Source organism: Periplaneta americana, chromosome 1 (genome assembly GCF_040183065.1).
Source record: "Periplaneta americana isolate PAMFEO1 chromosome 1, P.americana_PAMFEO1_priV1, whole genome shotgun sequence".
Taxonomy (NCBI): Eukaryota; Metazoa; Arthropoda; class Insecta; order Blattodea; family Blattidae; genus Periplaneta; species Periplaneta americana.
The window spans coordinates 69,718,051-69,790,139 of record NC_091117.1 but is presented as its reverse complement, the minus strand read 5'-3'; positions in this window follow the sequence as shown (position 1 = coordinate 69,790,139).

Genomic DNA, 72,089 nt, shown 5'->3' with positions numbered 1-72,089 from the left:
TTACGATTTCTGAAAAACATCTGTTTCTTTTCAGTGAATTTTGCTGCTTCCATTCCATATCTTTCTCTAGAGGGTTGAAACTGATAGTGTCATATTCTGTAGCTTGTAGGCATTGATTCGAAGAATTTTGTGTTTCTTCGAGCAGTTTCACTTATTTATTTGACATATTCAATATAATCATGTTATGTATGGTTCTGGAAATTAGACTCTCACTTTGAAACAGGAACAGAGATTAATATTAATAATAATAATAATAATAATAATAATAATAATAATAATAATAATAATAATAATAATTTATTTAATCTGGCAGAGCTAAGGCAATTGGATTTATTTGCAATAGTCTATAGTGCGATGATATGCACAAAAGAACTGAAGCCTGTATCGAAATGAACGGCCACCATTTTCAAAATTGTGTTTAAATATTCATATTATGATTATTTTTTCAATTTAACTTCTTTCTCTATATTGTACGCCAATGTGCTGTGGACAGTATAATATACACTGCATAATGAATATGTTCGCATGGATAACTCACTTCGTGAGTAAAAACACTTATTCTTAATACAGTACTGTACTTTGATTAAAGAAAAACCTAATGAAAATTATCAAACTCAAAATCGCGATATTTCCTAGTTTACGTAAATGGATGAACTACTTTTCTTCCTTCCTATAGCTAGTAGAGTGATTTGTGTTTTACGCCAGTATCATCGAACTCCAGTCTTGGAGGGGGGAGCAAGCGTTGTTTCCGGTTCTCTAAAGGTATAGACAGGTTAATATTAAAAATGTTAGTAAAAATAAAATGATGTCCCTGTACTATGTAATATATATATATATATTTTACTTCGTTTTATTAGTCTTCAATGTACTTTCATCTGTTGTCTCTCCGAAATCAAATTGTACTTTATTTTTACATTTATCATTGTTCCGTATTCTCTCCGCAGTCATATTGTATTTTTAATTTAACCTCTGCTTTGTATTCTGGATCCTAGTGGTCAGCCGGAGATGTCGGCCAGATGTCCCAAATTGTGGAATTTGTGTGTTAGACCTACCATAGCTCTATTATATACACTATGTAGTATTGTAGGCCGTGACTCCTAGCCTACAAAAATCTCAATAGCCTGTTATTTATTTAATAGGTTAATTAATTCACATAGTATTTCAATGTAGTTGTACCAAAAATTATTGTACGGAAGTGTCCTTCGCAACCTCGTTTCGAAATTACGGACTCGGCTAATTCCTCGTCCGTAAACGTCTCATTTTACACAAAAGTATCACTTTCTGTCCCAGTTACGTAAATAACTATTACGTAAAAATTTATATTAGCTGTCTGTTGAAATTTTATTTTATGATACAAAGAGTAAGCGCGACGCAGATAAATGAACATTTTGTGTTATAATAGGTAGGGATAAAGTTTATTTCAAAATTAGACTTAAGATCAAAATCTGAAAATAACATTCAGTATCCAGTATAATTATCTATTTTCCGGGCTGTGTATTTCATGTGTTACATTGTTCCTATAATCTTCCTGATAAGTCTTAAATTCTAAGACTACTAACTAAACTGAGTAATTGTACATACATATTTATTAGTACAATTCTCGCTACAGTTCTAATATGATGACTAGGCCTATTAAGGAAAATTAAAAAATATATATATCTAATTTTCCGTAAATTATTTAAAATAATTTATTAACTGTGTCTTCAACTAAGCTAAGGGACTTCAGAAAATCTTTATCTTTTTCTTCCGGACATACATATAATGAAAAGTATCTTATTACAGTAATTTATAAATAATACTCAGGTTATTAGTTTCTAAAGATTTTTGGAGAGTATTTCAGAATAATAAATTTTCTTCTTTTAATCTACTCATGAACTACTCTTCGAAAGGAAGGAAAGCTTATTATTATTATTATTATTATTATTATTATTATTATTATTATTATTATTATTATTATTATTAGGGAAAGCTCAATTTCCTTTACTGGAAATTCTCCTTAATATTAAAATTCTATTTAATTTATAAGCAGTAATCTGAAAAATGTTAGTGTTAGTAAACCAACTAGAAAGGATTTTTTAGAAGAGAGAGATAGAGAGAAAAAGAGAGAGATGAGAACTAATTAGTAATAAAACATGGAAAAAAATTTAAGTTGATAAAAAAGATCGCCTCATATTCCCGTATATTTTTAGTATTTCTTTTGATCATGTGGTTAAGCAATGACAAGGAAATTTAATAAATAATTTCAAAATTAGATATAAAAATTTTGAGCACTGTTTTATTTGCAGATGACCAGATCATTTTCAGTAATTCAGAACATAATCTAAAATTGGCTATTTATAAACTCAATGATAAGAATATAAGTACAATATCTTATTATTGAGTAACAAACACTAAAGTGATGATATTTATAGGGAAAAATCACTTGAGATCTAAAATAATGATTAACAACCAAACAATAGATGAGATCAATAATAATTGTAATTATTTAGGACTTACTGTGTACTGTAAGAAAAAAATGTAAATATAAAATTTAAAAAAAATCACAGAATGTATGGAACAATACGTAGATCATTAAAAAACAGAACACTCAAAACTACGCAGTTAAAATTTTATAAGGTAATGGCAGTACTCATTTTAACTTAGGGGAAAGTCGGGTAGTATCGGACATCGGGTAATATCGGGCAGTGAGTTTCTTTCATCTACCACACGATGATAGTACCTGATTCGTTTTCTGTGATGTCGCATAGAGAAACGTAACCATGTCATTCAGGTACTACCATAATTATGGTGGTAGATGAAAGAAACGCATTGTCCGATACTACCCGATGTCCGATACTACCCGACTCTCCCCTACATCGTACAAGTGAGAACTGGACACTAAACTGCTCGGACAAAAGAACAATTGAACCGACAGAGATGAAGTTCCTGCGTTTAGATTAAGAGTAACTTTTTTCCAGAAATTAAAGTACTTATTAGAAAATATCTATAAATATTTCGTCTCAATGAAAGAATAGCTGAACTACAGGATTAATGGTACCGTCGTATACAAAGGATGATTATCCAAAAGAATGGGCCTACCATCTCTCTAGCTATACTTCGTTCCATAACGTCTGACAGAAGAAGTAAACATTGCCGTCAGAGGAGGAGAGAAGTATAATTGTTATTCAACAAATGGTAGAGGTCTCATTTCACGCTTGACTTAAAGTTGGGAGATCTTAACGTACTAATCCCGCCAAACTTCAAGTCAAACGTTGAATGAGACCTCTGCCATTGCTTGAATAGCAATTATACTTCTCTCCTCCTCTGCCGGCAATGTTTACTTCTCCTGTCAGACATTATGGAACGAGGTATACTGGGTGTTCATTTCAAAGTGTGTCATGACGTCACTGTTGATGAGTAAGCGATTTGAAGCGAGTTTCAGCTTTTGTGTCAAAGAAGTTGCCTATTAATCAAGGCGTTCAATCTGAACTTGAGAAAGTGTACGGTATAACTTGAACGTCGTAGCAAAGATGGCGGTCTATATGGTCTGTGTGCTACCATAACCCCTTTTGAACTGTGTTTTGCGCGGCCAAGTCGTACGCAGGGTATTTGTTATCATCGGTTGCGTACGGCAACATTCCACAATACAAATCAAATGCTCCGTGTCCATGTTGACCGTCGAAATTAATGTCAACAAATACAGTACGTAAGTAATCGTCTTAACCCTCTCCCCATATCCCGACAGTAAGGAAAAAACTCACCTCAGAACATGTTTCCAAACAATTCACATTCCTGCCACTACCGGCGTTACCGTACGTATCGGTAAGTACTCCTCTGAATGAACGCCGTACTTGCTAGGCAACTTCTCTGGCAGATAAGTAATACACCTCTGCGGAAGTGTAGGAAGATTGAATTCTCTAGGCTCATCGACTGGCCACATGACGGCATACAGCGACCCATGACTCGATTTGAACTGAACACCCAATAGATTATGGACCCAAGTGAAGAAGAGATATTGGATTTACCCTAACCTGATGGATAGCTTCATGTGAAAATGAGTAAAAATACCTAATCCATGTAACAGAAGAAGAAGAATAAAGGAAGAAATATAAAAATAAGGCGGAAAGAAACCTTTAAGGAAGAATGTAGAACGAAGTACTGGATTTAGTTTGTAGGGGTAGTGAAAGCCTACATGTGGACGCCAGTCTTAGAGTATATAAAACAGACACACAGACTTACGCGAAACCTAGTTATTGCAAGTTACGCTCTTGGAGCGGAGAAGTTGTATAGGCGCCAATTAGTTTGACACTGCCGAACCTCCTCTGAGTCCTGACGGTAATTAATATAGTTAATCCACAAGGCACCCACCCTCCCACCCCTCCCTCTGTCCCACCCGTCTCCTTCTTTACTCTTGCTGCCATTTGATAGGTAGAAATTTAATGAACCAAGTACCAACTTTATAAATGTACACGAAGTTACGAAACTTTCTGTAGACGAGCTCGGCATACAGCGTGCAAACTTGATGGTTACATTTGCATGATAATGAATGTAACATGTGACATGACCCGTAAAGAAACTATATCTTTCTACACTGTCTAAGACAATAAGTGTGATTTCCAGTTGTATTTCCTTCATACCTTACATAAATACGCATGTCATATAGTTTAAGGGTCATTCAACTGAATTTTTACAAAAAAAAAAAAATGGTGAAAAAATTATTTTCATTTTCACCACTTTTCGTTTGGAAGAATTCAGAGACATTTTTGTATAGGCCTACTTCATATGTCAATATTACATCCCAATTCATAAGTTTGCATTTTATGTCGAAATTGTAGTTTTAGACGTTCAAAATAATCCATGCACACGCAATTTTCATAATTTTCAATTAAAATATTCACAAGTATCCAAGTTTATATTTTTCTCAGGTCTAACTTTGAGAAATGTTAAGTATCTTGGAAATTAAGAGCTACAAAAATATTACGTTAATAAAAAACATGAATAAAGAAGCATCTCATTTTCAAAAATATGTTGTGCCTAACCTAATCTAGATACCATTAATTTCTCAACGTGAAAACATTTCCCGTGGATAATGATGCTTATGAAAAAATATGAACTTTCTGTATTAAAATGTAATGCATCTGGAAAGTTTTAATTGTAGTATTACTGGGTGAACAGCATAGAGCAAAACAGGTTTCACGGCTCTTAACCGGCCGGTCGGCTATGCGCGCAGAGTTGGGGGACTCAAGGTCGCGCGAGTTCTTCTTTATACTTTTCACCCAGTAGTTTGCATAATGAAAATAAAATTGAATTCGAAACTAGCAGTCCGATTCAGCTAAAAATTAGCATACATATTTTTCTTAATGTGTCAAACAGGCAGCTAAAAATGAAAGAAATAGGATTAAAATTTTTAAAATGTCAAAATTCAGTATACTAATGACTCTTAAAGATTAAAAATATATTAATAAATAATTAACAACAAAAAGGATGGAGGTTTTGAAATGTGTTAATTTTAAATGGTAGACACGGAAAGAAGTGAAAGAGAAAGGAAGAGAGTAGAAATGAAAATGGAGAGAGTAGATAATTATATTTGACTAAAATATTAAAATACTTACGTTATATAGCCTATATTCTTCTTTTTTAGTCATACTATTAGAATAAAATCACAGTCTAGTATATACAGTCACGAAGTTTGAGTTGTGAGGGTGCTAGGAACAATAGACTGTGCCGGTACTATTTCGCATTGTCTGCAATGAGGTGATATTAGCGAGCCTAGTGGTTAGCAACTATCTATGGATGCATATTTATTACGTATTGAGCTTCGTGACTATATACTAGACTGTGATACAATTCTGGTACATTCCATTTTCATTTACTCTTCTTACCAACAATTATAAAACAATAAGTTTTGTGAAACTGCATTTATCGACATCGTAAATTTGCTCAAATAGGCCCATTCAACTTTCGAACTTTTATACAATAATATAATGTATATAATTTGTTTGTCTTTACAAAACGATATCTGTTAAATTATAAGTAGATGGTATTTAGTTCATATTCACTATCTATGAATGAATTTCTCCAGGAATGATGTACATGTATCATAATATTTTTTAGTAGAAACAATGATTTTTGTTTCAAATGAAGAACACATAATATCGCCCATGTTCAAATATCGTCTTATTATTTTCGCTGTTATCTCTTTCTTGTGTTATGTAGGACTATATTGAACTTGCGAATAAGACAAGTGACTATAGATATGTATATTTATGTACAAAGTTTTGGCCCTATTTTGTATGGAAATTTGTTGATCTTGTAGACCGTCCCCGAAGACTGTGAAAAAGACGGCACTTATACCCCTTACATTCTGTATATGAACGAGTGACTGAATGAGTTAATTAATCAATTAATGGTGGAACATAAAGTAATACAATGAATCACTGCAAAAACAAAATTATTTACACTGACTACTTTCTCTTTGTTTTGTTTCGACATGTTGACTACCTTACTCACTGAAGGCAGAGACCTGAACTGTGTGCCTGGAGTTCATTGCCATTGCCTATAGTCCATAAACAACTAAACTGTTGCGGGTTACTTGCTGATTCCAGGTAAGCAACGCAGTACTCCAGTAATACGTTAAATTGACGGAGACAATATATAAAATAAAATATATAAAATAAAAAACAGTAGTTTAGTTTCCTTATACGAAGAAAAACACACAGGAAGACGACATGCGCAATACAAAGCTTTGACACGCAAACAAGTTTACACCTGACAACCGACAGTGTTATGCAATGCTGAATTGCATTCCCTAAACCATCACACAATAATGGAGGACCTGACACAAACATAAACATATAAAAAAGTTAATTAAAACCGCTGGGAAAAGCTATTTACAGTGTATAAAAAACACAAACAATCAATCTCTTTCACGTCAGGGCAACATGGACCCCAAAATACTGCATACAAAGTATCTGCGGTCGTTTTGAATCATGCAGTCGCCCCCTCCCCGCAAATTACACCGAGACAGAGATTGTCCGTGATTTACATCAATTGATTGTCCGGAAGTGTCATAGCGAGCTCCACGCTGCATTTCATACAGATAGGCGGGGACACGGTTTAAAGGGATATGTTTGAATATCGGCAGAGGAAAGGTCGCTGTTGAAATGATAAAGAAAAAGTTACATATTTCACAAAAGCTTCCAGGTAAAGTTACATTAATGTTGTATTTTGTAGACACTCTAATTCAATTTGTTATTTTATGTAGGCATGCTGTACACAACGTTTTAAAAAATGTATGCCTGTTTGTATCTTGCTTCTGTTGCTTCTTGTGTCATGGGGCATTCATGCCAAACCATGTCACTACAAACAGAAAAATTGGTCCTATGCGTCAATCACTTCTACCTGGAACACACAATATAATTCCTGCTATTGATGTAAAACTGGACCCTATGAAAAATTTTGTAAAGGCCATGGATAAGACTGGGGAAGCATTTTTGTATCTGCAAAGAAATTTCCAAAGCCGAAGTACTGTAATGGAGGGGGTTTTCACAGGTCCGAAGATACGCAAACTGTTCAAGGATGAACATTTCAATAATATTCTCACACGTGATGAGAAAAAACTAACTACCGTAAACTGGGGTTACTTTGAACACAGAGGAAACTTTGACCATTTTTTTCAGAAAATAATATTTAGGTTTCTACATGCTGCATTTGTTATAGATGGAGGTAAATTATCATAAAATCATTCTCATACCAAATCCAAATTTACCTCCATCTATAAAAAGTGCAGCATGAAGAAACCTAAATATGATTTTCTGAAAAAAAAAATGGTCAAAGTTTCCTCAGTGTTCAAAGCAACCCCAGTTTACGGTAACTCACGCCTGAGCTTCACGGTCCTCTGAGAACCTTAGCTTCCTTCATAATAGTTGCCCATGCCTCTCTATTTTCTGCTGTTTTTCTCCATCTTTTAACCTTCATTTCCCTCAGATCGTTTTCAACAGCATCTAACCATCTTGTTCTAGGCCTGCCTGTTCTTCTTATGCCCTCAATTTTCCCATTTAGGGCTTTCTTTACCAATCTATCCTCCTTCATTCTTATAACATGCCCTGTCCATTGCAGTATTTTCCTTCGAATATCGCCAACTATATCAATATCTTTGCATAACTTTTGTAACTCATAATTTGTTCTAATTCTCAATTTGTCGTTTATTTTCAGAGGTCCATAGATTTTTCTTAATATTTTCCTTTCCCATGTATTTAACCGTAGCATGTCAGATTGTGACATGGTCCATATCTCACTCCCATAATTAAAACTATTGTTTAATTACTGTTTTATAAATTTTAATTTTAACCTTTTTACTTACTGCTCTTGATTTAAACACGTTCCTTAACCCACAAAAGCATCTGTTTCCAGCCGTAATCCTATTTTTAGAAATAATTGATTAACTAGTGGACTTACTCGTGTTAAATATGTAATATTTTTCCGGCTTACAGCTGTTTCAGTGCATCACGCACCATCATCAGAGCCTACTAGATCTCGGCGTCATCTCGAACTTCTCTGCCTGTTAGGAGGGTGTGTTTTATTGTTGGAATGTGTTGGATTGTGTAGTCGAATAGTGTGTGTGTACTGAAATTGATCTGTGTGTTGAGGATTTGATCGGGGTGTGTTTTAGTGTGTTTGTATATTTCGTATTGTTCTAGTGTGTTGAGTTTTTGGTTCTTGGGTTGTGTGTGTAGGATTTCCATGTCTTTATTTATGTTATTGTATGTATGGTTGGCATTGGTTATGTGATCGGCGTATGTAGATGTATTTTGTCCTCTGGTTACAGCTTTAATGTGTTGTTTGTAGCGAGTTTGGAATGATCTGCCTGTCTGTCCTATGTAGAACTTGTCGCAACTATTACATGTGAGTTTGTAGGCCTATACACCTGTGTGGTCGTATTTATTTTTTTGTGTTTTTTGTCTGTTGAGATGTCTTTGTAGTGTGTTTTCTGTTCTGTATGTTATGTTGTATTTCTGTTTTCTGAATGAAGATGCGATCTTATGTGTGCTTTTGTTTTCATATGTTAGTGTGATGTATTTCTTGTGTTCTAGTGTTTGTGTTGTGTTTTGTGTATTTATGTGTTTGTTAAGTTTTTGTTTTGTCTTCCTTATGATGTTGTCTATTATGTTTGGATTTTATCCATTTTCGTGTGCTATGAATTTGATTGTGTTCACTTCTTCATTGCAGTGTTGTTGGTTCATGGGTATGTTGAGTAATCTGTGTACCATTGTCCTGAATGCAGGATGTCCCATGAACCAACAACACAGAGGACACAATATATCTACATACGCCGATCACATAACCAATGCCAACCATACATACAATAACAAATACGGACATGGAAATCCTACACACACAACCCAAGAACCAAAAACTCAACACACTAGAACAATACGAAATATACAAACACACTAAAACACACTCCGATCAAATCCTGAACACACAGATCAATTTCAGTACACACACACTATTCGACTACACAATACAACACATTCCAACAATAAAACACACCCTCCTAACAGGCAGAGAAGTTCGAGATGACGCCGAGATCTAGTAGGCTCTGATGATGGTGCGTGATGCACTGAAACAGCTGTAAGCCGGAAAAATATTACATATTTAACACGCGTAAGTCCACTAGTTCATCAATTATTTATATTCAAGTGTTAAAAGTGGTGTACGCAAGATTCAAAATGGCCTATTTTTAGTTTCTTCTCCTATTTCATTAAGGTTCCAAGGTATTTAAAACTAGTTACTTCTTCGAAACTCATATTTCTAAATTTTAATGGTTCTTGTCTTGTATTTTCTATGTGCTTATTAATCCTCATGGACTTAGTTTTTGTCTCGTTTATAATCAGCCCTGCTTTGACTGTTTCCTCATTAACTTGTTCCAACACTTCTTGGATCGCCCTCACTGATCTACCTAGTATTAAAACATCATCTGCTTAGGCTATATACTGTCTAGGTCTGTTGAAAATATATCCATTAGGGTTGATTTCAATGCTTCTGAGTACTTTCTCCAACATAATATTAAATAATGTTGCTGAAAATGAATAGCCTTGTTTTAATCCTCTTTTTATAACAAATGCATCTCATAACCTTCCTTGTATTCTGATAATTCTAGGGTCATTTGTATCAATCATGTGATGAGAAGTTAGACTGAAATTCCTCTGTTCAAATGTCCGCTAACTTCCTTGGAAATACAAAGGCAAATGGCTATAAGTATCTAGTGGAAAATCTTCTGGAGTGCTATGAGAGACTGGGATGTAAGATGTTCTTAAAGGTACACTTCTTACATTCTCACTTGGATTTCTTCCCCGATAAATGTGGTGTTATAATCGACGAACATGGAGAACGCTTTCACCAAGAATTTTCTAAGATGGAAGAAAGGTGCCAGGGAAAGTGGAGTGTATCGATATTAGGCGATTACTGCTTGATCAGAGATTCACCAGCAACACAATACAAACGGCAGGCAAAGAGATTGTGCCTTCAGTGACCACTCTTCGAGTGATAAAAATATGTTAAATACATGCATACGCTTTTAAGGATAATTCTGAAAAAAAAATATATATCTAAAAATAAAACTAGTGCTGAATTTTCATTTTACTGACCATTTTCGTGTTCAGCATCCTCGAAAACATAAAGATTAGCAGTTTTCATAAAAAAAAAATACGGAGTAAAAGTTAAACTTTGTTGACTAGTGTTATTATAACAGTCCTAAAAAGTGTATCATAATAGACCTTGTAGCATATCATAATATGCCCTAAAAAGTGTATCATATCAGCTTTCTCATTGATACGCTAATTACTGCTAGACTGATTAACATTCGCAGCTTTTCTTAGAAAAAAAAAAGCTGACATTATTCTGAGTGAAAGGAAAATTTTAAAATTATTCTTTCTTAATTTATTCAAGAGCTATAACAAAAGTAAGTGAGATTTTTCAAGGAACGAAACTGCTTTATTTTTAATGTATTTATAGGCTGATAATGATAATTTTAAACTTTGTTAAATATTGCTCCTTACATAGCATGAAATATAGTCCTATTTCCATAATCGCTGTTCTGAACATTTCAAAACCGAGCCTTTGATACATTTGAAAGTCTGTATCGAACACTATCGATTAGTGGGGTCAGATATCTTTGAAAGTCAGTGTACATACCACATAAAATCAAAAAGTTCCCTTTGTGCTCCGGTTACACATCTGGCATATTATACGAAGGTTAGGTTTGTTTAGTTTAGGTTTTTATTAACAAAGTCAGAGCATTCCGCGCAGACAGCCTAGATCAGCGGTCGTCAGCACAGAGCACCCTGGGGCTAGCGTCTCTTACCCGCGGAGAACATAGTACACCATGGTGCATTCATAGCTGTTGCATGACGTGGCACACAGGACAGCTCCGCTTTGCACATTTCAGCGAGTGCTGACGATCACTGGCCTAGATTATCTTGTCGCGAGCCGCACGTTGTTATGATGGTTTCAAGTTCACTATCCGTTCATGAGTCACTATTGTGACATGCGTAAATAGTGTACCTGCTGAATATTAATACCGAAGGTTAAAGATTCTCAGGCGCATATTTTTGCAGGAATTTGGTGAGGCACTGAAGATGTGAATTGTTGTGCATTGTAATTGTACGAATCCTGAAAGAAAGTAGGAAACTCAAATCCACAAATAATTCTGATAATTCTTCTGCACATAACGAAAGGTACGTTAAGTATATCTTTGTAATGCTATGTAGCTTATATTTACTTTTAGAACTATCCAGATTTGTTTATGTACCTTGATATTCCCGTAATCAATCGCAGAACCAAGTCAATGTCCTCGTACTAGCTCAAGTCCTCGGCCTATGTACCATGCTGCAGACAACATTTATACTCGGTGCCCAAGATTACAAGCCTAGTTATCTTTATAATGATTATGAGAAACAAACAAGAAAGGATATGACGAAAGAACCTTGGAAACTGTATACAGTTCTTAGAGAAGGTAAATGTATCATCCAGAGTTAAAGCAGGTTCCCTATATCAATAATAATAATAATAATAATAATAATAATAATAATAATAATAATAATAATAATAATAATAATAATAATAATAATAATAAATTATTTATTTATTTTATTTTTATTTATTTATTTACTAATATTAAATGTGCCATACAACAGCCAGGGACCAACAACAATTCAGCACATGACAATTTCATAACACGAACCTTAATAATGATAGAAATTACAATAAAAGTACATACAAATAATTTATTAAAATAATGACAATGAAAAATAATTGTAATTGAAAATGAAAGCATGAAATCATATAAAAGAATATAATGATATAAAAGATAACGAGAATAATATTATAATACATACCTAAACAAAAGATGTAAATTAATAACTGACTTAAAAATCCAAAAGCATACACTACACATTAAATGGATCCAAGTTCAATCCATGCAAATTAGCATATTTTATACATCTGCAGACTGGAGAGAGAGATTTAGAATTTCTATTGTAGAAAATTTTATGAAATCTTAAACCCTTAGCAGGAATACGAAGACTGATATTGTTTAGGAAGGATGCACAATCAATATCACCCTTAATGACTTTACAAAATTAATAAATAATCCAGATCTTGACGACTGGCAAATAGACTACAGCAATTAAAATATTTGCGGTTAACCTCATATTTATAATCATCAGAATTAGGTAAAAATGTATAACAACGCAAGGATATTGACTATTGAAACTTATGTAGTGTCCATACATATGTAGGTTGTATTGTAAACTTAGGTTATTTTATGTTTTATTATTAATTGTAATTTTTGTGTTAAATTGTATTGTGTAATGTATAATTGTATTGTGTTGTGAATTGTAATTTTATTGTGTATTGTTTATATTGTGTATACCACTGCCACCGGGTGCTTGCCCATTTGCAGTATAAATAAATACTGAATAGAATTAAATTTTCTTTGAATTTAGCCAAGTCAGTGGAAGTAATGGAGTTCCATACAACAGACGCATATTCAAGCTTTGATCTGACCAACATAGAGTATAAAATTAATAGGCACACAGGAGTAGAAAAAGAATAAGTTATAAATCTAATTAGGCCAAGCATTCTTAATTAATGGGTATACTGTACATATTTTTCATATGATCATGGAAATATAATTTAGAATCAAGTAGGACACCAAGATCTCTAATACAAACTTTCCTAGTAATTATGACTTTATTACGAAAATAATTAAATTTTTCGGAACTGATAATAATAATAATAATAATAATAATAATAATAATAATAATAATAATAATAATAATAATAATAATAATAATAAAGGAAATAAAATTTCATTAAAGACGAATTTACCGGTGTAAGTTCAATGTGAACAAACTTGTGCTTTATTTTGTTGCGAAAATGTATTACCATATACAATATGACTACGTTGTATGACCACATAATATAATGCCGAGACGTGATGGAACAGGCTGGCTATTGTACACTGAGCGACAAGAGCAAAATGAAGCAAAGTGACTCGTGATAGTCTATCACACGACACCTGCATCGCTCGTTGCATTTGTAATAAACTTGACACTTTTCCATTCTCGTGTGACATAACGCCTGACGTATGGAATATTATGTGTTACGAGTCGTCCACTTTTTTTGTTCTCGGACAGACATGTGACTAATATCAGAGTTCAAACATTCAACCATTATTAATATCCCACGTAGTATGCTTGTTTGTGGAGTAATAAGAAATAAATGAAAAACCACGAACATATTTTCTGCGCGGTTACATGAATGTTTACTATTGCGCTGTGGTATCTCGTATCTATTGCTCTGTTTTTATTATACCCTTTATTACGTTGATCATTTCCAATTTATTTTACTGAGTTTTTAAATAAATTTATATTACGGTATATTAATCAATTCACAATGAAACTGTTTTAACAACTGGGTGCTTCCGTTTTTGAGGGATGTTACGTTATACACAGTGAAACGTAAGTAATGCCATTAACTTGCGGGTTATTTCTTGAGGTATTTGAAACAAAACAGTTTAATACATTTTTAAACGTTTTTGGTTCCTTTATGAGATAAAAATTGTTTTATACGATAAATTTCATAGCGTTTTCAGAAAGCCACTGAATATTTCTCAATATTGTCAGTCAATTTAACATAGTCGAGTATTATGATAATAGATGATTCAACGAATTTTGCCCTTTAAATTTGTTTAAATTTGATCCGAACAAATGTAACGTTGTAAAATTTATTTGCAGAACGAAATGTTATATTTGTTCGGATCAAATCTCTGCCCATTTAAAGGACAAAACTAAATTTTTTTCAATAATCTATTATCATAATACGTTACTCTCTTATATTGACTAAGCATACTGGAGATTAAATTAATTGCTTTCCCGAAACACACTACGAAATATTTCGTATAAAACAATTTTTATTTATTTATTTACCTACTTATTTATTTATTTATTTATTTATTTATTTATTTATTTATTTATTTATTTATTTATTTATTTATTTATTTATTTTATCTGACAGGATTAAGGCCATGAGGCCTCCTCTTCCATCCTACCAGGTAGCACTAAATACAAAAAAAGGAAATACAAACAGTAATGAAAACAATAAAAATTAAGTTAAAGTCCTATAGAGGGTCAACAAGGTCAAAAGAACACTATAGAGCTCTCATCGAGCTAATACAAGATAGATAAAAAGAAAGGAAAACAGAAATGCAATGATGATGATGATGATGATGATGATGATGATGATGATGATGATGATGATGCTGATGATAATAATAATAATAATAATAATAATAATAATAATAATAATAATAATAAATACATTACGTATTAATTGTCAATTTTGTAACAGCATAGTTACAATATTTATTATAGGCTATGCCATGGGTTAAGTCGAAGTTGCGCAACCTGACAGGTGCTCAACAAGCAATTCCATGAACTAGAATCTTATCCTTTAATTTAAATATGAATTTTGATATTGTCCGACAGTCTCTGCCATGGTCAGGGAAAGAATTCCAGAGGCGTGGAATCTATATGCTGAAAGATGAAAAGATGCTGAAAAGGAAGCAAAATGGACAAAAATTGTATTAATATTTTTTTTTAAATATCTCAAAGAATAACCACTCCAAATTAATAACATTACTAACGCGTCACCCTGTATAGTTACTCCACATTTCCGCTTGAGTTAATGTTAAATAAATCATATAGGTTAGTTTAGGTTAGGTTAGGTTAGGTCGCGGTGGCTATGGACGGGTTATGACGACCTTTTGCACGTCGGCCGTACTGTGGTCTAATGTTCGCCCCGAAGTCTATAGGATCAATGAGAATGAGGGTGTACCAGCCCACCAGCTGCAAGTGACCTCTCATCCGCTCACCCAATGGGGGCCTCCTACCTTCACCCACCCTTAGTTCACACCGCCAAGGTGACCGACCAGCACAGGATCCATTCCACGGCCCTTCGAAGGTGTCGAAGCACCCTTGTAAGAGCTCTTAAGGAATGAATCCTGGCAGAAATATTGCGGAAGGTTGGGAACTCAGGAACGAGTGTATACAGAATCCTGTAAGCGGATGAAGACATGCGTCCTGCCCAGAATATGGCTATTGAATGAGATGAGAAAGGTGAATAATATGATATGAAAATCTAAATTCTTTTTCTACACGGGAGGGGAAGGGAAAATGGACCGCGGCAATGAAAATTTCAACCCGGCATTTGCTTAAATAACTGTGGAAAACCACGGAAAAACCACAGTCAGGTTGATCGATCCGGAAATCGAACCATGGACCTCCCGAATGCAAGTCCCTCGGTAAGCAAAGCATATACTGTAACACTCAAGTTACTAATAATTCGTTTCCTCTTCCTGCTATAATATTACGTTTATTCCATTAGAGTAACTGTGCTGTATTGTTGAGGATACACTAAGGTGAAATATTGTCAATTTTGTGGAAATATTCGATTTGTCGTTTTCAACACAAAAAAACTGGGTGAAACTTCAGTATCACCCCACATCACAATTCCTCGGCCTCATATCACTTACATAATCCCCTCAACTAACCCACTAACATTGTGGTGTGGGATAGTGTCCTGCAATGTTCGAATATGAGAGAGGAAATCAAGACATTAAAAACTTCATCTTATTTTATATGAAAAACTAATCGCAAGATCTGTGCTAAAATCCTTAAGCGGTTAAAGCATGAGTGATAGGCAGCAAATATTTTTGTAACAAGGTGGAACACGACAGGGCTCCTTCTGCAGAGCGAACATGGGCGAATATCAAACTTCGCCATACTCGACAAACTTGAACCGAACATAGTGCCTGTAATGCACGACGTTAATCTGGGATGATATTGAAGATTGGCAAAAAAAATTGTATATTGTTCAATGTATGCCCAGTACGCGCTCTACCAAGTAGGTCTCAGAATGGAATCCACTGCCGACATTGTCGGAGTGAGAAAGAAACTCTTGCTCACATTCTGGGGAACTACTGAGAATAGTCGTCACCACAAGATTCGATCCCTCCTAGCATCGACCCTACGAGGAAAAAACTACCAAGATGAGGTCCATGTTTGTCCACAAATGGGTCTTCAAGGCGCACTGACATCATCGCTATCCCAACGAGATCAACTAATGGATTCATAATTGACTCAATTGTAAAGATAGAAACAGACGAAAATCAGCCTTCTGAGGTAACTTCGACCAAAATTATTGGATTACTCATTGGGGCTAGAGGGACCATCACAAAAAGATTCGGACATTTTTGCAAGAAATTTGGTCTAAGACAAACTCTTGTTATTGAAGAATCTCTGTCTGCTCTAAAAATAATAAGAAAACATCCCTACACTTGAATAAAATGATCTCTTTTCTATGGTGATCTGCTCACTCTTAAGTTGGGTCCTGCAGCTAGTGCTAAATAGACGACTGCGATCACCTGATAACATGGTAGATACGAAGAATTGATGTTTCTTCTGTAATTAATAATGATTTGCTTAATCATTGTCAGTTATTTATAATAATTATTGTATTATTACTTTTTCTTTTCCTTCTCAATTGTTTTCTCTTTTCCATTACAACTCTCTACCTAACATTTATTAAAAAAAAACAACAATTTTATGGTAAGCTTTGTCTTTTAGGCTGCCTCGACTTGTAGGAAGCTGAATAAATAAAGTTTATTCAAAATAAATATTGCTTATTCTCGTAGTAATATATTTCAATTCAGAACTTGCACATATTTTGTTTACAGATGCCAGTAAACGAATGGATTTAGAATGTTAGGATAGAACATATTGAATTCAAATATTTCCTAAACAAGATGATGACGATCACAGTCTGTAAAAACAAATTACATTACAGTATGCTTGGAAATATGTTTTAGAGTGTACTCACCGTGATGATAGTCGTACCGAAAATCTGTCCGGGATATCTGAAATAAATGCATCAATTATATTTTATTATCATTACAAGTATTAATATCAATGAATAAATGCACAAAAAACAGTGAAACATATATATACACACAATTTAATTCAACTGGGGTTGGAGACGAACGGAAAAAACTTAACCTGGTACAAAGCGACTTTCTAAAACGGATAACGGGTTGGGGTATAGGAACGGCTAACAGTGGAATCCTAAAATAATTCGGACTCCATAGAGACTCAATAGAATGCAAGGTAAAAGTTTTAAAGTATTACCTGAGGATTGTGCATGGAGATAGAGCGGTCTGTTATAGGGAGCAACTTGAAAGACCAAGTAGCCTGCGCAGGTAGATTACGCAGAGGGTTAGAGGAAATAAACATGGGATTTATAATCGGAGAAGATTGCAGGAACAAGCGAAATGTCTGGCGGAAAGTCAAGAAACGTCTAAAGGATATAGACATGCAAATAATAGAAGGGGAATGTAGGGATAAGTTTGCTCTGGAGATCCAATCGATGGTCAAAACAAACTGTGGAACCGAGTTATACCTCTATGGAGGAAACAGAGAAAGCAGGCTGGGCTTAACCTGGTTTCGTCTAGGAGCTTGGAATACTCTTAAAATCGTCAACGAAGAGGGGGAGAGATTACGTCCTCTTTGCGGTAGAGGCGACACATCACACCATATTTCATCGGAGTGTGAAGCCACAGAAGCTCTGAGGAAACGATTCCTGCCAGAGTCCTTCATTATATCTAACAATGAGTAGTATTAAGTATTAATATATCGTATGACCCGTCTCTGAAGACAATAAAAGAAATATTTATAAATTTAGGCCAGTTGCAATGAAAAAGTTATTTTAGTTATAATATATGATGCAGGAGCAGTATAGTTCAGAACTGCTACACACTGAGAAGACTGGAAAACTCTAGAAGTGGAGCGCTTGAAATGAAAACAATACATTTAATATTAAGAACCGAGAAAACGACTTAAGGGAAGATTGAAAACTGAAAGACAAACAGCATATCTTAAGAAAGTATTCTAAGATTACTGGAAAATATATAGAAAGATTTCTCAAGTTACGGCATTTTTTATAATTGTTATGTGTTCCGAAAAGGATCATCCTGTATAATACACTTAGTCAAAAAAAAATGTCAATGTTATAATCTAGAACAAAATATCCTTTAAATTTCTTAGACATTGCCTACATTTTCATTAAATTGAAGTCTGTAATTTCTCGTATGTTGAGACAAATCTATACCAATAACACAAATTATAGATTTCATTGGCACTTCTTTATTTTTCCCAAATATTTATGATATAATTTTATATTAAATATGCTGCAATTTCTACTTCGAATTGATTAGATAAATTACAATTTTTTATTGTTAGTTCTGTAGGATTTAGAGGTTTATTTTTAACTTCTCACATTGGCAAAGGAACATTTCTTTACATTGATACCATAGGAATTCAGAGCAATTTCATTCTAGTCTTGCGGCTTTTCCCTGAATATTGTATCGACAACACTGAAAATTACCGTTATCAATTTGTAAGTTACCCAGCACAGTATGGTACCTTAATCATCATGGTAACGTAAATACCTTCTTAAATGACGAAGCATGTAGGAACAGGGCATTTCCCATTCTTATTGAGACTCGTATAGTGGATATACTCAAAGCACTTTACATCCAAAACTATAATATATTTCCAACAACTTTCCGCTCTATCAATTATTTTGTCTCTATTTGCATTAATAACGGAGGTAATGTATGGTGCCAGACTTTTGAATCACAATTTTTACGTTAATGTTAGATGGAATTAATCATTAAACCAAGTTATATAGCAATCATTCACTTCATACCAAAGATTCTTGCGAATGGCAGATCATTTCAATGAAATTACTGTATTCTTAGCTTATACTTAAAGATAAAAATGTATACCACAACATGAGGATATTAGGTTAGTTGTGCTTAGACTGTCGTTGCGTCATGAATGACGTGAAGCCTGAGATACGGCCAGGTTACAATTGAAATGCGTTGTGTGTCGCAGAAATTGAATGGGGAAACGTTTCTCATGCTTAGTGGGTTCAGCGTTGTGCTCCGGCAATTGATTTGTTTACATTGCACTGCGATTCGTTGATTGGTTAACCAGATAAAGCTACAATCTCACCCTGCTTATATCACGGCAGAGTTCCCTAACATAAATCTGCATTAAATAAACCAATCATTCAATTCAATCTGCTACGCCCACTTTCTCTTTCAACAACGAACATTCCATGCATACCTAACCTTGTAGTCTCTGTAGGTAAATTTCTATCCTTCCTTATACAGGGAGATCAGTCATGTCAACTGATGCCCATGGGTGTAAGCGCGCTTTAGAGCTCAGGAGACCCTGAGCGTTTACAACGAAAAGGAAGGAGACAGACGAAGGATATAGTATGTGCCGCTTGCTCGAACTATATACAGGGATGGCCAGTACTTATTCAATGGATAAAGGGAGCAGAACTTATTAAAACTGTATCCATGTTAATTTTTAGATTTGTCTGAGAAGTATAAGTGCTCATTTTCTCACAAGCTCGCTTTTTTATTGAAAAGGAATATTTTCTCAACTTCTTTACAGAAAAGTGGAATTTTCAGATATGTTTGTTTAGTAGCTTTAGAGGTACTGAAGCAATGTTTTCATATATCTATTATATCGTAAATATATATTACTGAAGATAGTACATTGAGAAATGTTACGGTCAAAATTCTTACACTGATCATTGATTCAATATGGCAGTATTGGATTTGATTTATTATCACACTGAAGATAGTGTATTAAAAATTTCGAAAATATTTGCATGAAAAATGTTTGTAAGGAAATTGAACAAATCAATTACTGTTACATCATAAACAAAACATATGTGCCCATGTATTGGTAAAACGTCAGCTCTATAGCTTCAGCAGATTTCGAGAAAATAATTTGATAGTCTGATGACAGGAAGTTGAGCACCAATATCACCTTAAAGTATAATGTGATAAGAGTTTTGTTACGTACTACTAGTTACTGTTGAAACATATACCTAGGTAACTTTGCTTTGTACTATAATATTGTTTTGACTAGTTTATTGATTACTTTTATAAGGCTAAAGATACCACCAATATCTATTCCAACTTATCATGTCATGCTCCGTCTTTTTCTTTGGGATATCACTTTCTTTATTAATGATGTGGTTCATTCACTTACAAGGAGAGGACAGGCTCTGTATATCACCGAATTAAATCAGATTTTGTGACATGAAAGTACAAGACACACTGTTTAAAGTCATACCTGGAATGGGTGGCCAATGATCCATCGTTTTGGAAATATTAGCTATTGTTTATTACATACTTCCGTTAGGTGCCTAATAGGGAAGCATTAAGCTCTGTAACGGCGTTGCTCATGTGGTTGAATGCTGAGTTGTCATCTAGGCAACCCGAGTTCGAATCCTAATGCCTTCTCAATTTTTAAAGCTTGATATTATTATTATTATTATTATTATTATTATTATTATTATTATTATTATTATTATTCTCATCATCATCTCATCATCATCATCATTATTATTATTATTATTATTATTATTATTATTATTATTATTATTATTATTATTATTCACTTTCAGTTGTCAGTTCCTATATTCAAAGCCATGTTGAAATATGCGTGGTATGCATCAAAATTGATAAACGAACAAGAAGTGTTTTTGAATGTGAAGGATATCTGTTTCGCAGCAGAAGTGCGGAAAAATGTGTGTGACTGTGGACAACCTTCTTTCTTTTGTTGTGCATGTGCAGGAAATATGTATGTCTTGTGTGTTTTTATGACATCATAATGAATCGGGTACAAATGAAATGGAATAGCTGCTACACAAATAGAACAAACACCAGTCACACATCTTACCTTCCTACGTGAGCAGTATTTCATTGTTTATCCTTTACAATACAATGTTAGTTAATTAGTAATTTGTTTAAAACATGATGAAGCATTCAATACATTGAGGAATATGATATAGGTATGTAAATAGATAACTGTGATCACAATATTAATCATTATTTAAAAAATATAGGACCAGTTAAGATTCGAACTCAGGTTGCCTGGATAACAACTCAGCATCCAACCATATGGGCTACGCTGTTACACAGTCTAATGCTTCCCTATTAGGCACCTAACGGAAGTATGTCACAAACAATAGCCAATATTTCCAAAACGAGGGATCATTGGCCACCCATACCAGGTATGACTTTAAACAGTACGTCTTGTACTTTCATCTCACACAATCTTATTCCATTCGGTGATATAGAGAGCATGTCCTCTCCTTGTTAGTACAATATAGTTGTTCTACTACATATGGAATTTATGTGAAAATTCCTTCTTAACTCATTATTATGGTATTAACGTTTAAAACGCAAGTGTAATATTAACAAATTGGTGTCTACTTTTGTTTTACAGACAATATAGAAAATATCAAACAGAAAGAAGCCGTATAAAAATGACAAAATTTTACGTTCCGTTTGAAGATTGTGCACCACTGTTTTCTTAATTCAACACGCTTCTTATTCATATACATAATCCTTCCTCCTTCTATACCTAAACGCTTAATGCCCGCGCACGACGTCAGAGTCAGAAAAATGCGCTTGCTTTGACATCACTGGGCTAGATGATAACTCACTGCGATGTAACACACTGTGGCGTATGGCTTGTTACGCCGCATGCATTCCGCGTACTCGCTAATTCTGTGTCAGATTTGTGGAATGTGCAGTATCTGTCTGAATTGCTCAGTTGTAAGTAACAACAGTAGACTGCATTATTTGAATAGTTACTGGAGGGTTTGTCATAGAGTTTTGTACATTTGTAATTGTAAATAAAGAAAATTGTATAGTTTCCAGGTCACAAGGCTAGTCGGTATAGCTACTAAAAGCAACAACATTGCAATTTGTACTCTCTGTTACACACTTCATTGAGATAGCTTTCAAATGTACCGAGTTATTCATAACAAGGTTACGTCGATTTCAGTAATAGTACAGGGACATCATTTTAGTTTTACTTCAATTTTTATTCTACCTGGGTTTTTTTATGTACTTTACTCCCACCCCCTCTACTAGTAAACTTTCAACCGTTCTCCACACAGAACCAAGCATATACAGTCAAAGTCGCATTACGGTCATAGTAAACACAAACAGTACTTAGTTAGTGAGTAGGCCTATAGTACGTTCCACAAATATATTCACTTTCAATATATTGAATCATATTCTCGCAAAGGTAGTGTCGTCCGTCTGCCTATGTCGCATCCCGGTTTCCCCCAACGGCTTCTGTTCATCCCTTTGTAAAGGGTAGTGGCTGGGCTATCTTAGCTCTTTTCTGAAAACATTAATTTCTGTTAGGAATTGGACGTCTACGTAATATTGTACAACTGTTTAAAATAAAAGGGTCTCGTTAATTAATTGTCATGTGATTTCCAAAAACCACTTGGATGGACAGTAGATAGAATGTCTGAGCAATTTTATCTTTTCGGATCTGGTAGAAGTGAAGATTGAATATACAGTACGTAAGATACTCTTTTATAGAGAAGGTACAGAATAATTTTAACATGAGTTACTGGTACGAAGGACGAAACTGGTAATTGGAATTAGGTACAATAGTCAATAGTGCGATAACATGCAAAAAAGAACTGAAGCATGTATAGAAATTAACGGGCACCTTTTCAAAAATGTGTTTAAATATCCATATTATGATTATTTTTCAATTTAACTTCATTCTCTATATTGTACGTTAATGTGCTGTAGACAGTATAATGTAGGCTACACTGCATAATGAATACTTCCGAAAGAGTAGCTCAGTTCGTGAGTAAAAACACTTATTGTTAATACAGTACTGTATTTTGATTAAAGAAAAACGTAATGAAAATTATCAAACTCAATATCGCGATATTTCCTATTTTACATAAATGGATGAATTACTTTTTTTCGCTCCTATACCTAGTAAAGTGATTTGTATTTTACGCCAGTATAATCGAACTCCAGTGGAAGGGGGTAGCAAACGGTGTTTCCGGTTTTGAACTTTTAATGCAAAGGTATAGCCAGGTAAATATCCACACTTGGAAATGTCTCAGTATGACGCTACATACAGATAACATTGCACCTGAGTGAACGTTATCCTGATGGATAGTTCTGAAAAGAGGATTCTACTGACTGGCCAGCATACTCCCCGGATCTCAAACCTAGGATTTTGTAGAAAGTTCAGTTACAAAATAACAGTGAACCACGAGGATCATTTAGCCAGAATCTTAGCCTCCTGTAATAACTTCGAACAAAACATAGAATCTTTGAACGACATCGTTAGGGGTGCGATACTACAATGTTTGTAACGACTTTAATAGACGCCATTTTTACAACCCCTTTAAGTCATACAATGTATAATGTTATAATAAAGTTGAAGCACAAATAAAAGTAAACAATAAGTTAAAATAAGATACTTTAGAAATTATCGTCTAGCTTCTCGCATACCAATATACAAACAAGCGATAAAATATTGTCTTATTATCTGTCGTTAAACGATATTCTAAGGAATACCACACAATTCTCGTCTTTAGGCTTGGCAATATTTATATAGTTTGCATCGGTATCTTCATATAATAATAGTAATAATAACAATAATTTTTATTTGAAAGATAATAGTCTAATAGTACACTTTTGGCTGGCACTCCAGATGAAGCAAAAGCTTGTGGACGGGAGTGGAGTTTACATTGAATAATTAAAAAGTAATATTACAATTTAAGTCTACTAATATAATTATATAATTGTTTAATTTAAGTTATCGAATATAAGTAATCAAAAGTTAAGTCAAAATTACCAAAATAATAATACAAGAAATGCAATGAAATTATATCAAATACACAGAAATGTAGATTAACTAGAAAGTACAAGGGGCGATGGCCCCTTTAAACAATGTGAAAGTAAAATGAAAAAATATTAAATATTACAATTGTAAAATAAATACAAAAGTTAATCCAATAATATAGTGGAGTAATACATTGCATATATAAATTATATTTTATTTTCATTTCATTTATTGAATTTTGAAAGATTCATAACATTTTTTTTGTTTTCCAAAATTTAATGTAAGAGAGAAATATAAAAAATTGTAAAATATCTAAAAATGAAAATATGCCTGTAAAAGAAGAAAATATATATACAAAATTAAATTAAATTAAATTAAAATTTATTAGAATACTAATTAGTATATAAAATCAGTTGAAGTGCTTGGTTTTTAAATTATATATTATTGGAAGATGCTAATTTAGAATGATTTAATGAAGTTATTACACAATCTAGGACCGAAATTTGAGCCATGCCTTAGTCCTACTTCAGAATTGCACTTGGCTTCAAACATAGGACATGATATAATGTGTCTTCTTGTACCTGTTAATCTTGTTTTTTTATCTATATATGTATATTTATATTTATTTATTCATTCATTATTTTATTTATTTATTTATTTATTCATTATTTTACTTATTTATTCACTATTTTATTTATTTACTTATTTATTTATTTACGTATTTACCAATTTACTATTCACCATTCACTTTTCACTTTTCATTTATTTATTTATTTATGTATTTATTTATTTGTTTATTTCTTTATCTATTTCTTTATCTCTTCATTCATTCACTTATTAATTAATTAATTAATTAATTAATTAATTTATTTATTTATTTATTAATTAATTTATTAATTTATTAATTAATTTGTTAATTTATTTATTAATGCATTTATTTATTAATTCATTCATTTATTCATTCATTCATTTATTAATTAGTTCATTTATTAATTTATTCATTCATTCATTCATTCATTCATTCATTCATTTATTTATTTATTTATTTATTTATTTATTTATTTATTTATTTATTTATTACAGCGAAGGAAGATGAGAAAGTGTGATTTAACTCCATGCACATGTTCACATTCGTGGATATGCAATACTAGTAATTTAGAGAACTCTGTCACAATACATGTTAAAGTTATCCGTAATACTATATCAAGTGTCCATTTCCAACATGATCCCAAAAATCACAGACGTAAATTAAGTCCGACACTTGTGACTGCGGACAGATGGTAACAAATATTTAGCAGTAATAAATCAAACTGTGGCCAACTCACGAAGCAATTACTATCAAAACATCACGCAAATCCCTTAAACAACAAAACCGCAATTGCAAATGGTGGAATTAATCAATTTGACCTCGCATAAACTCTGTTAATTGATACAGCACGCAGGAGCTAAACACGAGACATAGTGGTCATTCAGACCAGTAATTACAGCTTCAGAATACCGGTAAAAAATGTTAGAAATAAAACAGTTCCGGTATATTCATTAGTAGGCATTAAAACTGTTCCGTTTCCAAGACCGGGATGGGAAAATAACGGGTTTTTAATTGTGTGGAACTGCTGGAGAATAATTAATGGGCGATTCAAAGAAGAGTAACGCTTGAAGATTAATGGGTCCAAGTAAAGCAATGAAGAAATATGCTGAATACAGAAGACGTTTTATCAATTACACGCAGTAGAAAGAGAGAAAGATTAATTGCTATTTTACCATATGTAAATACAGACACTGTTTTAACTTCTGCTCTGCCTCAAGCTAGAAAACCAGGGGACTAGGGTTCAACAACCGCCAGGAAAGTGTGAGTCTATTTATCCTAACATAAAAATACAATGTCTCTTATGTCATGTTATTCAAAACCGGTGAAATTACTCCACGTTAATCACATGACACCTGTTAATGTACACATCTGTTTATTTTTCCTGCAAAGCAAATCTATGCATGAAAAATGTGTCAGTGATACGCTTGTGGCATCTGGCGGACGTATTTCGAGGTGTGATCATGGTGGGAGATATCTGGCGAACCTGAGGGAAACCTTAAAGTACGGAAAATCCCAGCCATTCCAAGTGCAAGATGGCAAAGCGAATATGAGAGTTTTCAGTGTGGAGAGACTAGTGGCTTTCATATGGTTTCACGTGCAGCCAGATACCAGAGAAACCAGAAGTAATATCATGGAGTCAACATGTCACGTGCCTGTCCAAATCTCTGCCTATTTTTTTAGTTGGTTATTTAACGACGCTGTATAAACTACGAAGCTATTTAGCATCGATGAGATTGGCGATAGCGAGATGGTATTTGGCTAGATGAGGCCGAGAATTCGCCGTAGATTACCTGGCATTCACCTTACGGTTGGGGACAACCTCGGAAAAACACAACCAGGTAATCAGCCTAACCGGGGATCGAACCCGCGCCCTAGCGCAACTTCAGACCGGAAAGCAAGCGCCTTAAGCGGCTGAGCCACGTCGGTGATCTTCCTGTCTATTAATTTCTGACAATCACAAGATGGAAAGATTTCATGTTCAAGTATTTCTTCATGTGGTCACGCATTTGCAACTCAAAGGAACGTTTTCTTGATGATTGCGATAACTGCGATCGATCCACTGACTCGGCGACGTCAGCATCATTTTCTCGCCAAGTGGAGGGTCTTCCACTTCGCTTCGCGTCTTTAACATATCCCGTGCTGAAAAAGATTTTCTCTCCGACTTCAACAAGATATCGCTGCTCAGTGGCGCCTTACAAAACAAGCATGATGTTACTCATTGTTTTTCCGATATGTCGTCGCATGTGGAACCACACGGAAGCCACAAGTCCATCCTCCACACTGAAAACTCTCGTATTGCTCACGCCATCTTGCACTCTTGTAATGACTAGGAATTTCTTTATGATATGGTTTATCTCCGGTGCTACAGATGTATCCTGCATTAATAATTACACCTGGAAATACATCCGCCAATATCATACCAGTATCACCGACACAAAGGAGTAAACGTAGGAGGAAGAAGAATAAAGTTCATAAGATTTACTGACGATATGGCGTTGTTAGCAGAAGAGGAAACGATACTAAGGGATATGCTACACAGCTGTGAGCAGTATGGGATGAAGATAAATGCAAACAAGACGAAGACCATGGTTATCGCAAGAAAAATGAAGAAGGTAAACTTGCGAATTCTAAATGAGGCAGTAGAGCAAGTGAACAGCTTCAAATACTTGGGGTGTACTATAAGCATTAACATGAGCTGCTGCCAGGAAGTCAAAAGGAGGATAGCAATAGCAAAGGAAGCTTTTAATAGAAATAGGGGCATCTTCTGCGGACCTCTGGAAAAAGAACTAAGGAAAAGAAGATTGAAATGCTTTGAGTGGAATGTGGCATTGTTTGGGGCAGAAACATGGACATTACAACGAAATGAAGAGAAAAGAATATAAGCTTTTGAAATGTGGATATGGAGAAGTATGGACCGTGCGATGTGGACAGACATAATAAGAAATGAAGTTATGTTGGAAAGAGTGGGTGAAGAAAGAATGATGCTGAAACTGATCATAAAGAGGAAAAAGGAACTGGTCGGGTCACTGGCTGAGAAGCAATTGCCTACTGAAGGATGTACTAGAAGGAATGGTGAACGGGAGAAGAGTTCGGGGCAGAAGAAGATATCAGATGATAGAAGACATTAAGATATATGGATCATATGCGGAGACTAAGAGGAAAGCAGAAAATAAGAAAGATTGGAGAAAGCTGGGTTTGCAGTGAGAGACCTGTCCAGGGAAAAACACGTGTATATATATGTATGTATTATTTTTACTATTATTATTATTATTATTACTATTATTATTATTATTATTATTATTATTATTATTATTATTATTATTATTATTATTATTATTATTATTAGTACTGTATTTTTCCATATTTCTATTCATGAGACTTGAAATCATCAAAAGTTGTCTTTATTATTATATAGAAAACCAATATCACAGGAATCAGTTCTATAGGCTATTTTGAGCGTGGAATGGACGAACAAGGTCCGATTATCATTTGTTTGAAAGTTTTTCTTATAGAACTAAAAGTCAAACTGTGAAACAGCCTTTGGACTTGCATTGTAATAGAAACAATGGAATGTAAACTCAACTAGGTAGGGTTACGCTGTGACATGAAATACGGGGGAGAAGGAGAAGATAGGTCTTGGTGATTTTCCTGTGATTATCATGGACAGCCGTACCGAGTTACAGAATGCCACGCGCGCGCCATTCCCATCTGTGCACTCAAGTGAAAGGAGATATATTTGAAAATCTGCTTCCAAACTATCGTATGTTTATTTTGCGATTGATACAGTACTTTGAATTAATATTTGTGTGTATTTGAAATGAATAATTCTTAGTTCTGAAAACCACCACTGCTACTTTCGTAGAATTTAATCAGCTGTAACTCCTTAACTGTTGAATCGGACTCAAGTTCATATGACATTTTATCTACAAAATGGCCCATAGAATTCAATCGTAAAGCGCGGGTCGTTATTCGTAAATCACCCTGTATATTACAAATAATGGTGTCCGACAAGACTATCCCTTATCACCATTACTATTCAACATATATATTAATTATGTGGTACAGAAATGATTACCAGCTGTGCAAATATGTAGAATACAAATTCACAAACTACAAATTAACACACTATTCTATGTAGATAATTAATTGATCATTTCAGACAATAAAGACAATTTACAAAGGACAACAATAATTTTAATTAAATTGCAAATGATTATAGAAATAAAATAAATATAATATCTCAAACCTACCCACTGGCAATTCAGTGAAAATGTATAGAAGGAGTTTGAAAAATTACAAATAAAACTATACGTGAACAAGTTTCATCATCCAACTAACAGCGATACATTGTTTGATGTGTAAATATTTATGACGTAGAACAGAAAGCACATTAAATATAATTATGTAAATGGTACAATAAGAATAATGTAAAACAGATGTCAAAGGGACAACGAAATTAAAATACATAATAAAATATCAAAACAATTTTTTTAATTCGGGAGGCAAACATGAACATCAAAACGAAGAGTGAAAAAAAAAAAAAGACTGGAGGCAGCTAAAATTAAATGTTTGCAAACATTATTAAAATTATTGTGAAAGAAATAAGTTCTTCATCATCATCATCATCATCATCATCATCATGAACCAGACTAATAGGACCTTCGCCCTATTTCCTATAAGCAGGCAGAGAAACTTAGTGTCCGATAGGAGAAAGAGAAGTGATTTAAGGTTAACTGTGTTTTAGAGTCTCTCTACTGGGTACAGAATAGAAGGCGGCGTGGGTTGTACACTGTTGAACTACTGTGCCTTAGTTATTCCTAAGACGGCGTCACAGTTGTTGGTTGCTGTTTAATTGTTTTGTGCAGTCGACGAGTCACATCTTTGGCTTGAAATTACAGAATTTCGCATTACTTTCGAAAAAAAAGTCGTCATAAAATATTATATTTCGCGTTTTATAGCTGATTACTTTCAAGATAATTGCAATAATTTCGTATAAATTGAAAAGGGATTTTAAGGTGAAAAATAACCCTGTGTTACGTATTGGACGTCAAAATAATGACGAAAAGGGTTTCATACATCAATTTATTCTACACATTAAAATTAAACGTACCTTTATAGCAGTGAGAAAAAAAAATTATTTGTATTACGTAACATCTGATTATATTTGTAGAATGAAAGCATAGCAGAAGTACAAATTAAGTTTCTTTCATTCTAAGCTTACGGTCACAAATTATACTTTGAAGAAAATCTTGTGCGCCAACAGATGTACAAGGAACCCAGACATATTTCAACACAGCAGATGTAAATTCAGGGCAATTCAACGTGAGAGATCTAATGCTTCAATAACTCATTTATATTTTGAAACAATGAATGTGAATCATGTAACTCGTAGTTGTCAATTTTCTGAATAACTAATTTACTTACATATTTAAATAATTATTTTATTTCAGTCTTTAAGTTCACACTGAAGTGGTTAATTCATTTGCCTATCGACTCTCCTACATTACCAGAAATTACTATATTCATTATACATTTCACACCATTATACGAAAATCTGTGGTCTCCATTTATCCCTCTTCACCGCTGGTCATGAGTCTACTCACGTTCAAGTAAAAAAAGCCGTACTTATAGTAAAGGAACAGCAAACCTGTTTCATCGGTCAACAAGTTTCGCTGCCTGCTTATAAGTCACAATGTGTTTCTGGTCTCGCCATCTTCTTCTCGGTCTTTCCAAAACTCTCCTGCCTCTGGAACGAAACTGAAAAGCCAAGATGGGGAGGGGGCGATCTGGATGCATTCGCTTTATATGCTCCCTTCAATGCAACTGATTTGCAAATATCAACAACAATGTTGCTAACACCTAATTAAGAAATAAGTTATAAGATAAAAATTATAACTTCAGAGATTGAAGATTACGGACAAAGAAAGTATAAATAATTCTACATTTCAGAAAGTACTAATGTTCTATAGGCATCAGCCTAGGCCTGGAAGAAGCAGAACAGACCAAAGAAGGCTACTAAAAAGGTGAATAGACAGTGAAAGTGGAAACAAACATCTACAGTGTAACCCGGAAAGTCAGCAGCAGAAGAAGAAGAAGAAGAAGAAGAAGAAATGGTATAAGTATGAGTAATAATTTATTATTCTAGTTCTGCCCTATTATTATTATTATTATTATTATTATTATTATTATTATTATTATTATTATTATTATTATTATTATTATTATTATTATTGTAAGGTTTCGTTTCCTCTTTCGAAGAGGTGGAAAAATTCAAATATCTTGGAGCAACAGTAACAAATATAAATGACACTCGGGAGGAAAGTAAACGCAGAATAAATATGGGAAATGCCTGTTATTATTCGGTTGAAAAGCTTTTATCATCCAGTCTGCTGTCAAAAAAATCTGAAAGTTATAAGTTATAAAACAGTTATATTACCGGTTGTTCTTTATGGTTGTGAAACTTGGACTCTCATTTTGAGAGAGGAGCAGAGATTAAGGGTGTGTGAGAGTAAGGTTCTTAGGAAAATATTTAGGGATAAAAGGGATGAAGTTACAGGAGAATGAAGAAAGTTACACAACGCAGAACTGCGCGCGTTGTATTCTTCACCCGACATAATTAGGAGCATTAAATCCAGACGGTTGAGATGGGTAGGTCATGTAGCACGTATGGGCTAATCCATAAATGCATATAGAGTGTTAGTTGGGAGACCGGAGGGAAAAAGACCTTTGGAGAGGCCGAGACGTAGGTGGGAAGATAATATTAAAATGGATTTGAGGGAGGTGGGATATGATGACAGAGACTGGATTAATCTTGCACAGGATAGGGACCGATGGCGGGCTTATGTGAGGACGGAAATGAACCTGCGGGTTCCTTAAAAGCCATTTGTAAGTTGTATTATTATTATTATTATTATTATTATTATTATTATTATTATTATGCCTACCTGGTTGGTGACTTGGTATAGCGCTCGCCTTCTATGCCCAAGGTTGCGGGTTCGATCCCGGGCCAGGTCGATGGCATTTAAATGTGCTTAAATGCGACAGGCTCATGTCAGTAGATTTACTGGCATGTAAAAGAACTCCAGAGGGACAAAATTTCGGCATATCCGGCGACGCTGATATAACCTCTGCAGTTGCGAGCGTCGTTAAATAAAACGTAACATTTAAAATTATTATCATCATCATTATTAAAAAATAATGATTTCCTTTTTTTCCAAGCATAAATTTTACGATTCTTAGGCAATATTGGACAATGCTTACTTAATTAGAACACGACAAAATATGTACAAATAGGTCCTGTGGAAAATAAATATATTTCATTTCGCTCGGTATTCGACCGAGGGAAAGTGCATACCTTGGATATATGATTCCTTTCCTTCTTTATTCTTCGCAGCTCTCATATTTCTAAAAATATCTGATCCGCAATTAGTATGACAAATGTATCATTAGATATGAAAACAATAAACACAAAGTTTATATTCTACACCCTTGCCATTCTGATTGACTCCACTAGGAAGTTCCAGTACCCGAATTAATATAAATTCACACAAAGAACTTCATATACTTCCAGGAACAAGAACAGTTACTAAGACGCTTTCCAAGAACAAAATTTGGATCCTCTTGTCTTCTCATTTGTTTGACGGAATCAAAGAGCCTCACCACGATCGTTGCCATGACGACAAGGAGTGGACGTGTTGTTTTTCGTGGAAACAGTAGAAGACTCTCTCGTTCTCATTCTAGAATCTGTTGTGGGCAGTGCTTGAATACCGCTCCTTGCGTTACAAAGGGATCTCCTTGCCTTTTAGCGAGTTGCAATGTGTTTGATGATCCTTTGAATTCTCTGTCCAAATTGTATAGCGTAATTGCCTCATTGAATGAAAAGCTGAGCGCATCGGACCGCAGAAATTGCAGGTGGATGGATGTGTTGGGTCCTTCAGAGCGTGTCTGTGTACGCAGAGTTAAATCAACTAGTGAGGTCTAACTGAATAAACACTCTGCTTCCATGCACCAACAGTTGACAAACTTTAGATTTCTGTTCATCGAGTTTGCTAGCTTCATAATTTTGGAAATATATTGTTACGGAGAAGTTTATATAACAATATGAATAGCTGCATCATTTTTGCTGTCATATATGAACTCTATAAGGTATAATGTATCCCACAAAACGTAACTTCCCGAAAACTAGTGATGCATCGAGTTATCGAAATGTTATGTTTTATTTAACGACGCTCGCAACTACAGAGGTTATATCAGCGTCGCCGGATGTGCCGGAATTTTGTTCTTTTACATGCCAGTAAATCTACTGACATAAGCCTGTCGCAATTAAGCACGCATTTAAGCACACTTAAATGCCATCGACCTGGCCCGGGATCGAACCCGCAACCTTGGGCATAGAAGGCCAGCTCTACACCAACTCGCCAACCAGGTCAACTAGAGTTATCGAAAATTCAAGATATATCCCTTACACGCTGTATAGTGTAAGTGTCATTATTTTAACTCATGATTATTCATGTCATAAGGCAGAAAAAACGTCCTTACAAATTTTTTCTAATTGCAATATTTAACTAATTATTAAAGTTTACAGTATAAGACTTTTGCAACGTTGCTGGATAGGGATGAGTGGATTTATAAGTATAAAGTACAGCTCAAGCGGGTACAGACATACCGGTGCAGATGCTCTGTTCTAATACAGGCGCGGACCATGATAACACTGTTGTTTACATAAAACGAGCAGCTAAATAATACAAACGTTCAATCCCATGAATACAACATTATTATAAATTTACATTTTATGTAACAATATTGTTCCATTTTTATTGTACGTCTAAGAAATAAACTATAATGGTTTTCTGCTCAAAATCACACGAACTTTTTTTCTAATCCAACATTTTAATCTCTCCCTCTTCCGTAAAGCAGTATCATTTTTAAACACATTTCTGATTGTGTGATTTCGGAAACGGTGTAAAGGACTCCTAGTTTCTAAAACTCGTTGAGAAACTGCTACAAAAGTTCGCCGATTAAGTATAACCTTCTTTGAGGAAAACGTTGACGGTACATCCTTCTTGTCTCACTTGAATTACGACGAATTTCTCCATGAATAAATAACATATGATATTCCTAAACTGTGAATGACATTGTAAATTGTTTATCGAATATCCTGTACTGAACTGTCAACCGCTCGGCAGTAGACCTACGGACAGGAAGCTTGAACTCAGCTGACTCGTACTTAAGTCTGTGCAGAGTACTGCTTGCTGAACACGTTGCCACGTCTCTCACGCCAGAATATTAACAAATTTAAACATGAATTTTTGTTTAATTTCACGAAAATGTAATAGAACACTAATATTAACTCTTTGCCAAATATGCCTACTGATGTAATTATTTTCGTAATTTTACTAACGATATAAAAGTATAATGTAAATAAAATAAGAAAAATAGTTTTTTTCTAGGAAAACTATTAAGTTTTGACCCTATGTTGTATGGACATTTTTTGATCCTATAGATAATCCCCCGCCGACTGTGGAAAGACGACACTTATACCCATTACACCTTGTAGAAAATATGAAACATTCCAATACCATAAATTATTATTGATGAAAATTATTAAAAAAAACACAGAATTCGAGACTGTCCAAAGGTTCTTTTCTTGCTTTTCAGGACGACGATTTCAGCAATTCATAACAACGTTTTACAAAAATAATGTTAAAGATACGTCATTATGTTTTCGCAATGGAGCTCATTGAACTATTCCGTTACGATATAGATACCTGCCTGTAGTGATTGAGAGGGAAATGGTTAGTACTGATGGGTTGATTCCTGGAGGAAACTTTCAAAGGCAGGAAAATACTAATGTGCAATACTTATTAAAATTATGGTATTTCATCACATTCATTAAATTTTACTTACAAATTTATACATAACTCTCATTTTCACATTACAACTTAGTTAAATAATTTGTATTTCCTACTAGGGAAATAAATATTCGAGGTAACAAAAAATTGAGTAATAAAACTTAGAGATATAGGAAAAATATTTTTTTATTAATTGCAGTGGCACTTGACTAGAATCATTGGCCGTAGAAAAATATTACACATAAATTATTATAACATGTGATTATGCCGGTAAATTAAAATTACTTCGAGATATCGAAAAATCGAGTATTAGAAGTTCGACTGTACTAAATACGTAATTTTTGTACAAGTTACTGTGGTATTCCTCCGTTGGAGATTACCGTTATGGAAACTTCTAATTTGGAAAGCTAGCTGACTCCGCCCACCACAGGAACACCATTCAATACGTTACTGATAAGGCGATTGCTTTGCTTATGCTCGACGTCGACATCAAAGGATACAGTAAATGAGAAGAAAGAAATGTATTTAAACTAACTATACATGAAAATATTACAAACTTAAATAAGAATCCTTTTGGCATCTAAATAGACTACCTATACACATACAAGTATAAGGAGAATATTTTAATAACATATACAAATATAAGAGTAAATAATTACAGTGGTAACCCCTCTAAATAAAATAACTGTTTTAAAGTTGACAAAAATAATTTTATGCTCGACCATGCCGAAATGTAGTAATTATACACCTGGTAGCAGTCCTTTAATGCATATAACTAAAGTACACCTACTCATTAAAATACAGGTGTTCAGCCAATGAGAACTCAGCTTACAGGTGTTCAGCCAATGACAAGTCAGCTTTGTACAGTTATAAAACCGCAAGTATCGATTATTCTCGGATATGCAATCGAAAGAGAATTAGCGAAAAGTCACGGAGGCTGGAAATCCAATACTGTCGCAGAAGGTCATGTTCTGTTACTATAATAATTAGCGTTAATTGTAAATAATATTCAAATAAATTCAATTTGTCATCTCGTTTTTCAATGTCGAATTCAATAATCAAGGTTATATCAAGTTTAACGGGATTACATCAAGGTCAATGACATTATTGTTCCTCGGAAAAAATCAATACTTTCGCGTCTGCGCACATCTCACAATTCACGACCTAGAACAAGGTCACTTCTGATCTTGTCAGATACAAATAAAATGTATAAATCTGAATAATTTCAAGTTAGAAATATGGTCGAGCATAAAAAGTTGTATGAAACTCGCCTATAATGGTAATTAAGACGCTCGTATAAATATTATGAAACTCGCTTGCGCTCGTTTCATAAACATCCATACTTGCGTCTTAATTACTATCATTCTAGGCTCGTTGCATAATGTACTATTAAGTCATTTAGACTGATAACCTTTCATAATAAATTCACTCTGAGGAATTTGCTGTGTGGTGCCTCCAACGCTAGAGACAAGTATGTACAGTGTTTAAACTCACCCTGCTGTTTACACCACGTTATCTGTCTACCATTCACTGAGTTCATCGTTCGGCAGTGGTTACATCGTTTAGGTCGGGGTGGGCACAGGAGACCAATAATGTAATACACAGTACGTACCGTACAAACGTATAAAATGACCTTTGATTGGCTAATAATTTTTACTCCCATTTATAAACATCGAAGGGACTCCACTGTACTTATTGAAACGTAATATTATTGAAAATTTCATAATGTTTTCATAGCAAGTGCTGTTCACTGGATGTTACGCTGCTCACGAACTTATCCAGAGCTAGTGAACAGCACAAAAGGTTTTTGTTAAAATTTTTTCACGAATATAAAACTCATAATACGTATAATACAATTTATGTATTAAATATACAAATAAGAATTGTAGTTGAAAAGAATAAATTAATTGCAATTCTTTAGAGTAATTTAGTCTTCAATGGAATTCGGTCATCGCCGAACTTACATGTTTCTGGTTTATTCATTTCCCTGTGACGTAATACACTCCAGATATAGATGGACTAAGGCCTAATAGCCCAGCTAACTATGCCATAGTAGTCCAATTGTTGAAATGGTACTATGATAGTAGTTATATCATCATCATCATCGTCATCATAATCAACATCTGATTTACGGGTTAGGCTTTTGGCCTATACCGTCTTCAGGTGAAATCATCTTGCCACCATTTTCTAGGTCGTTTTACTCCATGAGAGAGAGCGGTTGGATCCCCCCATTTAACACGCACGTTGTGAACGGTTATAATGCCGGTCTGTTTATATGCCGCGCACTGTATATTCTATATTCATTTAAAATGTGATTTATCACTGCAAATTACTGAATTGCAGATTTCTTGTATTTTTTTTTCATGCGTTCGAGTGGAATTCCTGAAGCATTGCAATCATAATATATTTCGTTACTGGAGGTACGTTAACAGGAAGCCACAAATTAAGTCACACAGAATTTGTGTGCACTCAAATTTGGGTTTTTAGTAGGTTATTTTACGACGCTTTATCAACAGCTTTGATTATTTAGCGTCTGAATGAGATGAAGGTGATAATGCCGGTGAAATGAGTCCGGTGTCCAGCACCGAAAGTTACCCAGCATTTGAGGGAAAACCCCGGAAAAAACCTCAACCAGGTAACTTGCCCCAACCGGAAATCAAACCCGCGCCACCTGGTTTCGCGGCCAGACTGCTAACCGTTACTCCACAAGTGTGGACCTCAAAGTTGGGTTCTGGCGTCTTGTCACCCCATTTGAGTTGTGTGGATATAAAGGAAAAATTGTGACGGTGTCGTGTATAGTTACTGGGGTAGTTCAGTCGGGAGAGCATTCGTGCGCTAAGCGAAGGGTCCCGGCATCGATACCCGGCCGCGGAACAATTTTTCCTTAAAATTATTCAATCATAGGTGACATAAGCATACCAAAGCTGCAGAGAGGATGCTATGAAGACACTCTGAAAGTACATAATTTGATCTACAAGAATCGATCGTACGCGTCTTCGATCCTTTCTATGTTTTCAGTAGTCCATGCACAGCGCTACACAGAAAAATAATTAATCTGGATAACTTTTATCTCAATTAACAGGTTCTAGTCCCTGTCAGACCTGGGATTTTTTTAACCAAAGTACCATAGTGACACTTGTGGCGGACATGGTCACAGTTGGAGGTTTTCTCGGGGTTCTCTCGTTTCCATATATTAGGCATCTACATTATTCCGTCAAAATTTCTCCATTTCGTCGCCATTCCATAGCTTCCCCGAACGCAGGCTGATGTCGCATGGAGTGAGCTGACCTATAGACGAATGGGGTTGCCTGCTCGAAACTTGGGAACCCAGAGAACCTTAGTGTAGTTAGCCGGCTTGGGTTTAGGAATGAGCCTAGCTAGGAAGTTCGCGCAATAGATCTTGTAAGTTTGCAGTGCTGGGTTGTACCCCCTTTCGAAATTCTATTCCATTGCATAGCCGCTTAGTTCATATTGTTTACTCATTTTCTTTGGTAGTTGTACAGGGACATCATTTTAATTTTACTTCAATTTTTATTGTACCTGAGTTTTTTAATGTACTGCACTTCCACCCCCCCTCTACTTCCAACCGTTCTCCACACAGAACTAAGCGTATACAGTCAAAGTCGCCTTACGGTCATAGTAAACACAAACAGTACTGAGTTAGTGAGTATAGTACGTTCCAGAAATCTATTCATTTTCAATATATTGAATCATATTGTCGCACAGGTAGGCCTACTGTCGCCCGTTTCACGTGATTTCCATCCTTTCTACGACCCTGCAACAAAACCACTTGGACGGACAATAGATAGCACGTCTGAGTAATTTTATCTTTTCGGATCGGGCCGAAGTGAAGATTGAATTTACAGTACGTAAGGTACTCTTTTATAGAGTAGGTACAGAATTATTTCAACATGAGTTACTAGTACGAAGGACGAAACTGCTAAATGGAATTAGATAGAATAGTCTATAGTGCCATAATATGCAAAAAAGAACTGAAACCTGTATCGAAATTAACGGCCACCATTTTCAAACACGTGTTTAAATATCCATATTATGATTATTTTTCAATTTAACTTCATTCTCTATATTGTACGTTAATGTGCTGTACACAATATAATATAGGCTACACTGCATAATGAATGCAGCTCAGTTAGTGAGTAAAAACACTAATTGTTAATACAATACTGTATTTTGATTAAAGAAAAACCTAATGAAAATTATCAAACTCAAAATCGCGATATTTCCTAGTTTACGTAAATGGATGAACTACTTTTCTTCTCTCCTATACCTAGTAAAATGATTTGTTTGTATTTTACGAGAGTATAATCGAACTCCAGTGGAAGGGGGTAGCAAACGGTGTTTCCGGTTTTGAATCTTTAATTCAAACGTATAGCCAGGTTAATATTAGAAATGTTAGTAAAAATAAAATGATATCCCTGTATTAATTTGAACTATGTCAGTTTCTTTGTAATAACCATATTATATTAATATAATATTCGAATGGCGACAATGTAAATGCCCAACAGCGTTGTAATTGAATCGGTTATTTGAGAAAGTACACAAGTTCTTAGCTATAAGTTTTGCAAAAAAAAAAAAAAAAAAAAAAAAACTCTGTCTGCACGTATAAATATTGTATTTACGTTGTCATCTTTTAGGATGAATATTTTATACGAGTTTCCATATACTTTAAAGCAAACTTTAATTATATTTGCGAGCGTCAGGGCGCCGTAAGTTTCGTGGACATGTGTGGTTTCTAAAATACCTGTAATATTTTCTGTAAAGAGTATAGTAATTTGTTTTAATTTTATATGTAAGCTAATGAGAACAAAAGGTATGTAATACAAACTTATTACGATTTTTATGATACAATTTTAACAGCGTATACTTATAAATTTAGTATTGAACAAATTTATAAGTATACGCTGTTAAAATTTTACCATAAAAATCGTAATAAGTTTGTATTACAGACACACAATTATGACACAAGACGAAATATTAATTCAACATTAGTAGAACCTAAATGTCTCATATCTGCTGGTCTAAAGCACAGCATAAATTTTGGCCCTGGGTTGTACAATGCTTTAACTAAATTATACCCAGAACTTCTAACATGTAACCCACTAACATATAACAAGAAAATTAGAAACGTGTTAATATCTTCAATTTGATTAAATAAATTTATAGCCTATGTGTATGAATTAATCAACCTATATTATATTTGTATTCTATAATTTTGAAATATATATTAGTCCTACTTTTCACGTGCGATATTATTCTTCTCTAGTGTTAATATTATATTATATAATTCCATTGCCGCTGTAATTATATTTTAGTTCCTATTTGATTTTACTTATTTATTTTATTATTATTTTTTATTTTAATATTATATCTGAACTGCGACCGAGCATGAGCGCTGCTCATTCGGTCTCAAATTTTGTTAATACTACTGTATCTTTTTTTTTATATTGCTTGTATTATTTTATTTCTATTTCTCTTGTTTGCTTGTAATTATATTCTTTATTCTGTATATTTAAATTTAAATAAATAAATATCAATTTATTACATAATGTTTTATGTTCTTCATGCTACAAAATGAAACAAAATATCATTTTAAAACCGTTTTAAAGTGAAAAAATTCCCACACTATCGCTCCTTGATTGCGTCATCTCTTGCTACGACTAGGCCACGAAAATGTATCTTCAAAAATCATTTGATTTCATCCTCTTCAGAAAAATACCAAAAGTCTACTATATACAATCGCGAAGCTCAATACGTAGTAAATATACAAACATTAGATAGTTGCTCACCACTAGGATCGCTAATATCACCTCATTACAGGCAATGCAAAATAGTACCGTCACAATTTATTGTTTCTAGCACCCTCAAAACTCAAGCTTCGTGACTGTATATACAGGGACATCATTTTATTTTTACTTCAATTTTTGTTGTACCTGCGTTTCTGAATGTACTTGACTCCCATCCCTTTTACTAATGTCCTTGCTAACGTCAGCCCGGCCGCTGTTGCTAACAGTGAAGAAAACAGTACAGAGTATAGTGTGTTTCAGAAATATGTTGCATTTTCTATAGAAGAAAGAGCTTATATTATTGAAGTCTATTTTCACACAGGTATGGTGTGTAGCATAACTGAATTTATCTATGTGGACTGAGCACAAGTGAAGATTAGAGTTACCGAAAGTACGGTACCCTATAATATGGTACGGTACTTAACAGCATTATTTTAAACAAGAGTTTTGTTTTACTGTTTGTAGGTATGAAGGACGATGATGGAAACTGGAATTACAATATAACCGAATGTGAACAACAGTTTTTTTAACGCTTTCCTGATTATATCATTACGGAATATTTTCGGAGAAATGTCATTATTCTGGTAGATAAATTTAGAGCAACAGAGTGTACAGAAAGGAAGAAAAGTGTAAGAAGGCCAACAGAGGTGACAGAAGATGCTGTAGAAGATGCTAGAGGAAGGATGCAGCGAAGTCGTATAAGTCGGTCAAGAAGTTAGCTGTAGAAATTGAGGTTTCTTACGGAAGTGTTTACAAAATTCTCAGGAATAAATTAGGATAGTAATATGCTGATTAAAGTAGACATTACATAATGAATATAACCGCCTGGAGAGTTGGGTTTGTGAAAAAGAAATGTTACTACTCTACTGTCTTTTGATAAAGTACCGTAAAAGTAATGATCAAACTGAAAATCGTAATACTGTATTTCCCTGTAACATAAATGGCTACACTACTTTTCTCTCCTCCTATAGCTAGTAAAATGATTTGTTTACATATTGCACTAGCAACACCAAACTCCTGTAATGGAAGGGGACTAACAGTGTTTCCGAGTATAGCCAGGTTAATGTTAAAAATGTTGGTAAAAATAAAGTGATGTCCCTGTAGTAGACTGTGAAAATACTATCATGACATGACTGGAAATAAGGTGGGCACGTATACTTTCTCCTGCAGACGTGCAAATACATGTCAGAAACACAATAAACTTATTTTTGCTAAAAATGGACTTTTCTCGTTTCTAAAATAACCCATTCAAATGCATAAACACCGCTTTTTGTCTTATATTCAACCATTTTTTTTAATAATCTAGAAAAATATACTTTGTAATTTGCAGAAAGTCAAAATGTAGAATACACCAGAAAGTTCAGGTAGAACTTTTAGACTACATGCATCCGAACGTGAACTCTGGAACCTTAGACTTTAACCAAAGTAGGCTAATGATGAGAGTGGAGCGCCAGGTGTGATGAGTGAGATAAAGCGGTATGTATAGTCAAATATTTCAGCAAAGTCACTTTTACATCTTCATACAAATTTCTTTCATCTAGAGAGATTACAGTGTATAGGAGATGTTAATATATTATACGTAGATTCGAAATATATCATCTTATAGAGAAAACACTTACAGGGATGAAGAGTATATGTAACCCAATTTGTACAGGGACATCATTTTATGTTTACTTCAATTTTTATTGTACATGAGATTTTTAATGTACTTCACTCCCGCCCCTTCTACTAATGAAGTTCAACCGTCCTCCACACAGATCCAAGACTGCATATACAGTCATAGTAGCCTTACGGTCATAGTTAACAGGACGTTGCAAAAATATGTTCGCGTTTTCCAGTGACGAAAAAGCTTTATTATTGAATCATTTTCGCACAGGTTCTGACGTCCGTTTGCCTATGTCGCATCCCGGTTTCCCTCACCAGCTTTTATTCGCCAGCTAGTGGCTGGGCTGTCTTAGATTTTTTCTGAAAACATTAATTTCTGTTGGGAATTGGACGTCTAGTAATATTATACAACTGTTTAAAATAACTGAAATAAAAGGGATTCGTTAAGAAATTGTCACGTGATTTCCTCCCTTTCTACCACCCCACGACATAACCACTTGGACGGACAGTAGATAGTATGTCTGAGTAATTTTATCTTTTGCGATCGAGCCGGAATGAAGATTGAATTTACAGTACGTAAGGTATTCTTTTATAGAGTAGGTACAAAATTATTTCAACATGAGTTACTAGTACGAAGGACGAAACTGGTAATTGGGATTAGGTACAATAGTCTATAGTGCGATAATATGCACATTAGAACTGAAGCCTGTATCGAAATGAACGGTCACCATTTTAAAAATTGTGTTTAAATACCGATATTGTGATTATTTTTTAATTTAACTTCAATCTCTAAATTATAAGCTAATGTGCTGTAGACAGTATAATATACACTGCATAATGAATACGTCCACATGGACAGCTCAGTTCGTGAGTAAAAACACTCATTGTTAATACTGTACTGTATTTTGATTAAACAAAAACCTAATGAAAATGATCAAACTCAAAAGTGCGATATTTCCTAGTTACGTAAATGGATGAACTACTTTTCTTCCCTCCTATACCTAGTAAAGTGATTTGTTTGTATATTACGCCATTATCATCGAACTCCAGTCGTGGAAAAGGGTAACAAACGGCGTTGATCCAGAGGTATAGCCAAGTTAATATTAAAAATGTTAGTAAAAATAAAATGATGTCCGTGTACAATATATTAATGGTCGAAATTACATCGAATTTATCTAAATGATAGCAGTATTCACAGTTTAGAAGAAAGTGAAAAATATTAGTACGGAAAAAGTTTGTTACATTATTTCCCAAAAATATATCGTGTACATCCTAGATTATTAAGGAAAGGAGATGATCAAATTTAAAGCTTTATTTAATTTTTTTTTCTAATTTCGAATTATATTTTGTGTAAAGATTTCATAACTATAATCCACGTAATTTTCGAGTCGACCTGGTTGGCAAGTTGGTATAGCGCTGGCAGTCTACGCCCAAGGTTGCGGGTTCGATCCCGGGCCAGGTCGATGGCATTTAAGTGTGCTTAAATGCGACAGGCTCATGTCAGTAGATTTATTGGCATGTAAAAGAACTCCTGCGGGACAAAATTCCGGCACATCCGGCGACGCTGATATAACCTCTGCAGTTGCGAGCGTCGTTAAATGAAACATAACATTTTTTTTAACATTCCACGTAATTGAAATGAGGGCACATTTATTTAACTAATACCTGAAAATACTTTTTTATAATATGAATTTAGTACTTGGGTGATCAGAGCTAAGTCCGTATCGAAGTAAACTCCAAGATTTTTAACACAGGAAGGCAGATATATTATTGTTTCGTTTAAAGAGATGTAATCTAACTCCGACTGTACACTTCACAGAAGCCTAACTAGGTTATGATTGCATAAACATTATAGCCCGGCATATTTACATTCGGAGCGCATATTACAGAATGTGTACTATATATTGCACAAAAACTAAAATCTTTATGCTTTTAATCTTGATTGGCTTGATTCATTATAAAAAAAAAAACGAAACAAAAATAACGAAGTTGATCATGGACGTAGATACGATTGCCACTTGGATCAATCGATTACCTGATTGGGGAATTTGCAATATTTCCTCTACCTCCACTATAAGATGAATGTCAAACAATACTATGAAGAATTTCATTATTAATTTCGCCACATACCTTCTTATCATAAAGCAAAATCATATCGAGATTAATTAACCGATTAAATAGATACAGAGTCATTAAAAGTACATTAAAAAGAACAATATAACAGCTAACATTTTACGTGTACTGAGAGGAAAAAACAATTTTACTAGCAATGAAACACATTATGATTTATATTACGAAACTTTACACGTTTTTCAAAATAACCTGAAACTCCAACAAAAGTACGAAGCACATTTGTCTCAATTTACATGAACAGAGTGCAACATTTGAAAAACTACTGCGACGGGTGTCCTAAAATGGCGTCTGAATCACAGATATCGGTATAATCTCCCGCAAAACGCTTGTAATACGTTTCCCAATATTAAAGACTACTTTTAAACATTGTCATTTTTTTAAGTTCACTGAATTTTTGCTACTCTATACCATCCTCTCTCGGCATAAGACAACCACAACTAGATGCAGAAATTTATCAGAAGCTGACATGTACAAACAGTGGCGTGCGGTGTCTGCTGCCTTAGGCTATGCTCCGATTTTAGAGATCACTTAATGTCACTACTACAAGGCTATATTTTATAATCTAACTTTAGAAGCATATTATGTATTATAACTGGTTGTTTTGTATGGTTGTGAAACTAGGACTCTCACTTTGAGAGAGGAACAGAGGTTAAGGGTATTCCAGAATAAAGTGCTTAGGAAAATATTTGAGGCTAAAGGCTGATTCACAATAAACCGGGAAAGGGAACGGCAACGAGAATGAGAACGGAAATAATGTTAAAATAAGTGTATTTAAATGTGAACGTTCACAATAGTTAATTGTGAATCCTCACATTTAAATACATTTATTTTGACAGTATTTCCGTTCTCGTTGTCGTTTCCGTTTCCGGTTTATTGTGAACCAGCCTTAAGAAGGATGAAGTTACAGGAGAATAAAGAAAGTTACACAACACAGAACTGCACGCATTGTATTCTTCACCTGACATAATTAGGCACATTAAATCCATACGTTTGAGATGGGCACGACATGTAACATTTATGGGTGAACCCAGAAATGCATATAGAGTGTTAGTTGGGAGGCCGGCGGGAAAAAGACCTTTGGGGAGGCCGAGGCGTACAGTAGAGGAGACAAGACCTGTCCTATGATCGTATCATGTTACGTAGCTATATCCCCAATGGGTATGGAAGGGGAAAACAGATATCAGTCTGTCAGTCTGAAATCTTTCTCCCCTCTAAATACCCATTGGTAATATAGCCACGGCACATGATAAGTTCACAGATTTGTGTTGCCTCCTCTACTGCACATATACACAAAGGCTACCTAACATTTAAGTTTTATATCCTGCTGTGCTGTGTGGAAAATATACAGAGCTGAAGTGAAATAACCCTTAAGCTTTGGAGAGCGAATTTTTCATATTGAGTACAACAAAAATGTCTAATACTACATAGGGAGAAAGTTTATAGTCTTCGAAATAAAAAATGTTTTCTCCTAAAACTTTAATGTCGTCGTTGTGGATAATTACTATGCATAGAATCTTGATTTCTCACAATACGAATAGAGAATGTAATAATGAATATATATATATATATATATATATATATATATATATATATATATATTTCCTTTGTCGTATTTCGATAGAATGGATGGTTTTCGTGTAAATTAAATAAAAATTACTGCAAATTTGTTGTCTAACAAAACGAAACGCGGCAACCCTGATCAGCTGTTCTCGCTCCATATGAGTTGGTAGTCAAGGTCGTCTTGTCCAAGTGCCGTTCTACGCTTGGTTTCCGTCAGGATATTAAATATTGTAGATAGTAAATTCAGTGATTTTGAAAGTGTTAGTTGAAAATAACAAACATACACGTATGTCAAAATATTGTAAATATTAAAGTAATGTTTTATGAAAATTCAAATTAAGACATTCTAAATAGTAAAGTCAGTGTTTGTGAAAGTGCTAGTTAAAATAGTGTAAATAGTAAAGTTAGTGTTCACGGAAATGCTAGTTAGAATTACTACGTTTTCATGGAGTATTCAGATACCTTTATTTGTTTTAGTGGGTTATTTTACGACGATTTATCAACATCTTAGGTTATTTAGCGTCTGAAGGAGATGAAGGTGATAATGCCAGTGAAATGAGTCCGAGGTCATTTCATCGGCATTATCACCTTCATCTCCTGCACCGAAAGTTACCCAGCATTTGCGCATATTGTGTTAAGGGAAAATCCCGGAAAATACCTCAACCAGGTAACTTGCCCCGATCGGGAATCGAACCCGGGCCACCTGTTTTCGCGGCCAGACGCGCTAACCGTTACTCCACAGGTGTGGACATATAGATCGATTTGAATACAGTTTTCGTATTGAATACGATGTCCGCGATTCCTGTTTTCATGCAATTTTAATAAGTATTGAAAACGATCTGAATACGAAGGTTAACAAATATGGCAGTAGAAAAGTACTTAAGTTGTCATCGACATATTAGCATGTTGGTCACTTTGTAGTCCTTAGCTACAACATTAATTAGTTATCTTAATAAGACGCATGAAAACTTAATATTCTGGCTGTTAATGAAGAATGGTAATAATGGTTTTAAGGAATAATACAAAATATTATGTGACACAACACGCTTTTTCAACATACGTAATTGAGCTCGCTGTTTGTAAAACAACTGACACATCAAACAAATGACGCGCTTAGTGTATTGAGATCGTTTTGAATACGATACGCATTTTCATGCAAATTTGAATAGGATCCAGTCGATTCGATCCCACATTTTAGGTGTATTGATCTTGAAATTCAGATCGTTTTGAATCCCCTTTTTTCGTGGAATTTTCAATACGGTAATCATAGTTATCTGCCAGTTGATCCGTCACACGGGCAGCGTAATTCCAACATATCTCAAAAGGAATCGATAACGACTGACAAAATTGTTGACAAGGAAGAGGAGACTTCAAATTTTGTGGAGAAAAGCCAGAGCCAAAACAGTCGCTTGATTTTGCAACACGTAGCTTTTTGTTTACATCTCACTTTGGATGTGTTCAATGCTTCTGTGCGGAATCTTGAGGATAACGATGTTGCCAGCGTGCTTAAACTTTCGATGCAATTATTTAATTAACCATACACTTAATCTCAAAAGGTATAATATACAGGGACATCATTTTATTTTTACTAACATTTCTAATATTAACTTGGCTATACTTTTGAATTAACGGTTGAGAACCGGAAACAAAGTTTGCTACCCCCATCCACGACTGGAGTTCGATGATACTGGCGTAAAATACAAACAAATCACTTCACTAGGTATAGGAGGGAAGAAAAGCAGTTCATCCATTTACGTAAACTAGGAAATATCGCGATTCTAAGTTTGATAATTTTCATTAGGTTTTGTTTAATCAAAACACAGTACTGTATTAACATAAGGGTGGTATTCATAGACATTTCGCAGCACGCGCTACGAGCGTACCAAGCTGGCCCCGGCCATCCACTGGTTACTAGTACAGAATTCAAATCATATCCTATCGCTAACACTGGTTTATGAATACGAAAAACGCTGATAATCCACTGAAAGCCCTCGCTAAAAATGTCTATGAATACAGCCCTAAGTGTTTTTGCTCACGAACTGAGCTATTCATTCGGACGTATTCATTATGCAGTGTATATTATACTGTTTACAGCACATTAGCGTACAATTTAGAGTATGAAGTTAAATTAAAAAATAATCATAATATGGATATATACACACAGTTTTGAAAATGGTGACCGCTCTTTTCGATACAGGCTTCAGTTCTTTTGTGCACATTATCGCACTATAGACTATTGTACCTAATTCCAATTAGCAGTCTCGTCCTTCGTACTAGTAACTCATGTTGAAATAATTCTGTACCTACTCTATAAAAGAGTAAATTACGTAGCCTACTGTAAATTCAATCTTCACTTCTGCCCGATCCGAAAAGATAAATTTACTCAGACATGCTATTTACTGTCCGTCCAAGTGGTTTTGTCGCAAGGTCGTAGAAAGAGAGAAAATCAAGTGACAATTACTTAACGAGTCCCTTATTTTTAAGTTATTTTAAACAGTTGTGTAATATTACGTAAACGTCCAATTCCTAACAGAAATAAATGTTTTCAGAAAAGAGCTAAGACAGCCCAACCATTAGCCTTTACAGGGGGACGAGCAGAAGCGGGTGAGGGAAATCGGGATGCGACCTAGGCAAATTGACGACAGTACCTGTGCGAATATACGATTAAATACTGAAAGCTCTTTCGTCACTGGAAAACGCGAACATATTTCTGCAATGTACTATACTCACTAGTCCACACCTGTGGAGCAACGGTCAGCGCGTCTGGCCGCGAAACCAGGTGGCCCGGGTTCGAATCTTGGTTGGGGCAAGTTACCTGGTTGAGGTTTTTTCAGGGGGTTTTCCCTCAACCCAATATGAGCAAATGCTGGGTAACTTTCGGTGCTGGACCCCGGACTCATTTCACCGGCATTATCACCATTTCATTCAGACGCTAAATAACCTAGATGTTGATATAGCGTCGTAAAATAACCCAAAAAATCTATACTCACTAATTCAGTACTGTTTACTATGATCGTAAGGCGACTTGGACTGCATATGCGGCCTTGGTTCTGTGTGAAGGACGATTGGAAGTTTACTAGTAGAGGAGTTGGGATGAATTACATTAAAAAACCCAGGTACAATTGAAATTGAAGTAAAAATAAAATGATGTCCTTGTATTTTTTGTTTATTTTCATGTAATCTATCCTTCCTTTCAATGCGGAGGGGTATAACGCTTCTGTCCTGTATAACTGTACTAAGAATAAACGGCGACAGAGTTGTGAGAAATTTTAGATATGTGAATAAAAATATTTCCAGGCATTTTAAACTCGTATGCTATCGTTATTAACTATATTTCAATTCTCTGAAATCATCTCTACTGTCTAACAGTATACTTGTTCACTGAGAACAGACAGACACGTAGTTCTTCTGAAAATACTCCGGGCACTGTCTGCGAGAGTTTCCTTTCTGCCAATTTATGTTTGCCACATACAACACACTAATTAGTAGTACAATACTTTGCTGGGCCGGTTGAGGCTTATCGTGTGAGAGACCCAGACTTATATCTGTGTTCAGCGCTGCGTGTTGCCTACAGATCAAGGCTTGGTTACACTAGATCGACGCGTACTTATTCATTAAGATTGACGCTCTTACTAATACACTCTTATACAGACTATTATTGTGATGTACCGAAGTACGTATGATATTTTTGTGCAGGAATTCTGCGTTACCATATGATGAAGAATGGGTGGAATGGAGAAATGCACCTCTGCACATAGTGTGTTGGAAATTTTATATTCATCTTATACAGTTTCAATTGCTAGAAATTGGAACTCGCTTCCGAGTGATGTAAGGGGTTGTTGGACAATAACTTCATTTAGGTCAAAATTACATAAATTCTTACTTAACAGATTAATATTTATTACTTATAATGAAACTAACGTCTGTCCATTCTTATTATTATCATTAATTTATCTAAATAGAATACAAAACTTCCTATGGAAAAATTTCATTACATTAATATTCTGATTATATAAATATATTTCAGATTAATACTTTTTCTCCCTAGAACATAGTTCTAGTAAACTTATATTAATTTAATTCTCATCATTTTACTAGGTATCTCAAATTAATTATAAATGATTGAATTAAATTAGCTCATAAATTAAGTTACTACTTTATCTTACAGGTTTACCTAAATTTAAATAAACATGTACTAGACGTTAGAACTTAACTGAAGAATATTGCTGGAGAATCTTTTAAGTGCAGTGTAAATATTCGTAATTTAAATATGTATTGTATTGATTAAGGCTGGTTGAGTGGAAGAGAAGGCCTTATGGCCTTAACTCTGCCAGCGAAAATAAAACATTCTATTATATTGTGCTATTGTCACACATCTATAACACAGTGCATGAGGGTTGGCCACTAAAGGGAAACTAAGAGGTGGAGCTTTAACTGATAGGATTCAATCCGGCATTGGAACTGGAATCCGGTGTGGCTTAGTGGATAAAGCGTTAGCACGTAGAGCTGAAAACCCGGGTTCGAGTCCCGGTGCCGGAGAGAATTTTTCTCCGCTTCACCTATTCTTCAACTTATACAGACGTTTAACTGCCTTATAGACTAGAGTGAATAGCTCGTTTCTAAGTCGTGTGTAAATTCCTGACTAGCTCTATAACAATGAAACTCTTATAGATCCGGACGGGTGGACGTCAATGACGTCACGTTGAAGCGACATAGGAACAAAACTGCTGGAAGGTTCAATGGCTAACATGGCGGCTGTACAAGTTGTCTGTGCTACGCTAGCAAGATTTTCCGAAATTTCCATACTGTCATCTCGTTCAAAGAAAAGAGAGCATAAGCAATTTATTTCTTGAACCGGTAGTAATAACTGGTCCGTTGACATGTTCGCTCATAAGCCATTAAATTGTTGTTTTTACTTTGAACTCATTACAAACAATACAGCAGAACCACAGCAGAACACGCCGCCATAACACAACAGTGCACGATGTCATTCGTCTGCTAATTCCCGCCCTATACAAGAACCAATCAGATTCACTGATGCCGGCTGATGGATACTGCCGCCACCACCTCTGCAAGCTGATGGAACCGGTGAAGTAACAGTGACGTTATCGTTGAAATTCGGAACAGCGTGATGCCATCAGATTGCTCAGCAAATAGATTCGGAATACGCTCCGAGATTCTTTACTGCCTAAAATAGTGTGCGCTAGTGTTCTGCGCTAAGTATCGATAGTAAAACTTTACCTGATTGATTACCACGATATATTTTGATTAAGGAGTACTGCTACAGCAATATTATTCTAATTATTCTGTGCTCTTTGATTTGTTGTACTGTGGTTACAAGGCAACCACCAACATAAAATGACAATCGATACGATCAGCTGTTAGAGGCGGCCATTTTTTCTGAGTATACAACGCTTAAACAGGGGTGGTTTATTAGTAACGTTTTCTGTCTCAACTCTACATAAGTCTCGAATAAATATTTTACACGGTTTATTAGTAAAAGCGTAAATGCACATTAATGAGAAGTTATAATATTTTTTTGTTATTAGAGAATGGCACAAGCAGCTACTGTTCGTTTATCTTTGAAGATAAACAACATGTCCTGTCCTGAACTGAAAGTTGTGCCAATGGTTACCGGGCTGCAGGAAGGTTACATAAAATATTATTGTTTCATCTGTAAACGGGAGAGACATGCGAGGGACAAATACAAACATGTACTGTAAAGCAGCAGCGGAAGATCCCAGCACTGTGTGTATGCACTGTGCAAGAACGAAACGGCATAGGCTACATATTTCAAGAAAACGGAACAAGATATCAGTCAAAGCGTTACGTGAGAATGGGTTATGGAGGAGCGAATTAATTTAATTTTAATTTAATTGAACCTATTTATTTAATACTTTACACTTGAGCTACATTAGGCATTGCTTTTTGTTTTATTTTTGTTTTTGAAATTGTTTCGAAGGTACAAATTGAAATAAATAACATTTAATAATAAGCAGTTTCATTAGTTAAAGCGACGAAATTGTTTACACTGTCCGCATTTTTCGTTAATTTTAAATATCTCAATTGAACTCAAATAGGATGTCAACACAAATAAAAAAAGACACAAAGTGAAAAAAACGAATCTTCGAAAAATTAATTAAAATAAAATATTTTTCTCTAGAAACGTGTAAAACATTTTCGTAGGATAATCATCATTGAATGAGCTTACTTCAATCCCAAGGTCAGATCATATATAAGGGTTTCTCCATTCCGATATGCATGATTTATAATGTCGCTCTAAACGGAATTTGGTCACAATACTGTGTGCTCCAGTTTCTACCCGCAAAAATAAATAACAACTTTACCAAGGATGATTAATTAATTAAGACTGAGCGTTAATTAACGTAAATTATGCTAGCCATAATAAGGGAGACTCGGTTAATTCCGCAATATTAAGAAGTAAATCTATCATATTTTTATCAAAATGTTTAGGTATTGAAAAATATTATCAAGGTATGTAGACATGGACGAAACCTTTCATTATCAAATGAGATAAAGATACTTATTAAAATGCAAATATATTTAGTTGTACATACATTACAGTTGAAAAAGAACTCGGGTAATACCGCAACAGTGCGGATAAATTCGCAATAGGACTTGGCTAATTCCGCAGTAAAAATAATTATGAAATACATTACGAAAGTAAGATAAAAGGAACAATTTATATGTAACAATGCTCACTTTCTTCACAGCTGTGTAGCAAAACACGAAAAATAACCAACTTTCGATATTTCACTGTATTGCCGACAGAGGTGTCGACCAATATCCTTGATTTTTTTCTATAGCACTGCAGAGGACATGCCTCCTGTTGACAGCCTCTCAAAACTTACGTTCACGCTATTGTAAACCCGCACTAAAATCATAATATGCACTGCTGCGGAATTACCTGTACTGCGGAATTAGCCGAGTTTTCCCTATAACTGACTTACAAAACCTCTGTTTACATACAACTTTGGTTGATTACGTAGTTCCGTTTAAAGGATGCAGAAAATAAAATAAAACAATAATAATTAAATGATTGAAATAGGGTAGTATTACTCGACCAAGTTCAGTGGAGTCCTGCAGCTCGGAGCCGTGGCGCTACTGCTCCTGCGTTCGTAATACGGAATCGCGATAATTCACATTATGCCCGCGGCTCGAGTAATACTCTAATACCGTAAATGTAACAGAAAGATAACGCAAAACAGTTGTTGGAACTGATAACTCTAAATAAAGACTTTTATAAAAGTGTATTTCTAATGGCGAAGTGCATCAAGATAGGTTAAAAACACAGTAATCATAAGTTACGAAACGACGGTTAACAGTAGGTAACCGTGGTTAAATGTAATTTCTGTGTACCATTCATAATCGACGATTACTTAAACATGGTTAGCTGACACCACATTTAACCAACGTAAAGTCTATGATGATACACTGTTTCTACAAAATAACTAAAGGAAAGCATTCATTCCTCAGCAAAGATAATAGTCAACGTCTAAAAACAATTGCGCTTACTCCGTTCTACATGGAAACGAACGTGTCCTTTATTTTCGCGTTGCATTTGTTTGACTTTGGGCGCTGTTATGTTTTGCGAGCTGCATTTCTATGTTTTTCAATGCTGTTAGGTTAAAATCGTACAGAACTGAAAACGAAATGCAAAAATGATAATATTCAAAGTGAGTTTGAAGTATTGGTAGACTTAATTACTATATTTAAATATATTATACATAGACTACATATAAAAGATGAAATCTCAATAAAGGAAAAGGATGGAGATTAGTGCGAATGTGTGTATACGATCCAGGACACCATTCATATCAGGGAACTGTGCATTATCCTAAGATCCATCCACAACCTCTCTTCGTTCAGCAAGTGACGTAGAAAAAGAAATACTCGAGTATTTCCTCTTAAAACAAAGAAAATATCAGTTGCATACGGTATAATTGTAATATAAGGAGAAATGCGACTATTTCTGTGTTATTTTAAGTTACTCATTTGTTGCAGCACAAATTACACTGTAGATTTTTTTAAACGAAATCCCTCCTGAAATTTTCTGTCACTTAATTCCTCATAAGAATTCTCTCTTTCCACTAAAGAAACTTGACGCTCACCATAACCTCTATTCTAGTAAGTCAAGCACTGCACAATAATAATCGTCTTCGAAATAATCAACTGTGGATCTGGCCGCCATTTTGTTCTACTTGGCCTACTAATCATTGGTTATCTCCTTTAACCACTCGAATATGGCCGGTTAGAGATTATCGTGGTTAACCTCCTATTTAAGCTCTAACCGAGGTCGATGCACCGTAAAAATGCTTAACCAGGGATTAGGTGGCAATTTGAACCGATGATTACACTAACCGACGTTGATGCACGTGGGCATAAATCTGTTAAGAAAATGACATCAACAATTATCGTATAAAATAATTATTTTTGTGAAACCTAAGCGCGTAGGGACAAAATTGTATTCTCCTTGTATACTATGCCAATGATTTGTCCCTTAAAAGACTGCCATTGAAAACATTGTACCCTTCTACTCTGTATACGCCTGACTGTTAGTGTAAATTAGCCCGAAGAAAGATTTTACGTACACTGGTCTGGGGCCTGGGTTGGGGATGGAAGAGCGGTCGAGGTTTAAACGGCCACTTGGAAGTTCTCGCCACCCCCCACTCGTTTTGCTAGTGACAGTAGTCGTGGGAAATAGAAGTTTCCAAGGAGCGGATTAGAGCGGCGATTGTAAGAGTACAAGCTCTGAACACTTGGCGGCAATAACGACCTAAGGTACACGCAACATGTACTTTATTACCACGTGTGAGAGTTCTACAGAAATCATTATCATTATTGTTGTTATTATTATTATTATTATTATTATTATTATTATTATTATTATTATTATTATTATTATTATTATTATTATTATTATTATTATATGATCAGCAGCGGCAGAAGCGGGGATGTTGATGAAAAGTCATCTTCTTATTTTTCATATTAGAACGATGCCTATTAATATAGAAATCCTTTCTATTCATTTCTTATATTGCCTTTTTTTGCATTTTCTTACGTTTTTGAATTAATAGATTATTGTTATTTTTTTCTTTTTGGAATTTTTAATACTGTGAAGAATTTTTAGATCATTTCGAATGCATTTTATTTATTTCTTTACAGATAGACCTGTTACATTTTTTTCTAAGCAAGTAATCAGTAGTAATCACCTACTGAATAAATGAATAACAGTGAAGTTTGAGTTTTATAGTTTGGAACAAGGTCTAAAGTCCATCCTTCATTCCACTGATGGCTTCATCTCACACAGCTGAAGTATTATACGATGCTTGGCAACAGTTTAGTTTAAGTGAGGGCTTTGACTATAACAGTTCGTTTATCAGTACGAGGTTGTCTTTAAAATTTATGTTCGGAAGAGGTGAAACTTTCACCATTTCTTGGACAGCAGGACGTTGTGTCCCCAATATGGTTCGGAAGGGATGTAGTGCAGTAGACAGTATTTTTAAGACAAAGATTGCGAGACTACGCGGTGCGTCCATAATTTGTTTTGTCATTCACACGCCCTCATCTAGAAAGTCTGGTAGCAAAAGTGAAGAGCAGGAGGAGGAGAAGAAGGAGAATGCACTGACGTGGACCAACCCTGATTGAAACACCCGCATTAAAATCTACAGTTTTCCCTTAAAAACTTCATTTTGTTGCATTTTCTTTTCCTTTATCTTTCAAATTCCAGGAAGTTGCCTCCTCTCTCTGAGATTTGCAGGGAAGTCATTAAACAAGGTGACTAATTTGTACTGTGTGTGTACTTTGAATAATAATTAAATGTCATTTTCTTTTAATTTGATGTCATTGTTCCATTACTTTAAGGGCATTTTATTGATCATTTTAAGTAGAGTTTTAGGTCATCAACATCCGTCCCTTACTCATTAGTAGAGCATTCATTTTTAGCCCCTTACCTTTTAGTTGTGTGCACATACAGTTTATGTCGTTGTCTGTTGACATCAGATTGAAGGGGTGGAGTACCCGCTGGGAAACACTGAACACGTACACTCGCATTTATATGAAGGTGAATCACTTCTGTTAATCATTCTTGAGCGAAACAAATGCACTTCAACTGTTGCAATTTATAACTAAGTGCATGCGTAAAGTATCGGAATTAAAATCACTCAACAATAGTTGTATTAAGAGAAACTTCTCTCAACACCACAAGACGTTACTGGAGCAAACAGGAAATAAGGAACGTTACTGTCTTTTACTCCCTCTTGTGCCAGATTTTTTGCCACAATGCCGAATAACCAGGGATACCTTTAAGTTTATTCTTAACTTTTTTCGCCAACAGTATTACCCTGTACATCTAGAACATTCACGTTTCTTTCAAGTACTTCTATTATATTAAGGGCGTCTGACATTTTCAGATCGCGAGCTTCTAATCGTATAATTGTTTTCAAGAAACCCTGAAACTATCAAGACCTGCAACACTTAGCGAACGATTCGTTGTGTATATTTTTCCAGAAAGTCCTTAAAGTAACTATTTCCGAGCTTGTGAAATGGTATATTACATTTAACCATCATTTCAAATAAATCTTTGTAAAATTCCAAGTCCTTAACGTGATTTTCAGTAGAGGTGGACGATTGTTCATTGCTTACCCTGGTGAACAAATGTACGTGGTAAATATGTTTCTTCGAATTACAATGTTGTTTCAACTACTTACTTTTACTTCCCCTTATTTACGTCTTACACAGAACACATATTATAGAGTCAGCATGTGACGTTATGTGTTCATTTCCAAAGTCCTCCACAATCTTATTCAAGCGATCCTGTAAAGAACGTTTTGCTTTCGGCATTGTAAATGCACCGATCTTGTACAACTAAAGATAATCGACACGGTACGTTCGCTGTGTGCTCTATGTGGACGGTCTGTCTTACAACTCCGCAATTAGTTTGTATGTGATCCGTACGTACGCAAGGTCAAGTGACGTCATCCATACTCCATATAGCTAACTTAATATTCGCTGTCTGTCGTGTTATGGGGCTAAAAACGAATGCTCTACTCATTAGCAGGCTTCGAGACTTGGGACCAGATACAGTAAGTTTACTGTGCATGCACTATAGGTTGTTGACTCGCTGCAGGTAGTGAAAGGTAGAGATGTGTTCAGGTAAAAACGTTGCTATTTAGAATAGAGTACGATAGTATAGGGAAACACACACATACGTACATTCTGAAAGTAAGTATACATTACACAATGACAATGTCAAAAGAATGTGAAAAGCATTTATTTTCCTGTCTTTTATAAGCATTTGTGTTTAATTATACACAGTGTTAATGGTGGAAATAAACATGTAGCAGGTTTAATTTCTTCATTTATCCTATTGGTCGTCTTTAGGAAGTGCAGTTACAGTACCGAATTGCAATATACTACAAGATACATTTTCTGTGTCTCAAACGTAAATCTTTTTCGGTTATCTGCCAAAGTTTGTACTGTAGAAAGCTGCGCTCTACGTCGCATGACGTGACAGGAGCAAAACGAAGAAACCTAACATCATTGCAGTCTCTAAGAGACAGTCCTTTATTCTCGGGTGACTCTTGTCCACTAATTTGCAGTTTATATTACACAATGTTCCATATCCGTTATTTTTATATAAAATTGATTTCCGCTTCTGTTTTACACGTTCAGTAACCGGTGTGCTTCGTGTCTCATTAATTCTGTGTGTCATTTCCTCAATTAATTTGAAGGCTTCCGGAATCTCTTGCTCTGACTTTTCTAACCGTGTAATAGTTTCAGACACAGTTTTAAAATAGGTTTGTATGAAAACCAAATTATTCGTCAGAACCTTCAAATCCAGAGCGTTTTCTTTTGCGTATTTGTTGGCATTCATTCTACAGCACCTCCACCCACTGTACGCTTTACCACTATACTCAATACGCCGTTATGCGGATTTCCCACTGAACTGCTCTATCGGGTCCGAAGTTTCGAAGCCTGCTGATTAGATAGGTGTAGATATACAGACTTAACGTGTACATCGAAATATCGATAGTTAACATGCTATGTGAAACTATCGCGAACTGACTTCAGTTGAAGAAGGTCGATGGTTTTGAACCTATGTGTATAGGTTAAAGTAATATCTATGGAAAACTTGTAGCAAAGCGCTGTGAATGAAGGAACGGTCTCTATTTGCTAGCTCTTTACTTGCTTGCCGCACCTCATCGATCGAGCACAAACTGACATCCCGCCGCGCCGCCTCATAGAATCCCGCTGCATTCCAGCCACAGGTTACAGAGATACGTACAGTACGTGCCCATTCAATGCCCACTTCCAGGTCTGCGCATATGAAAGAGCAAAAGTGATTTCCATACCATACGAGTGGGCATCTTATATCATAATTTATATTAAAGTTTGCATTAGTGTTATAATGGCGACCAATACAATCAAATCACCACAATTAACATTAATGCCGTGAAACGAGCATGTCCGGGTTGAAATCCTTGTTGGACAAGTTACCTGGTTGAGGTTTCTTCGGGGTTTTCCCTCAACCCATTAAGAGGAAATGCCGGGCAACTTTCAGCGCTGGATTTTGGACTCATTTCGCCGGTATTATGAACTTCGTATTACTCAGACGATTGATAACCATAGTAGTGTCGTGAAATAACCAAAAAAGAACAACAATGGCATCATCATCGTCATTTTATCTACTGCACTATAATCATTTTCTTCATTATCGTCTTATTCTTAACAACAGTCATCTTTTTTTTTTAGTAGGTTATTTTACGACGCTTTATCAACATCTTAGGTTATTTAGCGTCTGAATGAGATGAAGGTGATAATGCCGGTGAAATGAGTCCGGGGTCCAACACCGAAAGTTACCCATCATTTGCTCATATTGGGTCGAGGGAAAACCCCGGAAAAAACCTCAACCAGGTAACTTGCCCCGACCGGGATTCGAACCCGGGCCACCTGGTTTCGCGGCCAGACGCACTGACCGTTACTCCACAGGTGTGGACAACAATCATCTTCATTATCATGTTCAACATTATACTCGTTATCTGCATGTTTCTCATCATAATAATGTCATTTTCATTTTCATCTTCACCATCACCATCACCATCACCATCACCATCACCATCACCATCTCCATCATCATCATTATCACACTTCTTTTCGTTATAATCACACATTATTAATTGCCATCATTCTTCGGTACTTTCTCATTTACCATCACAACATTAATAATAATAATAATAATAATAATAATAATAATAATAATAATAATAACAGAATGTTTTATATTCGCTGGCAGAGTTAAGGCCATAAGGCCTTCTCTTCCACTCAACCAACCTTAATCAATACAATACATATTTAAATTACGAATATTTACACTACACTTAAAAGATTATCCAGCAATATCCTTGGCTTAAGTATTAACGACCAGCACTTGTATATTTTAATTTACATAACCCTATAAGATAAAGTAGAAACTTTATATTATATCGAAATGATAGCCGTCCAAATCTCGGATTTTAAATATCGGCATCCTAATCAATTCAAATGAACAAAAAATAAGATGTAAATTAATGTTAATAAAATATGTAATGAAATTTAAAAAAATATATAATATTCTGCGACAAGATGTGGTAGCTATCAAAACGGTAAAAATGTATTAAAAATAAATAATAAACATTGAATATTATAAAGATGAATAGAAATGGTGATTGATGATGTTCAATGAAGATTTTAAAATGGTTGATGCAATTGTCTGAAGAGTCTTTTCAGGAACCTTTAATTTTCTGAGGATTTCCAATGTCAATTTGGGAATTGATCCTCGCGCACCAAACATAAGTTCAATTACATTCCAATCTTGAATATTATATTTATGATTGAGATCATCACAGCATGGAAGGCAAATAGCGCGTTTCTCTTCATGTACCTGCTTTGGTTGATCTTCATTAATTTCGAACCTTACAGTGGGGTCAAGAATGAGACCAATTTTTTTTTTTGTCTCGGTCAATTATTATGATGCGAGCACTCCGTGTAGATCATTCCGTAGAAAGACATTGAACTTCCTCATATACTTCGTATTCACCATGTTCCCTTAATCTGTTAGCAATTATTGAGCGGACTGTGTTTTGTCTGTCAATTCGCAGTAATTCGCCCTGAGGGCAGAAACCTAGCACGTGGGGTAACGTTTCATGGTCATTGCATCTCTTGCAATGGGTAATGCTAAGGCTTCTACCGGGGAGAGATATAACTGCGATGACATTGGTGCTCATTTTAATGGCCTCGGTCCATTGGCCACAAGATAGACCTTTCTTATTGCTAATCCAGATGTTACCTTTTTTCCAGTGAGAGTAAAATGTAATTCTTTTACCTTTCCCAGGTAATGCGCTCCACTGATGATTTGAGATACCTAGCAAAATGATGAGAATTAATTTAATGTAATTTACTAGAACTATTTTAAGGGGAAAAAAATATAAAACTGAAATATATTTATATAATGAGAATATTAATGTAATGAAATTTTGCCATTAGATGTTTTGTATTCTATTTAGAGAAATTAATGATAATAATAAGAATGGACACATGTTAGTTTCATTATAAGTAACAAATATTAATCAGTAATTAACCTGTTAAGTAAGAATTTACGTAATTTTGACTTAAATGAAGTTATTGTCCAACAACCCCTTACATCACGGAAGCGAGTTCCAATTTCTAGCAACTGAAACTGTGTAACATGAATATAAAGATGTCTTGTGGTAGGGTGTAATGAGTAAATTATGATGAGACCTGGTATTTATCTGATTACATGCGGATAAATTTTGAAAACGAGAAGCCAAATAGATTGGGATAGCGGTGCGCAGAATTTGAAATGGAGAATAAGAGAATGCAGGGCTCGTCGGTCATATAGCCTTAGCCAAGACAGACATTGTAAAAACGGGGAAACATGACCATACTTACGAATATTTCAAATATAACGGACGCACGCATTATGCACACATTGTAGCCTGCTGCTCAAATTTGCATTTAGGTTACTTAATATAATATCGCAGTAGTCGAAGTGTGGCATCACGAGTGTTTTTACAAGGATTAATTTTAATTTATCAGGAAGAAAGTGCTTCAGTCGCTTTAATTGGTGAATAATAGAAAATATTTGTTTAGAAGTGTGACTTACTTGTTCATTCCATTCCAGGTAATAATCCATATAAATGCCAAGGTTCTTCACATCGAACTGTCATCATCATAGGCCTATTTGTTCTTTTTTGCGTGATAGTGCGTTTTCTCGTCGTTACAGAAAATGTCCACCACTATTGAAAGTTGATTTTACTGAATTCAGAGTTGTCAACCTACAAAATCTGGCCACATTATTATAAAGACTTCTGAATCCCATTTAATTTCTTTCGAAGATTTTAGCTTCATATTGTCAGGCATGCGGACTTTGAGGCCACTGTTGCTTGGAAGCGTCGCAGCGATGGCAGGTGAAAGAGCCGGTCAAATTGGAGGGTGCCCTGTTCTCTACTTGTTAGAGAAAGGGGTGGGGGCTGAGATGATGGCGCAGACAGCTCGGCGCAGATAACGCGAAATTCAGGTAATACACGGTCTGCTCAGGGAAGTATCAGCTTCGAGGACTGGAGGGGAACAGAGGGGTCGCGACCCAATCCTGTCAATATTGTTCAATTTTGTCACTTTTCGTTTAACAACGTTTTCCACTGAGTGTATATATCCGTTTGATAAAACCACTCTGTAATATCTCACGTGGTTTGTAACAGTTGTTGTAGAACGGATATATGCGAGGCGGACCTCACACGTCGCATGCGTCGGTTCAGAAAAACAAGGCTTTAGAATACGTCTTCTCATCGTAATGGTCAAAGTAGAAGTGTCGTATTCCAGCTACCTAAAGACTGAAGTTAAAGGAAAATTGGGTATATAATACAGGGACATCATTCTATTTTTACTTCAATTTTTATTGTACCTGAGTTTCTGAATGTACTTCCCTCCCACCCCTTCTACTAGTAAACTTCCACCCGTCCTCACACAGAACCAAGGTCGCATATGCAGTCAGAGACGTTCAGTCATAGTCGGCCCAAACAGCTTGTTCCAGAAATATGGTCGCATTTTCCAGTGAAGGAAGAGCATTCATTATTGAATCAGTTATTTTCGCACAGATACTCTTACGTCGCGTCCCTGCTTCCCTCACACATTTCTACTGGCCTCTCTGTAACGGCTACGTAATATTATACAAAAATATTTAAAATAATTTAAATAAAATGGCCTAGTTAAGCAACTGTCACCTGATTTTCCCCCCTTTCTATACCCTGAGACATAACTGCTTGGACGGACAATAGATAGCATATCTGAGTAAATTTATCTGTGCGGGCCGGACAGAAGTAAAGATTGAATTTACAGTACGTAAGGTACTCTGTTATGGAGTAGGAAGAGAACTACTTCAAAATGGCTCCCCATGTCGCCTGATTTGAGTGCTTTACATCATTTCTTTTGGGGTTATTGTAAAACAGTTATGTTACTAAACATTCTACAACAACAGAAAAATTAAAGAATTACATTCAAGAAACAACGCATTCAGTGCCCAAAGATGTGCTTAAAACGTCTTCGATAATAAGCACAAAAGAATTGAAGCCTGTATCGAAATGAACAGTCACCATTTTCAACAGTTTGTTTAAATAATCAGATTTTGATTATTCTTCAATTTAAATGCACTCTCCATATTGTATGTTAATGTGCTGTACACAGTATACTATACATTGCGTAATGAATACGTCCGCCTGGATATTTCAGTTAGTGAATAAAAAAAACACTTATTGTTAATACTGTAATATATTTAGAGTACATAGAAACCGAACGAAAATTATAAAAGTCAAAATCGTAATACTTACTAGTTTACGTAAATAGATGTACTACTTTTTTCCCTCCTGTACCTAGTAAAGTGATTTGTTTTCATTTTACGCTAGTGTCAACAAACTCCGATCGTGGAAGGAGTAACAAACAGTGCTTTCGATTCGATCCTCAACCGTTAATTCAAAGGTATAGCCAGCTTAATATTAGAAATATTGGTAAAAATAAAATGATGTCCCTGTACGTCGAACACAGGTAATGCAACGGATAAGGATATAAACAAACATTTTTCGCTGCGTGTTCGTGGAGTACAGTCAACTCCAGATTTTCTGAAGCTATACTAGTAAGCACATGCTTAAGCCGTGATGTTCATTTTCGTCGTGATCTTTGCAGTGAATAATAACGTGCATTCGTAAGTTACGGAACTTGAACATATGCGGATGTCACTTTAAATGAGTTTATATTGCAAGAAATTCTTTCAATACCACATGACGTTATTGGTGCATGATGTAGTAGGCCTACAAGATATTCCTATTGTCTGATATTTTTTCGTGTTTCATTAGGATATTGCGTATGTCGCTCATCACTGAAAACCACTAATTTTCTATATACTTTTCCAGAAATTCCATAAAATGTAGATTACTTAATTTATTAATTGGGTTGTTGGCACTGAACATCATGGTAGGCTACACAAATCCATGCTAAACATCGAGTTAATATCTACATGATTTTAAGATTGTGATGGTACTTTTTCTTTTGGATTACGTTCAAAACACTTTCTGTGCCCTTTGTTATTGCAGTCTCTTTCAGTACACTGTTTTTTTTATCACTTTTACGTTTGTTTTACACAATTTATATGTAATGTTGTCTATATTGACAGTAAAAATATTCGTTCAAGTATCCTCAACTATGCCCTGCAATATTATACGCTAGAGCGTCTGACCTAAGGCATTTTACCTCTGCAATGAACCTACAATCAGCAACAAAGCTGCAGTTATTTAAACAATACGACTTGTAAGATCAGTGATCGATAACACTACTCACTATAATATAATTTCGTCCCAGTTTTTGACTTTCTAGAGCAGCGTTTCTGAAACTATGGTCCGCGGACCACCTGTGGTCCTCGAGGTCCGTCAAAAAAGGCAGAATAAAAAATAAAATTCACTTTATAGCTGAAAATCTCAGAGTTTGGAAATGACACATGGCAATCGTCTTTCACTTTTCCTCCCAGTACTAATATTTTATTAAATTTCTTACATCGTCTACGCACTTTCTACTTTACTTTCAGCAACAAAAGAGGGATTTAAGGCACTATGAACGTGGCGTTTCTCGCCATCTTTTCCGTGCACATCTGGCGCCGTGTAACCCAGCCAGAAACCAACAAATTCATAACAGACGACCAAAGTACCGAACCTTTTCAATGTATTTATGACTTTCTTATAGTTTTGCCGACACCCAGTCTGCACATTGAAATGGTCACGTACTGTATGTCGTACACCAATAATACAACTCTGAGGTCACAATTTGAAACTTATTTCCCAAGTAAATATGAAGAATTTTTATGGGTTCGTGATCACTTTCATTGCGATATTGAAACTAACAAACTGTCATTGAGTGAAAGAGAACAGTTAATTGAAATCTCGAATAAAACTGGACTTAAAATGAAATTCCAAGCAGATCTGGACCTCATCACAAGTGGAAAGAGAATATAGTGAACTGTACAATGGTGCTTTAGAGATTATAATTCAGTTTTCTTCTATGTACTGTATCTGTGTGAGAAAGGGTTTTCATCACCAATTCTAATAAAAACAAAGTAGGCTACCGAAATCGACTCGATGTATGTGACGATCTCAGACTTAAACTTACCAGCATACGTCCAGATACAGAGCTGTGCAAGAATCTGCAGGCTCATCGATCTCTAATATGTGCATCAACATTTATTTAGCCTATTTTTTTAGTTAATAAGTTAAAGATTATCCAAACTCTAATAGCCTTGAATTATTAAAGAAACGAAAATTACTTTTCTTCTATTAACATTAGCTTAATTAGTTAATACTAATATAAAATTAATTAAATTAATACCTGGACCTGCGCTGTGATGTCACTTATACTTCGAAACAAGACAACTTCATTCCAGTTTATAGGTAGCTGAAATACGAAGTCTAATTATAACATTAAGATGGTATTGAACTGTTTCGTATAATTGTATACATAAAGAAGAACAATATTTTATTTGTTCACTAAAAAAATAGCCCGCAAGAACCCATATTTCGGGTGTCAGCAACACCCCGCACGACAAAGCTAGGCGCGACTGCTTAAAGGAATGAATATATGAATCATGTACGGATACTAAGAAAGAGGAAAAAAAGAAAATTGAAAATTGCTGTGTTTGCTATTAAGTATCTAGGCAGAAAACTACGAATGAATTATAGATCTATTTCATACATACCATTTACTTACTTACTTACTTACTTACTTACTTACTTACTTACTTACTTATGGATTTCAAGGAACCCATAGATTCATTGCCGCCCTCACATAAGCCCGCCATCGGTCCCTATCCTGTGAAAGATTAATCCAATTTCTATCATCATATCCCACCTCCCTCAATTCCATTTTAATATTATCCTCCCATTTACGACTCGGCCTCCCCAAATCTATTTTTCCCTCCGGCCTCCCAACTAACACTCTATATGCATTTCTGAATTCGCACACACCTCCTACATGTCCTGCCCATCTCTAACGTCTGGATTTAATGTTCCTAATTAAGTCAGGTGAAGAATACAATGCGTGGAGTTCTGCATTGTGTAACTTTCTCCATTCTTCTGTAACTTCATCCCTCTTAGCCCCAAATATTTTCCTAAGCACCTTATTCTCAAACACCCTTAATCTATGTTCCTCTCTCAAAGTGAGAGTCCAAGTTTCACAACCATACAAAACAACCGGTAATATAACTGTTTTATAAATTCTTTCAGATTTTTTGACAGCAGACTGGATGATAAAAGCTTCTCAACCGAATAATAACACGCATTTCACATATTTATTCTGTGTTTAATTTCCTCCCGAGCATCATTTATATTTGTTACTGTTCCTCCAAGATATTTGAACTTCTCCACCTCTTCAAAAGATAAATTTCCAATTTTGATATTTCCATTTCGTACAATATTCCCGTCACGAGTCATAATCATATACTTTGTCTTTTCGGGATTTACTTCCAAACCTATCTCTTTACTTGCTTCCAGTAAAATTCCCGTGTTTTCCCTAATCGTTTGTGGATTTTCTCCTAATATATTCACGTCATCCGCATAGACAAGCAGCTGATGTAACCCGTTCAATTCCAAACCCTCTCTGTTATCCTGAACTTTCCTAATGGTATAATCTAGAGCAAAGTTAAAAAGTAAAGGTGATAGTGCATCTATTTAAATATCCTAATATTGTCAATTGTAATAGTTCTAGTATTAAATTTAAAAAGTTATGTATGGATTTTATAAAAATTTAAAAATTGTAAATTTAAATTTATATACTATAATTACATAGTAGACATAAGACAAATTGTATTGTATACTTATTAATTTTAATTCAGGAATCCGCCCCTGAGCACGAGTTCTCCTCTTTCAGGGGCGAGCTAAAGTTTTTTTCTGTATATATTATATGTTATGTTATAATTATTAGCAAAATAATAAATAAATAAATAAATAAATAAATAAATAAATAAATAAATAAATAAATAAATAAATAAATAAATAAATAAATATGCATTTCTGGATTCGCACACACGTACTACATGCCCTGCCCATCTCAAACGTCTGGATTTAATTAATGTTCCTAATTATGTCAGGCGTAGAATACAATGCATGGAGTTCTGCATTGTGTAACCACAATATACTATATACAGTCGCGAAGCTCAATATGTAGTAAAAATGCAAACATGGGTAGTTGCCCACCACTAGGATCGCTACTATCGCCTCATCGACGCAGATCTCTCTCCCAGCAGCCGACAAAATATGTTACACTTTCGTTGTCGTGTTCTTTTGGAAAAATTAACACCTTCCTTCCATTATTGAAATATTAAATGCATAAAGTTAGTTTATTATTTTAATGAAGTTTATTAAATTCCACCATAAACTCGAAGATACCTGCAAGAAATAAGTTAATATAATTTTTGTTTGTGCAAAACGAACTGAAATTTACTATAATAGCTTCACTCATTCAAGATTATAGCGATAATTAACTGTGAAACCAATAAATATTAATTTGCATTTCTCTTTACAACAATAATAATGGAAGTATGAATTAATGGAGTAACTTACGTGTAGGCTTACGTAGTTAACAAAGTGGGATGAGGTTAAGCAATAATAATCACACCAGAATTGGAAATAAAACGTGATCAATAAATTTTGTTGTAACAGACTTACTTTTTCTACGTCTCTAGTAAAGCAACAAATAAAAATAACAACAAAATTAACAACTATAATTAAAAACATATCCTTTGAAGAAAAAAGTAGGCCTAAACAATAATAATCCCACCAGAATTGAATATAAAACGTGACCAATAAATTTCATTAAAACAAACTTAATTTTTCTACGTCTTTAGTAAAATAACACATTAAAATAATAATAAAATTAATAGCTACAATTAAAAATATATCCTCTGAAAAAAGTAGACCTAACCTTTATTACTCTGGAAATTTAGTAGCCTAAGTGACAGAACTTTAACCGGTATCTAATGTCCTTTCGGTTAGACTGAAACATTTCATTGTGAAATTTAAGGATATAATGTATTCTAACAGTCACGAAGAACTTCAAATTAACAGTTTTGTATCTGCACGGCATTCTTGTGGAAACCCAGGAACCTTTCTGAATCTTCGGAAATCGGAAAAAGGGTAACTCTGGCCTCTTTCTCTTACTGTTGCTACAATTTATAGCACTATAAACGTCTCCTCCTTGTCCCATATTATAATTTCCAATTATTATATTTTAGCCATTAACATTTTCATTATAACCAATAACGAACATTTCACAAGCATCAATGTGAAATACGCCACGAGCTAGCACTCTATAGAAATACGACAAAGTCCAAAGTCGTCCATGGACAGTCTATTGTTTCTAGTTGCTAACCGCTTGGAGCGCTTTATCATGAGATTTGCAAAAAAACACCTCAAGCTTCGCGACTGTATATAGTAGACTGCGGTGTAACTTTCTCCATTCTCCTGTAAATCCATCCCTCTTAGCCACAAATATTTTCTTGAGAACCATACATACAACTACTCGATAAATTGACCGGTAGATAATGAATATGAACAAAATTCCCCACTCAAAAGTGATATTCAGTAATGCGAAGGAAATGCTCGTGTCTTCGAAATCCTTGCCAGAGTCGAAGTGCGGACATAAATCACACAGAGTATTCCGACGTTAACCGAGCGCAGCGAGGCAGAGCAATTCCATGTCTCAATTCTGCATAATAACGAGCTTCCAATAAAGATATTTCACTGTCTTCGATTTCGACGGTTTAAGAACCACCGCCACGGATATAACAGTATTAATCTCCGCAGATCCCTATGCCTTGCAATGATCAAGTAGGATGTAGTTAGCAAACGTTCAGATGCAAATATGGGAAGAATGGAAACACTATTATCCACCACTTTCCTACAGGGTGATTCTAATATAATGCGAGAGATTCCTACATATAGCTAAGGAACAAAGTAAAGAAAAAACGAAATTTACATTAATCCCTTTCTCTTTAACATCTATTGGTTTGAATCATAATAGTAACTGAAGTTTAATAATATAATAATTCTATATCTTCTGTTTTAAAATTGTAAATTATCTTTTCGAAAGATGGTGCAGTTATAAAATACAATGCAATCATTAGTGATCAGCATCTGAAATGATATCATATTTTTGATCTATAGAGCGGATTATGTGAACGAATCTATAAATTTATTTCTTCGTCTTTTTTTACTCGTCAATTAACTAACTGCAGTTTATTTACCTCATCTCAGTTAAACTTCGAATATTATATCACTACTTGCGATTACTTTTTAAATGTTAAAAGTATTTAAATCCTCTAAGCTTTTTCTAAAAAGAAAAAAAAAAAAAAAGGACAATCCAAATCTGCCTAGACATTTATTTATTACCCTTCTGAACTAATTTTTCTAAATTTAAAATCTGTAAGATTGAACAATTATATAAATATACATTAATGAAGTATTATAACAAAAATCACTATGAGCGTATTCCGAATCTCAGCGCTGAGCATGGCATCACGGTGTTCCGAATTTCAACGATGACGTCATTGATGCTCCACCGGTGTCGCACCGGTGCCATCAACTTGCAGAGATGGTGGCAGTCTCCATCAGCCGCTATCAGTGAATCTGATTGGTTCTTGTATAGGGCGGGAATTAGCAGACGAATGACATCGTGCACTGTTGTGTCATGGCGGTGTGTTCTGCTTTAGTTCTGCTGTATTGTTTGTAATGAGCACAAAGTAAAAACAATATGTTAACGGCTTATGAGCGAACATGTCAACGGACCAGTTATTACTACTGGTTCAAGAAATAAATTGTTTATGCTATCTTTTCTTTGAACGAGATGGGAGTACGAAAATTTCGCAACATTTTGCTAGCGTAGCACAGACAACAACTTGTACAGTCGCCATGATAACCATTGAACCTTCCAGCAGTTTTGTTCCTATTCTGCTGCAGCATGACGTCATTGACGTCCGGTGAGATTCGGAATAGCTGTATGTTTACCATTATAACGGGTGAACAATCCTCCGCGCGTCCACTGTCACTGCTTACAGATCTTAGACGAATCAAGCCAATAACCGCAGTGAACGAGTAATTCTACCTACAGTTTGTCGCGTAAGTTATTATTAATAAACACTTAAAAATCTACCTGTGAATAATACATGAATACCCTTTGGGGAATAGAATACCTGAATTGAGCCATATTAACTCAATTAACACATTCATTACATCGCCTAAAGTACACGTGCTTATCTTGCAAGAGTACAACTCACACTGACGCCTGACGCGACTTTCAGTGCGGTGGTGGCGGGAGCTCAGCAGTTGGTTCCGTCGACTATCCATAAGACCTGAAAGCGTGGGCGCGCGAAGAGTTGTTCATCCAATATACTTCACCATTTACTTATGTATACAAACTAGGCGGAACGTTTTCCATTAAAAGAGCAACAATTTTTCACAACAGCAGCATTAAAACACAGTATTAGTATACGATAAAGATTAGAGCCTGTAACTCCACAAACAAAATGCACCTTGAGTTTTCAACACTTTCCTTTGTCAAGTTCAATAAAAGAATTAAAAATATCCTAATACATGATTTATTTAAATTGATTCTACGTAGAAAATTTTTGCGTTTTTATTTATATATTTTTTAATTTTCATCACAAATCATTTTTGTACTTCTGTGCATTAAATTTATTTAGGTTGAACTACACCCGAATACGAGCATTGCTCATACGGATGTTTCTAATCTTCATACATCATTTAATTAATTTACTATAAATAGATTGACGACCGAGTTCAAAAGGGAAGCAACTCATATTTTAAAGTTTTGCAAAATCTGCATTTTACAGATTTATGTTGCTATGAAAAATCAGAGGATCGTTTAAATTACTCCAAATTATGTTAATGATTTTTCATTGTTACGTATATGCTATAAGTTCTAATTAGAGTGATGTTAATTGGGTTTTTCACAGTACTAGCCTATGAAATTTTAAAATGCAGTTACCTCAAAACGTTAGATTTTGAATTATTTCCCTTCTTAACTGGCCCGTCCAAATACCTACCAGACACAAACTCTCGCTTCGAAAGTATGATGGCATATGAAATCTAAAATGTCAAGCACATAATTTTGAATATTAGGAGTGTTTTATACGTGAACGATTATGTTAACGAGTTGAATTTCAGTATATGTTTCCCTTATTAAATAAAGCAATAATGGAACGATCTGTTTGTTGGTTCCGTAGAACTGGAAATGAAATACTGACGTTACACAACAGAAGTACAGAAGTAGTACAGCAGGAGAAAAGGTGTAATGAAAAATTAGGAAGGAAAGGGAAACAAACAACTGGAAGGAATCAAAGCGGAGGAATAGAAGTGAAAGTGAAACGATAAAATAATCAGAGAAAATGAAATATAGCACATAGAAGAAGTGAAGATGTAGAAGAATTAGAAAGAAAATGAGACGAAGGGCAGAAGAAGTAGAAAGTGTGATGAAAGTAAAGAAAGAATGAAATGAATAGGAGAATGGAATAGAAGCAAACAAAGAGGGGAAAATGAAGAGAACACTATATAAGAACAGAAGATAAGATGGAAACAGGCAGAAAAGAAGAAAGTGCAAAAGAAACGATATTGGGAAAAAGTTGTATAATATAAGTAATGATTAGAGCCCGGATGTTTAGGCATTTATTTTGGTTAAAATAGGCAATCACATAGGTACTAAAAACAGTAAAAATAGGCAGTGAAATATGCATTTATTATTGACGGAAACAGACAAAAAAATAGACAAATACTTAATAAACTATCCCGTTCGGTACTCACTGTCCTTGGTTACATGTCACAACAAGATGCTTTTTTAAGTTGTCAACTGTCATAGTCAGCCGCCTGTCAGAGAGAACGTTTTTCGTGGTGGAAAAAGACCTTTCTACTTCTACTGAATTGATTGGAGCAAACTTAAAACAACTTATTTCAGAAGGACTGTCTCTACTTTCTTTCACAGATCTGGAAAAACCGACTGTGTATTGTCTCAAAAGGTAGGGTGTGAGAAGGGATTAGAGACTTCAAAGTACGCGTGACTTGTGCGTGCAAGCGACAACAGTAACGGGACCTGGAACCTTGCTTTTAATACTTCCCTCATCCCCTTTCTTTCGCTGGTAAACCCCGAAGTGACCTGAGCACTGAGAGTTATACTGTTCAAACATCTTTGCTAAGTGACAAAAGATGAAATCGGTAGGGGAGAAAAGTTTACTACTTCTTGGAAACATATGTATTGCTGGAGAATAAGATGCTCAGCAAATATTTGTGTGAGGTGAATATATATTTTTAATTTGTACAACCGTTCTTTTTTGTTTAATATAATTTATGTGCGGTTTATTTTAAATGCATTAAAATATATAAAATGTACAATAACGACGTAAAAAGGCTAAAAAAGGCATTTAATCTTAAAATAGGCAACGGGAGTTGAAAAAGGCAAAATAAAAATTGGTCCTATCGTCCCCAAATGTGTGGAAACGTGTTTATCTCTAAAAGGTCTTTTATACATACACTCAGTTTAAAAAAAAGGTGTTTTGCCTAACATCCGGGCTCTAGTAATGATTATAATGAATAATTGAAGGCGCACAGTTTGTGTGCACTCAATGTTG